This window comes from Ambystoma mexicanum, chromosome 9 (genome assembly GCF_040938575.1).
Source record: "Ambystoma mexicanum isolate Mex_15411 chromosome 9, UKY_AmexF1_1, whole genome shotgun sequence".
In the NCBI taxonomy this organism is placed as follows: domain Eukaryota; kingdom Metazoa; phylum Chordata; class Amphibia; order Caudata; family Ambystomatidae; genus Ambystoma; species Ambystoma mexicanum.
Genome location: NC_090931.1, coordinates 1,499,299,366 through 1,499,371,454, shown reverse-complemented (window position 1 = coordinate 1,499,371,454; position 72,089 = coordinate 1,499,299,366). Strand labels below are relative to the sequence as shown.

The following is a 72,089-nucleotide window of genomic DNA, read 5'->3' as shown; positions in this document are numbered from 1 at the left end:
CTGGTGAGGCAGACCCAGGAGGGGCCTGTGTTGTAGCCCATGAGCTGGCAGGACACTTTGGGAACGGTGAACTGGTGTGGGAGGCCCATCAAGACAGTCCAAGTCTAATGATACCTGGAGAAGGAGGTAGCTGCCCAGCGTCGCAGGACTAGTAGAGATAGGCACTAGGGGCGAGGTGTGGGCGCCCTGGGACGTAACGGGCATGTGCCCAACTCGCCACACCACTGGAACATTTAACACAGTGGCACCTGAGGAACACCAGAGGACTACAGGGGAACCCCTATGGGGGAGGTGAGAAAGTAGGGCAGAGACAAGATGGCAGGCCCTAACTGCGATGTGGAGGGAGACTGTCGAGAGCCCCCAACAGCAGACTGAACGGGAGGTGAACCCCCAGGCCCAGAGTTGTGAGAGGAGGTGTGAGCCCTTGGTTTAGAACTGGAGCGTGGGCCCGCCCTGTTGAACACTACAATAAAATGCACCCCCTTGGTCCAATCTACTAGAAGTATTGGGGGCACCAAAGGAGACCTCTGACCACTGGGGAGAGTTAAGCGACCACTGGGGAGTACTCTCTTGGCCCGAATAGAGGGCCCTAGATCCCCTATGGACTAGAAAGGGAAATTGGGTTTATTTGAATCAGGGGTGGACTGGCCTATAGGGAACTCTGGAGATTTCCCGGTGGGCCTCTGCACCCTGGGCCTCTTTTGTGTGGTATTTCCAAATGTTCTCATAGGAAAAGCATTGGGCTTGCTGAAAATGTGTCATATGGGGCCACTTTGAAAAAGATTTCCAGGGCCTCTTTTAGTCCCCAGTAATTATTTCCAGGGCCTCTTTTAGTTCCCAGTCCACCCCTGATTTGAATACGCACGGGGCTGGGGCTCAGAGAGCACTAATCCAGGGAGAAAAATGCAGGAAGGGGGCGAGGTCCCTGTATCAACAAAAAGGGACATGGCCTCCTTGGTGGAGGAGATCCGAGGAATGAGAGCGGATATCGGATGCAAAGTGGACAAAATCAATGCTCGGATTGACGCAATGGACGAAAGGTTACATTCAATGGAAAATAATCAGCCCTCTCTTGAAACTTTGGAAACTCAGGTAGATGAGGATGGCGGAACTTGAGAGGAGAGAGGGAGAAATCACACTTAAAATGTATGACTTCGAGTATTGAGAAAGAAGGAACAACTTGCAATTCTTTGGGATGCCAGAGAAGGAGGGGGAGATGGAAAGAGATATCTGCAGGATTGTCCATGAAACAGCAAAAGTGCTCATCGGAGATGATACAATTGACTAGCCCAAAATTGACAGGGTACCCAGAGCGGGTGGAGCAGGCAGAGGCCTGAGATCTGTACTTGCTCGGTTTCATAACTATCCAGAGAAGCAGAAGATATTGGAGAAGGCAAGGAGCTAGGCACAGTGACAATGGGCAATGCCAAAGTTGCGATTTTTCAAGACCTGTCTTCACTTACATTGTCAAAGAGATGTCTGTGTGCACCCCTCACTAAATGGCTGAATGAGAAGGGGATATGGTACTGATGGAGCTCTTCGAGGTGGAGGGGTACGACTACAAACTGGTTATGGAGGAGGATATACACAGGGTCACGAGGAAACTGATGGGGGAAGCGGAGTCCGCACCTGAGGGAGGATCAAAGGGCCCAGAGGACAGGAGATGGCGCATACAAGGACCAAAGAGACGAAAGGTGCCAGGCTCGAGGAAATACAGGAAGCTTAACACCCCACCCCCCCAACAGGGGACACTTGACCCGCAGCCTGTGCATCTCACTGTGGGTGGGGAGTGGGGGACCACTGGTCTCTGGGGGACCTTCCCCTATTTTCGCTCTCTCTGGAGGCAGGCAGCAGGGGTCTGGAGGCCTGTTGAGGGGCATGTGATGGTCCCTCAATTGTAGCCTGTTGAGGGGATTGGTTATTGGATTAGATGTTGGAACAAACTGTTTATGCTGGATTGGCCTGATTGGGAGTGTTGGGAGGGGGGGGTGTGATGGGATGTTAGGAGGTTGAAATGATGGAATGTTGACATGTTATGGTACGAAGGGGGGGCTCTCAGTTTTGATGGTGTTAGAATGGTTGGCCTGAGCCTCAGGTCCTATTGGTGGTCCGGAATTCATCCAGTGATGGTAACTGTCGGAAACCGGGTGCTGCAAGGGAGGGGAAAGGGAGAGGAGGGGGCGGAAGGGGTATTGTTCACAGGGTGGGGAGAATTAGAGGGGGTAAGACTATTACGTGCTGTCATGAGCCACACTGAAACTACCTGGGGTTTGAGAAGGTCTGTCAAAAGGGATGTGCTGAACATGGGGGGATGGTGGACATAATCAGTGGGGAGGGGAATGATTGTTTACAGATCTGCACATTGAATATTAAGGGGCTTAACTCACCGACCAAGAGGTCCTTAGTGGCCAGAGAATTTCAGAGATCTGGGATTGATATTCGCTTTCTCCAGGAGACTCGGTTTTCCAAGGGTAAAGAAAGGAGAATTCCCTGTGTTCTTGTGGGACAGGAACACTGAAGTTCTGGGGACTCAAAAAAGAGGGGGGTCGGTATTCTGCTACATAGTGGATTGAAAATGGAGGTGGTAGTGAAAGTGTGGAGGTGCCCAGAGGGAAGGGCGGTTCTACTGTCTGGTCTATTACGGGGGGTAGTTTCACATTTGTGGCACTGTATGCTCCTAATCAGGGTCAGCTACTCTTTCTCGAGCCCATGCTAGCAAGAATTCTGAAAGAGGTGACGGGACACTTAGTATTGGGGGGGTCTCAACATGTGAGAAGATGTGCAGTGGGATAGGAGAACTATGGGAGCAACGGCAAGGGCCGCACATGGGGGTGGGGTGTATTACAGGCTTGGTTTGAATCACATGGCCTATGGGACGCTCTGCAGTTTTCTCCACCCCCAGGAATGGGGAATTATGTTTTACTCCGCGCCCCATGGGACATATACTAGGACAGATTACTTGTGTGTGCCAAGAGAGCTTCTCAGGGTGGCATTGGGTTCTGAGATCCACCCGATTGCATGGTCAGAGCACAACATGGTATCCCTGGATTTGTCCTGGCTTGGGCTGAGCGCCGGGAAATCGATATGGAGGTGCAGCAAGTCCCTATGGAAAGCCACGATCTTTAAGGCGGTGTATGAAGAGGGGATGTGGTGCCAGTGTCACCATTTCCAGCATGTCGGAAAGCACAGCCGACAAACTGTAATCACCCGTTAGTTCCGGCGCTCTGGGGTGCAGGAAACGGTGGCACCGGCATCATGGAAGCACTGTAATTTTAACGACATACTTGGAATGAGGCCCAGTGTCTTAATGATGGTAATGCCGGCTTTACTTAATGCTCTGGTGCCTAAATAGAGATGATGCGTATGTTTTTTCCACATCCAGTATAGATGATTATATGATCGATATAAACTCCACAGACAGAGGAGTATGGCCGAAGGACTTGGTCCATTAGTCTTTGAAATGTGTCTGGTGCCCCAGGAAGGCCAAAGGGCAATACCTTGGACCTCATTACCACTACCGGCGCCCGGCAATAGGGACTTACCATCCTGCTTTCCTTCAGCAGGGGCGCTACAGATGGACCTAGTTGCGTCACTGGTCCGAACTGCAGAGGTCCAGACCATCTGCGACCATTCCGTCTTGGCAGTAATTCTTTTATGAATATGATTGTTGTTCGTATTCTTGTAACGATACTGTCCCAGGGAATATTGTTCGCAACGGTATATTGTTCTCTCTCCCCTGTAGTGATGAAGATGACCCAGGAGCGCGTGATGGAGAAAAGAGCCTGCTCCGGATGTCCCCACCACTGGTAAGTAGGCAGTTGCAGAAACTGCACCCAGTTCGTGAGTAGTGCCGCTTATTAAAGTCTATGTGACCGCTCGCCTTGTGTCTCTTATTCTCTTTGCAGGTGCGGCAGGTCGGCGATGGCCGGAGAGCAGTGTCCGACTCCTACTGGCTGCCGGAGATGAAGATCTGCATGGAGGCTGCATCTGATGAAGGCCCCGTGTTGGTGGAATTCGGAACAGGTAAGGATGCTGGGCGGTACCTGCAGAGGATTCCAGAAGACAGGTAAGATGAAGGCAACTGTGGCGGAGTCTGGAGCAGATGACAGCGCTTCCAGCGATGTTGTGACCTTGGGTAAGGCGTGCCTAGCGACTGCAGAGTGGAAGCTGATGGTGGTGCTTCCGACGATGGTGCAGCTTCAGGTAAGGCATGCGCAGCAACTGCGGAGTGTGGAGCAGATGGCGTGTTTCCTACGATGGTGTGGCTAACTCCAGGTAAGATGGTCAAGGTATCCGGAGACTGGAGATGCACGTGTTGAGCCAGGTAGGTGCTGGAGGTTCCAGAGACTGAAGGCGCACGTGCTGATCAGGTAAGAGTCTTCTGAACGGCGGTAAGCGTTACGGTGCACTCAGCAGACTAACGCGAAGCACCAGAATGTGGGTGGGGCCGGCTTATATAGCCTGGCCCCAGCCACTCCCCTTAGGCCCTGCCCTGTGGCCCCACCTTGCTCCTCCTTCGGTCTTCTGCTCGTGCCTTCCTTGTGATAATAGGGCCCGCCCGGCCTTGCTGCACGTGCCTTTGGTGTTCTGTGTGCCATGCACACTTTAAAATGAGCTTGGTGCCATAGGCGCCAAGACTGGGTCCATTGGGACCCTGCATGATGTGAAGCACTGGGCTCCTGCCCAGTGGTCATGACAGCACTTGCCCTCAAGGCCCCTCTCACGGTGGGTCTTCCCTCTGGTCCTGGTTTGGTGGAGTTGTTCCGGTGGAATTGTCTGATGAGTCGTGGGGCATGGACAAATTCAGCGGGTTCCAATGTACGATCCTGGGGGCCATAGCGCTCCCAATCGATGAGATAGTAGAGTTTTGAATGTATTTTCCTAGAGTCCAGGATGTTCTTTACTTCATATTCAAGTTCACCGGCAATGATTTCTGGCTCCGGTGGTGTTGGAATTTGAGTGTCCTGTTCCACTGGCTTCAGAAGGGAGACGTGAAAAACTGGGTGGATTCGCATGTTGGGTGGTAAATCCAATTTCATGACTGCTGGATTTATGACAGCCTTAATAGAATAGAAAAGTATCGTGGCCGAAAACGGGATGTTTTTGTACGCCAACCATACTTTATCCCCAACATGATATTGTGGAGCTTCCCTCCTGTGTCGGTCTGCAAATTTCTTTTGCTGCTCCTTGGCTCGCCTTAGGTTTTCACTGGCTTTTTTAAGAGATTGAGTAATTCTTTTATGTAATGATGTAACACTCGGCATCTCTAACTCATCCAGGAGGTCAAAGGAAGACGTCCTTGGGTGCCAACCGTTCATTGTGTAAAACGGGGTCTGCCCAGTGCTGATGTGAATTGAGTTGTTATAGGCGAACTCACTTAACCAGAGAATGTTTTTCCAGGAGTCACCTGTTTGTTGTAGGTGTTGGTGGCACCTCCAGAGGTCTCAACAGCCCGGCAGGATTTTGTTTTTGGGATTTATTCTGTGCACAGACACCGCACGTGGTAGTGAACTGAGCGACATCTTTCCTCCAAGAGGGCCACCAATAATTCTTATGGATCTTGGCTCTAGTCTTGGTGATCCCTGGGTGTCCTTCCACCAATGACTCATGGTAATTCGCTATAATCTTAGTGCGTAATTCCTTGTCCTGAACATATAACCTTTCCTGGAAGTACGGCAGGTTATTTCTAATGGAGTATTGTTCATGTTGAATCCGCTCCACGGAGGGGTTGAAGGCGTCCTGATCCTCTCCCATTCTTGATAGAGCGTCAGCCTTTCTGTTGCGTACTCCAGGCCGGTAGGTTATTACAAAATTGTATTCAGCAAAGAATAACGCCACACAGAGTTGGCGTGAGGACTGTGCCTTGGCTGTTTTCAAATATTCAAATATTGTAGATTACGGTGATCTGTAATAACAGTAACCGTGTGTTTAGCTCCCAAAAGGTAATGTCTCCAAGTCTTGAATGCTCCTTTTATTGCCAGGAGCTCCTTGTCCGTTATTGCGTAATTTCGTTCAGGGGCAGAAAACTTGCTATAGGATGAAGCTGCTCCGTTTCAGGGTCCCTTTGTGATAACACTGCCCCCATGGCAATACTGGAGGCGTCAATTTCGACCACATAAGGTAGATCAGGCCGAGGGTGTCGAAGTATAGGTGCTGAGGTGAAAGCTTGTTTTAATTCCTGGAACACATGTGCGGCCTCTGCTGACCAAAGAAATTTCTTGTTCTTTTTTAGAAGAGACGTGATCGGATGGACAATTTCGAGAATTGTGGTATGAATCGTCTCTAAAAATTAGCAAAGCCCAGTACGCTTTGTACCCCTTTGATAGAAGTTGGGGAAGGCCATCAAAGAATAGCTTCAACCGTGCTTGTGTCCATATTAACTCCTCGTGGAGTAAGCAGGAAGCCCTAAAACCCGACCTCTGTGACGTGGAAGGAACATTTTTCTAGTTTAGCAAACAATCGGTGTTGACAGAGCTTTTCCAATACCGCTCTTACATGGCCAACATGTTCTTCCTTGTACTGCGAATAGATTAAGATATTGTCAATGTAAACAAGAACACAGACATCCAGTAGTTCATGGAACACATCGTTCATGAAGAACTGGAATGCCGCTGGTACATTGCATAGCCCAAAGGGCATCACCTGATATTCAAAGAGTCCGTATTTGGTCTGGAATGCTGTTTTCCACTTGTCACCACTTTTAACTCGTACGAGGTGGTAGGTGCCCCGTAGGTCCAATTTTGTGTAGATTTGAGCGCTCTTTACCTGGTCGAGTAGTTCTGGGATGAGTGGCAGAGGGTATCTGTTCTTTACCGTTATTTGGTTCAATGCTCTGTAGTTGATGCACGTTCTAAGGTCACCTTTCTTCTTGGGTACAAAGAAGAGTGCTGAGGAAGCAGGGAACTTAGATGGGCGAATAAACCCGTTGGCTAGGTACTGGTCTAGATAGGTTCGCAAATGTTGATTTTCTTGTTCCGTCGGGGCATATAATTGGCTGCACTGGATTTGAGTTCTGGGTATCAGGTCGATCTGGCAGTCATAGGGCCTATGTGGAGGCAGGGTATTTGCCTGTTCCTTTTGAAATACATCTTCATTGTCCAAATATTCCGGGGGCATGGTACCCACAAGGGCCAGAAGAGGTTTTGCCTTGCCTTCAGATTGTTGCAGATGACAGGTTTTGGCAGACTCTTGCTGAAAGGTCAGCACTCGTGTTTTCCAGTCAATTCTGGGGTTATGGGCCTCTAGCCACAGCATTTCTAAGATCATTTGGAACTGTGGTGCCCCGATAAGATCAAAAGAGATGTCTTCCCGATGGCTGTCCTGACATATCAGCATAACCTTTTCGGTTTGATGCGTTACTGGTCCATATGATAGTTGTGAGCCATCCACTGCAGTTACCAGTTTATGCCGAAGAGGAAGGCCTATTCGTGCGGCTAGAGCCTGATCAATATAGGTACCAACTACACTACTGTCTATGTACCCCTCCAAGGTGTGTAACTTTGATGGTTGCTGGTGATGAACTATGAGTACTGGAATGACTAGATGTGAGGTCTGAACTACTTTTTGGTTTTTGCTCGACAAGGGGATCCCTACCCTTGTCGGGCACTGGAGTTTTCCAGAGCCATATCCTGCTCCTTATCAGTATTTTCCGTCGCACCCACAGTTTTCTTGGGAGGTTTAGTGGGGCAATCTCGAAGAAATTGCCCTGCCTTGCCACAGTATAAGCATAATTCCTCCTGTCTCTGTTTTTCTCTCTCCGCCTTAGATATAGGGGCCCGTTATCCCCCGATTTGCATAGGTTCAGTGGTTTTGTGGGTCTTGCCTGGATTGTCCCTGGATCTCATATAGACTGATCTTCCTTCTGCCCTAGTGCGATCCATCTTTCTGTCTTGTAACCTGTGATTCAGTTGCAACGTTAGGTTGATGTATTCTGCAAAGGCTTCGGGAGGGTTGACCACCTGGGCTAACAGGTCCTTTAGTTCCCCACGTAACCCTCAATAAAATAATGTGGTCCTTTTCTCCTCAGACCAGTTGATTTGTGCAATCAGGCGATTGAAAGTGGCTATATATGTCAGTAAATCCTGATTCCCCTGTCTTAGAGACAACAGTTTGTTATCCAGGGCCTGTCCTTGGGTGTGCCGTGCAAACAGCTTCTCCAATTCCCATTGGAATTCCCCAAAATTATGCAGCACAAGGTCACCCTGGTTGACCAAGGGTTTTGATCAGTCCACTGCACTGCCTCCTAGATACGAAAGTACAAAAGCCACCCTAAAACTGTCATTCGGGAATGCACCTGGGTGGCACAGAAATTGCAGGCGACACTGATTCATAAATATAGAAAATTTGTTGGGGTCACCAGTAAACCGTTCCGGTGGAGCCAGCGGTACAGCCCGTGGGAGTACCACTTGAACTGGTGGTGATGGTGGCACGGGTTGGCGTAATTCCAGGTAACGGTACCTGCCCTAGGTGAGATTGAAGCACCTGTCTTGCCAGGTCGTCGGTTCGTTCTCGAGCAATGATTAAGTCCCTTCTTAAAGAGTTCGTCTCTTGCCTGGAGGCACGCACTTCAGCCCGTAAATCCCCCAGCAATTGGGCCAACTGGTCGGTCTGAGAGGTATTCATAACGCCCAGGCAGAGATTCTGAGAGGCTTTGCGTTCTGTTATGCTCACCTGGTCTCTGCGGAGGCGTTGGGGCATGGTTGGAGCCCTCCCCAGAATTGGCCCCCTCAGGTCGCTTCTCTCCCCCAACTGCTGTCTTTCCTTGGGTCCGGAAGGCTGGCTCTGTTCCTGTGATAAGATGAAAGGCAGTGAGGAAAGCATGGTGGAGTCGTAGGTCCGCTCTGCCCTTTCGTGCCAAAATGTAGTGCATAGAAGTTTACCCATGCAAGCTCACCTGTTTGTATGTAAGGATGATCTCTCCGTCCTGCTTTCCTTCAGCAGGGGCACTACGGATGGACCTAGTTGCGTCACTCGTCCAAATTGTGGAGGTCCAGACCGGCTGCGACCATTCCGTCTTGGCAGTAAGTCTTTTATGAATATGATTGTTGTTCGTATTCTTGTAACAATACTGTCCCAGGGAATATTGTTTATAGCGGTATATTGTTCTCTCTCCCCTGTAGTGATGAAGAGGACCCAGGACCGTGTGATGGAGAAAAGAGCCTGCTCCGGATGTCCCCACCACTGAGAATTAGGCAGTTGCAGAAACTGCACCAAGTTCGTGAGTAGTGACGCTTATTAAAGTCTATGTGACCGCTCACCTTGTGTCTCTTATTCTCTTTGAAGGCGAGGCAGGTCGGCGATGGCCGGAGAGCGGTGTCCGACTCCTACTGGCTGCCAGAGATGAAGATCCGCGTGGAGGCTGCATCCGACGAAGGCCCCGTGTTGGTGGAATTCGGAACAGGTAAGGATGCTGGGCGGTACCTGCAGAGGGTTCCGGAAGACAGGTAAAATTAAGGCAACTGCGGCAGAGTCGGGAGCAGATGACAGCGCTTCCAGCGATGGTGTGACCTCAGGTAAGGGGTGCGCAGTGACTGCAGAGTGAATGCTGATGGCGGGGCATCCGGCGATGGTGTAGCTTCAGGTTAGGCGTGCGCAGCGACTGCAGAGTGTGGAGCAGATGGTGGTGTTTCCTGCGATGGTGTGGCTAATTCCAGGTAAGATGGTCGAGGTAGCTGGAGACTGGAGATGCACGTGTTGAGCCAGGTTGGTGCTGGAGGTTCCGGAGACTGAAGGCGCATGTGCTGATCGTGTAAGAGTCTTCTGAACGGCGGTAAGCGTTAACCTGCACTCAGCAGACTAACGCGAAGCGCCAGTATGCGGGTGGGGCCGGCTTATATATCCTGGCCCCAGCCACTCCCCTTAGGCCCCGCCCTGTGGCCCCACCTTGCTCCTCCTTCGGTCTTCTGCTCGTGCCTTCCTTGTGATAATAGGGTCCTGCCCGGCCTTGCTGCACGTGCCTTCGGTGTTCTGTGTGCCATGCACACTTTGAAATGAGCTTGGTGCCATAGGCACCAAGACTGGGTCCACTGGGACCCTGCATGAAGTGAAGCACTGGGCTCCTGCCCAGTGGCCATGACACATGAATGTGCCGGTGCATCTGTCGAGGTCTGCTCGCGGGCGCCCGTCCGACCGTCAGGCCAGCAGGCTGAAACGCACCTGCGAGCAGAACTCGTAGTTTGCCGGTCTGGTAACAACGGTACCGGCAAGCTTATCGCTACCATTGTTACTGGACTGACAAACTTGTAATGAGGCCCATTGACATTAAATAATTTGCCCATTATCACACACTTTGATTAACTGTTGAAGAAAAAAGAACATTATAAAAGATGAAATTCCTCAATGTTACACCTTTCAGGGAAAGAAGGATGGTACTACATTGACAAAGGCTATCAGAGAAGCCGGGTGAGAACTGCAAGAGCTAATAAGAACTGTTGCAGGAAGACCAACTCAACCAGGAGAAGGAGCCATTATCCTGGTCACTAATATTGTTGCTAAAGAAGCTAAAGCAAAAGGTTACCTTGTCATGCCACGGAGATGAGCCTTACTGATCAAGAAAGGAACACTCTGTGGAGTCTGAAATACTGTTGAGTAAGGATTATGAACTATCCACGTGAAAATGGAATTGTGTGAAACTGGAGAAGGGAGGCATTCTCCTGGTTGCTTTTCCAATAGGAAACTGAACTGTTCTACAGACTCTTTGTGAAAACACCCTCCGGGCTGGCTCTTAGTTGAACCAGCAGAAGGGAGTCATTTTCCTGGTATTTCTTATGTTTATGTTATTTTGCTAGTGGTAGGGCTATGGTAGGAATTTGGACAGAGGATGGACATATTGGTTCATACTTTCATCCTGATGAAGAGCACCCCTTTATTACTTTGTATACGTAAGGAAAACTCCTTAGTGATAGGGAGAGGTAGGCCTTTTCTTTATTGGTTAAATAAAATTACTTTTCTAAAAAGGTGCCTCTGTGTCCGACTTCTCACTGCAGCATGCCACATTACACGCATTAAGGCTTTGACTTTCCGTGCATACAGCAATACTGTTTTGTAAAGAATGCTTGCAGAGTAAACAAATCACATAGTAAAGCAGCCCAAAAATACACAATTCCTCGTAGACCTATTTTAAGCGAAAGGAGAATACATGCTAGCTTAATTCTTCCCAATATTACAAAAGGAGCCAGACTCTGCTGGTGCACATAACATGGGGCTGAAAATGACCCACTACAATGTGAAGAATGCAAAGTCTTGCAAGTGTGAAAAGTCTCCTCTGTTTTACATCACTATAAGGCAGTGGTCTTCAAACTGGGGGGCTGTAAGGATATCCATTGGGGGGCACACTCTTTAAAAAGGGATTAATATGACTGTTTCTAATATAAAATATAAGCAGATTGCTTTTATTAGAAAATATAAACAGTAGAAGTCAATCACCTTAATCCTTATTTAAAGAGCCTCTCCATGGACATCGCTGAGTTGGGGCTTGGTATGAAAAAGTTTGAATACCACTGCTATAAGGTTACATTGTAGTAATTGTCGAGTATAAACATCAAGCTTGCTGTTATGTATCGTGTGAAGAAAATGTGACTATTCGGTGCTCTCAAGTTTCCCTGTGCCCATGAGTTAGAGGCCATCCAGTAATGTTTTGTTGCCCTTTTGTTTCTGGAGCTTTTCTTTTTTCTTTTCCATTTGAAATTGAGGAAAACTACAAGTCCCAGAACTCAAAACAAAAAAAGGATTGGATGGCCTTCTCACGCATGGCCACAGGAAATTTGACATCTATGTATTATGAAACAAAAATGTACTTTTTTGCATGTAAAAATAGCAGGCATCATGCATATACATCGAGTTTAACAAAATACATGTGTCTTTTTTAATCACTTTTTCTTAAAAGAAGGCACATATTTGCCAAGTTACTGGAATTCTCCTGCTGCCTTTCAGATGGCAATGCCACATTACCGTGCCATTGACGTGTTAACTAGATCTTTTCCAGGCCTGTGTTAAGTGTTGCATCAAGGCCGTGGCTAGTGTCTCGGTAGTGGCTAGTGGGCCTGAAAGACATGTACAGTGGCCACAGTGAACACTGTGGCCACTTAGGGGGTCCAAAAGAAACAGCCGAAGGCCATGGCTAATGGCCCATTAAAAGAAAAAATAATGGAACAACAAAACCCTTGAAATCTGCTGAAAAAACATAGTTAACGTGAAGTTAAGATTTAACACAACAAAATCCTTGAAATTCAGCGGATGTGGGAATCCATGACCAGCTTAACTCGACTCATTCACGATGCAAAGCCCATGAGCACATACATGTTATAAGAGCAGGGATTCACAATGACATTATAGAGGACATCAATGGGAGTATGCCGAGTTAAGCTGGTCATGACATCCCACATCCGTTGAATTTCAAGGGTTTTACTAGACCCCTGTATGACAACTTTGACCCCTTTCTCGCATTTCCCAAGGCCTTCTGGTAACGGTAATTTCAACAATAGGGTAGTTGCGCAGCGTTTCCCGAGCAAGCACCCACGTGGTGCGTGGTTCTCCTGCAGCTGGTTTTCCCCTCTCGTATTAACAGTTATTTAGTACTTTCTTCAATTAGCCATTTGCAACTTTTGTTCAACACAGTTCGGCTTCTTATCGGCTCTCCCCTCTACTCACCGGCTTTGATGAACTGCGTGGCTTTGCTTTTCTCTGGAGTCAAGATCGGTATCACGGTGACAAGCGTCTCTCCGCGGCTTGGTTATCAGTGGAGGAGGGCCCTGTGTACCGTTAATATCTGCTGCAACACATGCTGGATTTTGTTTGCGGTCTTATGATTCCTTCTGCAGAGGTTTCACGCGGCCTTGGTCAGAAAGGTCAAGGTCGCTTCTCTTCTTGTCACCCTCTCGATTTGTGCCATCTTTCTCCACCTCTTGAACTGACCTGCTGATTTAGCTCTCTCTTGTGCGGTCTGCCTTGCTCGTATTGTGCTCTCATGTTCCACCTTTTATCCCTGTGGGGAGGGGAAAGGGCGGTCAGGTGTGTGTGATTCTGGTCAATTGCCTGACTTTGCCTGACCCTTGTGGTGGAACATGTCAGGTAACCGGCTTTGGTGTTTGTCCATCGTCTTTCATGGTGTGCAGAAGTGTTTGTGTCGGAAAGGTGGGGGGGCAGTGTTTGAGTATCTTATGGGGTAGGATGGGGAAAAGGTGTTGTACGAAAGGGGATACCGTGTCTCACCCGTTGGTGTCCACTTCCACTCCCCGAGGAGCCCCATCAAGGTGATCCTCCCACACTGGTCCACCCCCAGCAACTGGATCTAATAGCGATGGCCGTGTCCTGGCCACCTGGATGACATATCCCTGGGGACTAGTAAGTGAGACACCTTCAGGTTTCTCAGTCTTCATACGTATTGTTTGTACTAACACAAGTATGTAGTACATCTTGAATTATTAGCTATTTATTCCATGTTTAACATTACTCAAAACTCTGATACGGTACCATTCATTATTTTAGTGTCCAAAATTACCAGATTAGAAATGTTGTTCTTCTATGGTGCATGCTGCAGCCATTGCCTATGTATGTATATCATTAGGTTCCTGTATTAACAACAACACCCCAATATAATGTTTTGTTTAGATGAGTACATTCTTTAATACATTAAGTAGTCCATGATAGGTCTCCCGATCACTCCTGCCATCTTGTTACCAACATTACAAACACAACCCCTTGTAGGGACTTTCTATCAAAATTAATTTTATATATGATGTCATCAGTGATGTCATTAATGATATTTGTGATGTCATCTTTGATGCCCTGCGTTTTAGTCTTAGCAGTGCATGGTGGCGGCGCGAGTTATGGTTGCTTAGCTTACAATAACTGGCACATTTCTGTGGTTTTTCAGTTTTACTTGTAACCATAACGTCCCATTCAACAAAGTTTTTTCATTGAATTTCATAGATTTTATTTAGTGCAACTTAATCGTAAGGTCCCTTTAACAAAGTTTTTCAGTGAATTTCATTGGTTTTTACCAGTGCATGCAAAATTCCTACAACTTACTAATATCCTACTTATCCCAATATAGCAACATTTCTGTCCACTTTACAAAGTTTCACCTTAAAGCTCTGCCATTTCCCAACTTCTAGAATAATTTGTAACACTTCTATACACTTTTTGCAACTTTCCCACTGTTTTTACGTTCGTTGACATCCGTGAACGTCTGACGTCATCGCAGACTTTCCGAACTGTTGGGTGTCCTGACCCACGTTTGGACTATTATGCTGCAACATTTGGTGCTGTGGGCTTAGGAAATCCAAGAGGGCGGAAAAGCCCACATTTGCGCCAGAATCCTAGATAACCGTGCAGTTTTGCGCACAGCAAAGTGGTCCCCTGACCTGCCACCCACCAGTGCAAGCATGATGGGCCAGGGAGGCCATGAGTGAAATGTGTGCCAAAGGAAAAACAGCAGTGCCGGTTGGCTAAAAAAAGCGCTTTAAAATCACCTTTGTTTCCTTGAATGCAAGCTCAAAATGCCTATTTTAAACATCACAAGATATTCAAAAATCTCAATGAACACCAGCAGACATTTGGCAGAATGTATTCTTGTGTGCATACAAAATCTGGAAAGATGAAGAGCCCAAAACAATGTGTATAACAAAACTGGCTGAGCTGTGGATGTCAGCAGTTAAGTTAAATGGACAGAAAGCCACTAAAATCGAAATGTTTAAAATAAATGAGTGACCTACTTTTGAGTGTCACATAGTTTGCAACTGTTAAATGTCATAGTTTTGAACTTAGAATCAGCATTCTAGCTGCATGTGTAAAAATTGTAAGTTTGATTGGAATGTAGAAAACTGGGAACAAACTTGACATTTAGCTGAAGCTCGGCTTAAAGAGATTGAATTCTACCTGACAACTACCCCCGACAGGAGTTGAACTGGCTCAACAACTCTTCCCAGGCCTGGCTGCATTCTGCTGCCCCTGCCAAAAGGAGATGACACCTCTCTGATTGGATTAGGGGAGGGGCACCTGGGGACTACAGGAAACTAAACAAAGCACTGTCCCTGGTTTAGGCAAATGTTATATTGGGGGGTCGTAAAATGGCTTCCTCTTGGGAGAAACTGGGAGGGGCAGTGCCTGTGAGAGCAAGCTGAGCTTGGGGGAAGTGGATAAACCAGAAATTCCACCATGTGCTTTGGAAAACCACACCCCTTTGGGGCCAGAGCATGATTTTAAAAAGATTGATAATTCATAGTGCAGACTTGTAAAAATTATATAAATAACATCATCATTCTTGTGATTTTTCTGTGCACATTTTAAGAGGTGTTAGGACCCTGTGGTATGTTCTTGGGGATAGTAGCGGAAAAAAAGGTTGTTACTCCAAATGTATGCATGTTAAAAATCTGACACTTTATCATCTGAAACTCATATCCCTGGTGCACATTTGTGTAAAATCTGGAAAGGTTTAGAGGTGGTTATCTGGATGAAAAGGGGAGAATTCTGTCATAAGTGGACACAACATCGTACAAAGACAGGGATCGGATGGGGTGGTGCTACAGAAAATATGTTAACTGGACCTATAATATTAGAGAAATGGTACATAGATAAAAATGTATTTGGATCAGAAATAGATTTGTGTGCAATTTGACAAGGGGAGGATCCTCTGACCATAAACCTACCTCATCACTCTGACTCACAACCCATTTCCCCCAATCAAGGAAGAGAGGAGGAACTGGCCAATGATAACTTGAGAGGGTTGGGCATGCAGAATGAGCCGACCCACCCACTTTCTAAACACATAAAAAGAGCCACTGGAAGCCAGACAGGACATTCACTTTCCACTTTCTTGCGGGACGCTTTGCCGGGAGACTCCAGACTTCAAATCCATCAATCTCCAGAGATCAGAGATCCAGAGAGACCAGAGATCCAGAGAGGCCAGAGATCCAGAGAGACCAGAACTGTGCAGTGCTGAGAGCAGAACCAGAGACCAGACCGCTGTGAAGAACCGCTAGCAGAAGTCCAGCCAATCCTGACCCGATCGGTGACGAAGCCGCATTCCTGTCTAAGTTTATAGTGTGAGTACCCAGTCAGGACTGTGAAAAACCCAATCTCTTAGTTTAAAATAATCTAATCCAAACTATTTTAGCCTATTAGAACTGCCTCCTAGAATCGTGTCATTCTGTCATCTTTAAAACTGAAAACTGTCATTGTCATTCTGAGTTTTAAAATTTCAAATCCGAAAAAATACCTTTACTAAATCGGCCGTATCTCCGGAAGCGTTTGTGCTATGAACGAGATTTAACTTTCATCTTAAAGCTAAGATTCTGGGCTTTCCAATTAACCTAGAACCGACTTTCTAATCCTTATAGTGCCTCCGTAATTGCGCTCGACGCACGCGACTAAATTGCCACGATTTGACATTTTGCTTCATTTTAGCCACAGGTAAAAATATTTGTTTTTGCTTCCATCCCTGAAATCTGTTTTCAAACTAATAACCATCCTTGAATCATTGATAGGGCTGGCCTGAACTGATTCAAAGTATCTATCAACTACCCTGAACCCCCTATAGGGAATTGAAAGCCTTTTTAGCATATTTTTCACTTAATTGCAACCACATCAAAGTATATTGCCTGTGTTTAAAACTCCTACCTGTTTTCTTCTAAGCTTGCTAGGGGGGAACTGAATTATATTTGATTGCATTCCTGAGAACTGGGTGCTTTCCTCCCATCTCTTTACGTTGCATAAAGGGGGGGGTGAATTGTCAAAGAAAAGTGATTACATTGTCTTTTGTTGAAGTCACATCAAGTTTATTTTCTGTACTGCATTTTCATTCAACATTGCATTGTCCTTGAAGCCATAAAAGCATTCTCAGTTACTTTATCCTCTCTATATCACTTCTAAGCCATCACAAAGAGTGTACCACTGTAACATTATCCATTGTTGATCACTATCATCTTCACAAGTGTGCTATCAAACATTAATTTATTATAAAAGTGTGATATATATATATATTGTTTAATTTTCAAATAAACCTTTTAATTTGCAAAACAAACCTACTTCTTGGCTCAGTGTGGTCAGGGGGATTCTAAGAGAGGGGTGTTATATAGGGGTAGTCATCCAGAGTAAACGAACTGGACATAAAAATATATCAATAAGGGTTTCCCTCAGCATCCCAGACTAGGCATTGACTTAGCTGTAGTGTTGAATTGAATCTGCTTACAGAACAGCGTCACTCGACCACGTGCAGCATGATGACGTGTTTGGGAACGCGTCCGCCCTTCGCTATTGGGTCCATGCTTCATGGACAGTTCAGAACTGCATTTTCTGGTGATCTAGGAACTTTCACGCTCAAAATGTACCCTTGCACACCTGCTAAACCTATTCTTACTCATTATCCACATACTTGAAAGAATATTAGCAAAACTGCTATCCCTCCTCCCCAAGAGCCACCACCACCACCAGCTGGAGGACCTGCACAACAGAAAAAGCACAGTACCTCCAAAGACAATGACGAGAACCAAGAAGATGAGGTAGAGGAAGTGCCTACCTCTAGCAATCAGAGAGAATCATGGGTGTGGCAGTTCTTTCTCCATTCGACCGCCACACCAAATCCAACAACAGCAATGCTCTCAGAATGGTTATTCCTTTCTTATCTAGTAGGAGGCTGTCTTCCTCCATCTCACCTTCCTCAACCAATACTGTAACGATACAGCCTGCTTCTGTGGTACACAAAATCCCACCAGCTTCCTTGCAAGCGATAAAAGAGGCTGTTGGTCCATAGCTTTCAAAAACAGTACTCTTTATATAATGCAAAACACCACTCTGCAGGGGGTAGCAATTTCAAAGTTCTTTTGAAGCTGTAATCAAGGAACATGAGGAACACTGCCCCTATCATAGAAGTAACACACGTGCAACATCTTCCCCTGTCCACCTGCCCCTCCATATTAGTGCCTATTCCCTCATTTCCATTCCCACCTTACTTTCTGACCACTCCTGCAAAAAGAAAAACAAGAAAAGGTTCCTTTAGGAACCACCTTTCACAGTAAAAATATAGAACTAAAAAATAATCTTATAGTCTCCATCTACTTTACATTTCTCAGTAAAGTACATAGACTCAATAAGATTTTCAAACATTTCCATTAGCATTTTGTGTTATGCTAATGGAATTAATGTGGCATTCATCCCCCGATCCAGGGGCTGGAACAGGGGATAACGGCCCGGCAGCCCATGTTATGCGCCCATGTTATCGGTAGCCCAAGTTATCGGCCTGCCGTAAATTTGGTGAAAATCCATCCAGTGGTTTGAGCTGTGGGCGTGAGCAAATAGGTTTTTCCATTGCGTCTCTGGCAAAAACCACACATTTTGCCCCCGTTAACGAAAACCTCACCAAACTCTGCAGAATCAATCTGATGGGGCCATATACATTTTTTGCAAATTTTGTGATTATTTGTCCAGGGGGGCGTAGTTATAAGCCACCCCAAAAGTGCTCATCCTGTCTCTTTGCCTAACTGCACCACTGGATTCAACTAACCTAGACCTACATCTGTGTTATGACTTCTGTATTCAGCTGTCGTATCATCTGCTACGTTAGTTACTACTTGCATCTGACCAATGTTTACTCTGCCCCTCCAAACTACAGTCACTCTAATCTCTTTATATTTAAATCCGTACTTCGCACCTTCACTTGTCTGTTGTTTTGTACTTTGGCTTGTCTGTTGTTTTCACCTTTTTACACTTGTCCACCTGCAACCCAGTCTTATGTCCCTTGCAATATGCTATGTCTATAATTGAAACAAACTGCTATATGCTCAAGCACCGAAATACCTCAGGGTTAGGTGCGCTCTACAAATAATAAACTAAACTAAACTACTTGGCTGCTACCGCAGGCCAAGTAATAATAGTGGAGCGGTTGCCACACCAAAGTTAAGTTGAGTATCAAGTTCCATGGGAAACCCAGAAATTGAATTGCTAATAACCTTGGCCTTGCACGAAAGATCTGGCTGATATTTTGCAAACAAAGTGTTATTCACAGGCTGTCCCAGACTGGAATGTTTGGGAAAGATCTGTTAAAAAATGAAAAAACTATTAAGAAAGCAAAAAACACTGTTTTTGGCCTGCTCCCATTCATTTACCCATAGAGAAGAAGTCCACATTTCTTTCCCATTTTGTATGTCACTGTGAATACCTTCTCTTACAATATGTATGTTCTCATCGGCTTTGCAACAGGAACGTACAGGGTTAAGATGGTCATGACTTCCCGCATCCGCTGAATTTCAAAGGTTTTGTTGCGTTAAATCTGTACAACTTAACTGCACCTTAACTAAGGTTCTTTTGAGTGAATATATTTATTCTAGGGAAGCAATAGCCGCCCTATATTTGAGGTGAGTCAGACTCCCATAGGATGCCCTCAGAATTCTATCATTAATAACTTTTGATTCGAGTAACGGATTTGACTAGATTTCCAAAAGTGATTAAGGACTCGCACCCTCCCCCCACCCACCAGACTGCAAAGTTTCGTAAAGATTTGTTTCCAAAAGTGCGACCTACTTCCCATTCATTTTCCCATAGACAAACAAGGTCAATTTTTGCAAAAGCACACAGCCCAAACCGCTGGGTGGATTTGGACCAGGTCTGAAACAACTTGGCCAGGAAGCGTTGACTCGCACTCCATGCATGGTTTGGGGTTATTATGTGCCATTGTGTGATTATTTACCCGCCTAACTGTGAATAAAAGGTGATTTACCACCAGTGCCTTAAGTGGCACTACAAAATGAGCCGGGGCTCATCAAGGGTACGTGGCCTAACGGCAGGGGTCACTTGCTGGCCCGTTAGGCCACGCCCCCTCCTGCCAAGCCCCGGCTCTATAGGCTACTGGCACCCCTGCCAGGCAGCCTTTTGTAGAGATCAGCACCCTCTCCCCATGAGGGAGAGGGTGCTGTTCTCTGCATTTATTTTCTATAGGCTTGCCTGGCAGGGGACAGTGCCTCGTCTATTCAGCCTTAATGGTGGCGCTGCCAGCTGGGGAGAGGCAGCGTCACCATTAAGGCTGAAAGGGTGAGGCAACTGGAAGCAGAGACCATTTTCCTAAAGACTGAAACCCCCACTAATGCGCGGGAGCCTCAGGATTTAGAAAACAAGGCCTCCCCTTCCAGCAGCCTCACGTTTCTCCATAATGGTGGCGCCGGCCCACGGGCTTCTCTTGCTTGCTTCACTATGGCTGAAAGTCATTTTTTTCTGAACCCTGAAGCTCTCGCACACGAGCGTGAGCTTCAGGCTTTAGAAAAAAAGTATTTTCGTGTAGTGGCCCGAGTTGCCAGGGGAGATTAGTGGGCCCCGGCAGGGCCCCGCCTCAAAACGAGATTTCAGAGCCTGCCGTGGCCCGACCCCAGCAGGCCCCAGCCCACTTAAAGCGCTGCTTACCACGCCATTCTTAGGTGGCTCTACAAAAGGATGGGGAGCAGGCAGCCATGCTTCACATGGTGAAAAGTTGTACAAAATGTAAACTGATGCATGGAAAGCAGGGGCAGCCAGCAGGCTCACAGCTCATGGCTTTTACTTTGTGTAATTCGGCATGCATTGCAGGGAGGGCGGAGGGGGCGTGGGGTTAATGGCATTTCTGAAACAAACTCGTTTGTCTTTAGGCCCCACACATCACGTTTTAGACCACGCCCATCAAGCGAGCCACGCCCCCACATGCGGGTAGAATGTGTTCCTCAATTGCATGCGTGGTGTGGCCGTCAGCCCACTCATGATGTATTGCACAGTCACCAGTGTGGTGTGGCCGTCTGCCCACTCATGATGTATTGCACAGTCACCAGTGTGGTGTGGCCGTCTGCCCACTCATGATGTATTGCACAGTCACCAGTGTGGTGTGGCCGTCTGCCTACTCATGATGCATTGCACAGTCACCAGTGTGCATACTTGCCAACCCTACTGATTTAGGCAGTAGTCTACTGCTTTTTAAGCAGTCCTTCCACCTACCGATTTGGGTGACAGATCCTACTGCTTTTTATAGGGAAGGTAATTTATGTGACTCTAAGGCAGGCTGCGTGAGACCAGCCCAATACAAAGAATGAAACACATTAGTTAGTCTGTCTGTGTGGCGGGCTGGTAGGTGATTACTTTGAGTGATGGTCTCAGACCAATCCAGTGATCTGACAGCTACATGACTCTGCCCTGCACTCTGGCCGGCCCAGGCCGTAGGTGAACCACCAGTTGAGGCAAGTGTCAAAGTGTAACACCATCACACAGCATCTGCCTATCAGACTGAGTGGGGTATCAGTCTCCATGTTGTTCAGTGTTCAACCTGCACTGCAGAAATAAATATGTACTGCCTGGGCTGCTGCTACAGAGCAGTGGCAACCGTTGCCCACCAGCTCTGTGTGATTACCTTCTGTGAAGTTAGGTAATTGAATCTGGTGTTAACTCACCATTCACAAATATGCATTTGAAACATTTGAGCATCTTTCCATGTTGTGCTGTTTGATGGTTTGTGTGTTTTAGAATGCTCCAGTGGTGCCAACAATGTATGTTTTGTATTTTCCTGTGATGTCATTGTTACGCAAAGTATTATTTTTGAAACTTGAAAAATCCTACATCTTTTTGGTCACAGAATGTTGGCAAGTATGAGTGTGGTGTGGCCATCTGCCCACTCCTGATGTATTGCCCAGCACCAGTGTGGTGTGGACATCTGCCCACTCATGATGTATTGCACAATCACCAGTGTAGTGTGGCCGTCTGCCCACTCATGATGTAATGCACAATCACCAGTGTGGTGTGGCCGTCTGCCCACTCCTGATGTATTGCACAGTCACCAGTGTGGTGTGGCTGTCTGCCCACTCCTGATGTATTGCACAGTCACCAGTGTGGTGTGGCCGTCTGCCCACTCATGATGTATTGCACAATCACCAGTGTAGTGTAGCCATCTGCCCACTCATGATGTAATGCACAATCACCAGTGTGGTGTGGCCGTCTGCCCACTCCTGATGTATTGCACAGTCACCAGTGTGGTGTGGCCATCTGCCCATTCATGATGCATTGCAGTCACCAGTGTGGTGTGGCCATCTGCCCACTCATGATGTAATGCACAATCACCAGTGTGGTGTGGCCGTCTGCCCACTCATGATGTATTGCACAGTCACCAGTGTGGTGTGGCGTCTGCCCACTCATGATGCATTGAACAGTCACCAGTGTGGTGTGGCCGTCTGCCCACTCATGATGTATTGCACAATCACCAGTGTGGTGTGGCCGTCTGCCCACTCCTGATGTATTGCACAGTCACCAGTGTGGTGTGGCTGTCTGCCCACTCAGGATGTATTGCACAATCACCAGTGTGGCGTGGCCGTCTGCCCACCCATGATGTATTGCAGTCACCAGTGTGGTGTGGCCATCTGTCCACTCATGATGCATTGCACAGTCACCAGTGTGGCGTGGCCGTCTGCCTACTCATGATGTATTGCACAGTGTGGTGTGGCCGTCTGCCCACTCCTGATGTATTGCACAGTCACCAGTGTGGTGTGGCCATCTGCCCATTCATGATGCATTGCAGTCACCAGTGTGGTGTGGCCATCTGCCCACTCATGATGTAATGCACAATCACCAGTGTGGTGTGGCCGTCTGCCCACTCATGATGTATTGCACAGTCACCAGTGTGGTGTGGCGTCTGCCCACTCATGATGCATTGCACAGTCACCAGTGTGGTGTGGCCGTCTGCCCACTCATGATGTATTGCACAATCACCAGTGTGGTGTGGCCGTCTGCCCACTCCTGATGTATTGCACAGTCACCAGTGTGGTGTGGCGTCTGCCCACTCATGATGCATTGCACAGTCACCAGTGTGGTGTGGCGTCTGCCCACCTATGATGTATTGCACAATCACCAGTGTGGTGTGGCCATCTGCCCATTCATGATGCATTGCACAGTCACCAGTGTGGCGTGGCCGTCTGCCTACTCATGATGTATTGCACAGTGTGGTGTGGCCATCTGCCCACTCATGATGTATTGCACAATCACCAGTGTGGTGTGGCCGTCTGCCCACCCATGATGTATTGCACAATCACCAGTGTGGTGTAGCCATCTGCCCACTCATGATGCATTGCAGTCATGGATGTGGTGTGGCCGTCTGCCCACTCATGATGTATTGCACGGTCATGAGTGTAGTGTGGCCGTCTGCCCACCCATGATGTTTTGCACAGTCACCAGTGTGGTGTGGCGTCTGCCCACTCATGATGTATTGCACAGTCACCAGTGTGGTGTAGCCATCTGCCCACTCATGATGCATTGCACAGTCATGGGTGTGGTGTGGCGTCTGCCCACTCATGATGCATTGCACAGTCACCAGTGTGGTGTGGCGTCTGCCCACTGATGTATTGCACGGTCATGAGTGTGGTGTGGCCGTCTGCCCACCCATGATGTATTGCACAATCACCAGTGTGGTGTGGCCATCTGCCCACTCATGATGCATTGCACAGTCATGGGTGTAGTGTGGCCGTCTGCCCACTCATGATGTATTGCACGGTCATGAGTGTGGTGTGGCCGTCTGCCCACCCATGATGTTTTGCACAGTCACCAGTGTGGTGTGGCGTCTGCCCACTCATGATGTATTGCACAGTCTCGCGTGTGGTATGGCGTCTGCCCACTGATGTATTGCACAGTCATGGGTGTGGTGTGGCCATGTGCCCACTCGCTCCTCTCCTACACTGGTGGATGCAGTCTTTGTCACAGCGGCGTCTACAGCCTCCTCGCCAGTGCTCTAACCTGCTGGTGGGCAAGCCATCCAGGACGCCCTGGGCGTTGCTAGAAAACGTGTGTCACGTACTCCGCAGTGCCCGATTGCCAGGGAAATGCACGCAAGTGCGCGTGCGCGCCTGGAACCTTCGAGAAGAAACGTGCTGGTGGCACGATCCTGCAGCTCGACCTCTGGAAGTCCGTGCCCGCACCCGAGAGCTGGGCACAGAGCCTGCGGTACCCAGGGAGATCCGGCGTGCCTGGGCCCAGCATGCATGCCCATCGCCAGCTCCTGGTAAGCATGTACCCAGTGCTCTGGGGGTCATTGTGGAGCCCCCCCCCCCAAGGGTCCCTTCCTTCCCCTCCCCTCTTCCAGCTGCTCCTTCTAGATACAACACTGCGGCAAGACCTCTCTCCACATTCCGGGGGTGCTTGGCTTCACCATGCGGGGTGGGGGGGGTGTAAGTGTGTGCGTGTGTATATCAGGCGCCAAGTAACTTCACTAGGGTTGGCGTGTCCTTGCATTAAGGGTGACGTGACCCCCAGCCCGCCCCCTCCCCCATCATCCCCCCTCCCGTAGCCTCCCCATTATTACCTGGAGTTTGAAGCAGTACCTCTGGTTGCCCTCTTATTCTGCCAGTGATAAAGAGAACTCTTTATATATATATATATATATATATATATATATATATATATATATATATATATATATACTATAACTCCCTAAAGCCGGTGTGACTTGTTTTGTTGGGTGACTCCATTGCCTGTTTTCTTCACTCTGTGAATGGAGCACACGTTGAAGGATTATTTTGTGCGCTCAGATGATGTGAATAGGGTTTGTGGAGCATTTTGCACGCTTCTGCTCTGCACACCCTCCCTAAAAGCATAGTTTCCATGATACTTTCCGCTCACTTTTGCGTATCTTCTGTGTGCACTTATACAGTTCTCAGAATTGTGCAAATCTATTCTGTGTGCATTTCGCGCACATCTCGGATTTGCACCTGAGAAACTGGTCCTAAATGTCTTCATGTGTGTTCCCTACACCTTTTCCAAACGCAATTTGCGGTGAATGGTATGTTTGGATGGTGCCGGTGTTGTACGCTATCCTGCATCCCCAGGGTAGCATGTGGGGGGCAGTGTTCGGCAATCTCCGGAGCCACGCCTACTTGGATGCCCCGCCCACCCACATATGGCTACAGCCATACAAACAGCGTAAAAATAAGATATGGAAATACAGCCTGATAGCCCGCCCTCCAACAGCTCTCTTCCTGGGATTGGCCAGTGATGTCCTTGTAGCTCCGCCCCTCAGTTGTGGGGGATGCTGGATGCAGAATAGAATGGAAGGCAGGAGAGCAACGCGGGCTCGGAGCTTCCGTGCACCTGAACTCTTAGCAGTTCAAAGGAACATGCTTCTTGGCGCATTTTATTTCTTCCAGGCAATTCTACTATATCTCGGCTCATCAAGCACTACACGTTTCCCTCCCCGAGTCACAGCCCCCCGTGGGACACACAGGCTGCAATGAACTTGACAACTCCTTTCCTTTGTCATCAGAAACTTAGCCTTTCCAGTCACCCTGCATATATGCAACAGTTAAAGCGAGCAACACAATAAAGCACCCACTGAAAATGTGTTTTGATGTCCTTAGTTGAATGTTCTAAAAAACACACAAAACAACACACTTCCAAACCTAAGGGAGATTTTTACACCTCTTTTATTGTGTGTCTTAAAGCGCTAAAAATAAAGTGGCTACATAGATATTTTGCCTTTTGCATTTTATAGTTTTCCATTCAGGATGTGGAAAATAAAGGTACACTGATATTATTTTGGCCCAACTTGCTGCTGCTATAAGTAGTTACATGTTGTTATGATGCTTTACTGTGCAATTTGTGGATTTAGCAAGTAAACTCTACAGGACAGTATTATTGTAGATCTTGACACCCAAAACATAAATATTTGTTCCAAGTAAAGCGCGGAAGAAGGTGGCCGTGCCCAAATTGGAGAGTGGGTTAAAATCCTTGCTTCGCTGGTTAGCGCAAGTGTGTGATCTCAGGCAAATAATGTAATCTCAGGCTGACTTCAATTGCAAAAATGGGAGTGCTTATAAATGATTACGTTTACACCCTTACAATGGGACAGTTTTTATAAGTTTAGGGCCAAATTAGTGTTCCCTGGTGGTCCTCTGCTAGTGGCTCCAATAATCTCACATAGAATTGCATTATTGCTGAGCTGGCCTTCAGCCAGTCTCTTATAACATGATTTGACAGGGAGACATAGTCTCACCATCCAGTCAGTGCACCAGAGATTCTAGTATAGCGCACCAGCTGGGGTAGAACCAACATTACATTTTCTCCCCTGTTGCTCCCAGCCACTGAAGTTGCTTGGGCCCTCCATAGTACTGCCCCGCACTCTGCTATGTCCTGTTATGCTATGATATTGAATTTTTTATTGCACACCATCAGCCATTTTCACACTTTCTAGGACCTTCAGGATCTGCAAAAAGTGGGTGTTTTCAGACTTAAAGGAGAGAGTTAACTGATTATAACATTTAAGCTGCACTAGAATAGTCTCATTACAATGAGCAATGAATTTAGATGCCCCTACACAAGTATGTTTGTAACTCCTCGACTGTCTCTGAAGTTAGCGCCTCTCCCAACATTTGAAGGGTTAGCCCCAGCCTATATTTTAGCCTAGGTTCACCCCTGGATGTGCGCACTTGCATTTTGTTAGGCAGCGAGGTGAGGGAAGCCTTTCCCGAAACTGGCAGTGTTAAAGCTTTTTACTGTGTTTCTTCAGAAAAATGTACTTGAACAAACGCAGTAAACTTTAAAACTGACACTTTCAAGAAAGGCTTCCATGGCCTCTCTGCATATTGCACTTTAAAATATACTATTTGATAGTTGGTCCCCACACCAGACCATGGGGAATGTGGGGGTAGCACAGTGGGGACGGAGCCTCCAAGTTTGCCACGCCTATTTTCTGAAGTGGCCCCTCCCATCACCACTTAGCCCACCCCGAAATGTAGGTTTCGTTGTGCCCCTGTACAACACCGCTGTTCGAAGGACTCAAATATGGGGACTGCATAGCTTACTTGTGGTCCTCACCCCCACAGGAATCCATTTTCCATCATTTTAAAATGTGGTGAAGCCCGCGCGTGTAAAGGGCGTGCAATTTTGGTTGCTGTTTGGCTTTGCTGTGCTAATAGGGGTTGCAGTACTGTCTATACTGACTCCTCCTTTTCCTGACTTCTATTTTTTCCATCACGAACGGAGTTTGAACTGGTATCCTGCCTGGGTTCTGTACTCTAGACGCTGGAATCAAAGGATCAAGACACTGTTCCTTTAAAGACTCAAAATCTCCATTGTAGCTCCGCCCACAGACACTTGCAGGAAGCAGATATAAACAGGACATTAACGCCCTTGCGGCGTGAAGCTCGCGCGTGTAAAGGGCGTGCAATTTTGGTTGCTGGTTGGCTGTGCTGTGCACGGTGCACAAAGCGACTATCTTTATTCCGGATCTATGAGCTACGGTCCAAATGGAGGCATCCGTGTAACCGCTGAAAGCCCGAGTGACAGAGCTTGAAAGGCACATGAGGAAAAGGTTACATGTATTGCTGGTTCTACGGACGATTGACGGGTAAGATTTTGAAACACCTGAAGGCAATACAAACTGGGAGACTGTCGAGACTAGTTCTCTTTGATCCCACTGATTGTTGCCCTGGTCTGTTTGTCTCCTAGTAGTGTTAGCAGCCGAGACAAAGGAAGAAAAGTGCCTGTGTTATTTACTGCACCTTGTCTGTGCTAGAAGACTTTCCTCGAAGCATTTCCTTAGTCGGAGCAACGATAGCTTAGCAGGCTTAGTGCGAGACTGTCGGAGATAGCTCCTTTGATCTCACTGGTCCTGTATTTCCGTGTGTGATTTTAGGGGCTCTGTCCCTACTGGCTTTTAATTGGGGAGAGCGCACCAAGCAGAGCACCTGTTGAGTGCCTCTTCGCTTGGTGCGTGAGGGCAAGGAGTCGCTTAGCGGGCCTGCTCGGTGCGTGTTCACGTAGAATTCTATTACCCGCCCCACGGAATCCATTTCTCGTCATGCAGCGCAGACCGCAATCCTTGACAACAGGTATGCCTGTGACTGCCCACACTCTATCCCAATCCTTTGAATTCAGGCTCATCAATTACAAGGAGCGCAAAGCGGACTACAATTGTAACGAGTTCCACTCCTCCGAAACTGCTCTCGATGGCCAAAGGAAAAAAAACGATCAAAACCTGAGGTCCATGCGGACATTCGTAAATACTGCAAAGATTTTCATCCAGAGTCGGTTGCACTAGCCGACCAACAGGCTGTAGAGTCGAGTGTCCAATAGTCGTGTTGGCCCCTCCGGTACCTCAAATGAAATAATGTGCGGCCAATTGTTCACTATATGAGCCAACCAAGTCAGTGGTATTTCTATCTCATCTCGCGCCCTCAGACAGTATGTTATTGGACTCCTTAACTAATGTGCCTTCTGTTACAGGTCCGGTATTGGAGGCGCTGCAACAAGAGAGTGAGCAAAATGTAATCAATATTGATGAGCAAACATCAAGGTGTAAAATTTGACGCGACTCATCACACTTTATCAAGGTCACTGGTGTTGTTTTTAGACTCAAGGCATGTTTCCATTAGTTCCATAGCATCCTATACTGCTCCAACACTGCGCAAAGTAGGGGATTTGTCAGATGCCCCCAGAGCGTCGCACCCCGACTCGATTTCAAAAGTGCTTGAAATCACCTTTACCACCATGAATTTAGCCCTCCAATTAATGACTAAACCCTTTGAAACTTTGGAAGGGAAAATGTGTGTACAACACACACAAATAGAACAAATCTTGCAGTGGCAACGAGAAACATCGGTTCTTCTGCATAGGAACCTGATGTCTCACACACCAAATCTAAAAATGTGCCCTGTACTGATGTTGCGATCTTCGCAGACGATCTGTGAACCAACATCCGAAATAGCGACGCAGTCAGCACTTCCTTCATTCCGGGACTCCATATTTGAAGTCAGCTCCAATACAAAATCAATGGAGCTCGCCGCCAATCACCTCTGACTGCTCCCATTGACTCGCAGGCGATTGAATCCCAATTGTTGTCTGGCTCACAGCAGATGCCAGCAAAACCCTTGAAAAACAAAAAAAACTGCCTATACTATCTTTAATAAAGCCAAGGCAACACCTTCAGATTCACCCCTGTGCCTAAAACGTTCAAAAAATCAAAAGAATCAATCTTAAACTAGCGGAGCGAAAACCAAACCATTTTTCAAAGCGCTACCAATGCCAAAAGTAATGAAGAACTCACTTTTGACCTCTAAAGCAATCTCTAAAGAGTATCACAGACTCGATCTAGCCAAAAAGGTGCAGTAAATAAAGAAGTCACACCATATGCCCCCTTAGATAGTCTAGTGAATGCCGTTATAAATCAACAATCTTGTAAGGTGCGGCAAATAAGTTCCCTTTCACAGGTCAGTGACTTGCAGGCGCTGCGGCGTCGAGAGATGCGCAAAGCTGTAGACGCTTAGATGTCTGCACACCTCCCCTCCAATAAAACATCTGGCATCACAACAGACTCAAATGTGAAAGTTTTAAAATCCGTGCTTGGTTGTAATTCAGCTGTTCAAACTAAGAAACATCAGCCTAATTATACCCAAGCCGAAATAAACAGTGAGAACAACATTCTGACTTCATCTGCGATAATAGAAGTGTCTAAATCTAGCAACCAGGATCCCAATGCTAATAATTGTGAAGTCATTCCCTCTATTCCAATGAAACCCCAAATTGGTGAGTCTGTCGCAATGAGCTCGAGCCAAGCCATTCAACTGCTTCAGTCTGTATTGGCAGGGCTATTGAACCCGGTCGAAATAGAAGGGCCTGACAAAAGTAAAGAAAAAAAGGTTTGTGATCCTAAAGAATCTCTCTTTCCTCTAGTAACGAAACGACCAGCGACCTATGTATTGACCCTAACGTGTCGCCCAGCACCATTGCCACAATATGTCTTGAATCGACGTGCGGCTTTAGCAATTTTCTCGGACTTGCCTCAATTGGAAGACATTAGGTCGTCTGACATTGCACGCGTTGAATTCCCTAAAAACAAAGCGATTTTAGCCATACAACTCTGGATGCATTCCAGAGTTGTGCAAAATACTATATGGCTAGCTAAAGAAGCTCTTTACAACTTAGGCTTCGTCATCGCAGTGGTTGATGTTCAAAATCAGCAATTAAACCCAAAACAGAATTCATCTAGTGGAACGTTGTCAAATCTATCTCCAATAGTGGCCCTAATGTTCAAATAAAATCAGCTGAATGCACATGTTAACAAAATCAGATTCCAAAGTAGCCAACACAGTCCGATTCAAGAGATAAATGTGCGCTGGTTAGCTGGAACACCGGAGGCTTCAAGCATCTAGCAGTCAGCTTTAAGGACCTTAGGAATTATGATTTCATAATGCTCCAAGAAACCTGGGTTATGAATCCTCTATTGTTAGATGGGTTTGATGGTTTTCTCAATGCTGCCTCTAAATCATCCAATGGCCTCCTTATGGCCATTAAAATGAATACGGGAACCACTTCAGAACAATGGCCTACTATTAATGGTCTTATACAAATGGTAAAGGTTACAACTACATCGTATGCATATGCATTTATCAACTTGTATTGGAACCCAGCGGGCATCTCAGACGGTTCATTGAAAATCTTTACAAACCAATGCTTATAATTTTGCAAGACAAACCAATCAAACACACCATCATTGCAGGTGATTTAAATGTTAACTGTCTAAGCAAAGCCACATCAAAATCTACTCTGCGACTGAGACTCTCATGATATGGTGATGCTCAATGAATCCTGTTCTTCTGACATGCCCGCCAATCCGACATGACGACGGGGTGATTCTGTTGCTTGGATTGATTATATCTATGTGAGGGCCGCCCTGTTTCCAGCAGTAGATGTGTTTCAGATTGTAAACTCTCATCATAGTGATCATGAATTATTGATGGCTAAATGACTGCCTGGTACAGGGGCTAAGAATGTTGAGAAGGTTACATCACTCTCGAATTTGTCCTCTTAACGCAAGAGGTAACAGACTATGATGCTCAGAGCAACATCTGCAGGATTATAACAAGTTTTGTTACAGCATTTTTCTCCCATAGAACATTATCCTATTTCAGACACTTTATATTACAGGTAGATGCCATTCTTTTTGGCTGGCAAGTCCAAGAACTTCACACACCTGAGACAACCGCTGCATCAATATGATAGTGAGCTAAAAGTGAGGAAATCGAAGTTCAGCGCAGAGAAAAGAACCATCCTCCAACTACCTGTGGGTATAAGAAATCTGGCACTTGCAAAAATCAAGACTAGTTACAAAAACTGTTCAAGAGCGAGACGAGCTTCTCTATATCAAGAAGGCGGTCTAAACATGCTAAATTTGATCCAGGCCAAAAATTCTTCGAGAGCATGGGCCATTATAAATGGTGGTCATACTGGACCGCAAGCATTCATCCAAGCCAATAGCGTAACAGAAAGCAATTGGATTATTCATTTTACTACTCTGCATGCCCCTCCAATAAACAATGCGAGTCTTGATGGCTTTTCTCTTCCTTATGAGTTCCATCTCAAGTTCGATCTTTTGGACATTCAATTATGCATCAAAACAATCAGCTGCTCGAGAGCTTGCGGTCCTGATGGCCTGTCTAATTTCGCATTAAAACAGAATCCAATTCTGTGGGCCCACATCCTTTATAACATCTTTTCATTAGTGAATAAATATCAACCATCCCTCAATGCTGAAGACACACTCGGTAACAGTACCCATATACAATAAAGGAGACCGTGAAGCTCCAAGTAGCTATCGTCCGATAGCTCTTTGGGATGCGCCAGGTAAGATCCTTGTCCACATCCTTCTAAAAGAGCTCAACAGATGGATCTCCAATCCGAACTTACTTGACCCTTTACAAGCGGGATTAGTAACAGGAGTGGGCACCTTCCCAAACATCATGATTCTTAATTTAATGAAAGCAAAATATGTAAATCGTGGCCAAAATCTGTTTCTAGTATTTGTAGACTTTAGAGTTGCCTTTGACTCTATTGATCGTTTATTACTATATCACAAGCTAAGCAACTACAACTGCCCCCTCTCATTACTAGCCTTAATTATGATTTTGCATACCCACACATCCATGCAAGTGAGGTTAACGTTAGATGGGCTACTATCCTCACACATTCAAACTCAAAGAAGGGCTTAAGCAATGGTGCACCTTGGTATCAACTTTATTCAATCTCTTTATATTTATTAAATATAAGATGTGCCTTTCAAATCACCATCTGCGATGCCCCAAAACTAGGTGCACAAACAATTAGCTATCTACTATACGCATACGACTTAATCCTTTTGTCACAAACTCCCAGTGGTCTGCAGAATATGTTGAACAAGTTGGATGTCTACGCTTCCTCAAATAATATGGTCATAAACACCCCGAAAACACAAGTCCTCGTGCAAAACTGTAAAATTAAGTCGACCACCAAATCTTCACACTGGCACTTGGGATTAGATAAACTTGAAAAAGTTTCAATATATAAGTACTTGGGAGTTATGATTACAAACTCGTTGAGAATTGACAATGGTGCAATAGAACTTCAACAAAAGTTGCAATCATTAACCAACCAAGCAAAGTTACTAACGTATAAATTTGCAAAATTCTCATACACCCACATCGTTATTTTTTACAAACAGAAGGTAGTACCCATACTTACGTATGGTAGGGAGACTTCATTACCTCGAACGTGAATTTTGGGATGTCATCGAAGCCAAATTTTTGATTTTTGTTTTGTGTTTACCCAAGTGTATGTCTCGAGCGATGATACGTTTCGAAGTTGGCTTGCCTTCACTATACTCCCAAGTCCAGTGGAAAAGATGTGCACTCCTCAGAAAATGTTTAATCAGTCTTACATCAGCAAATGTAGTATATGTGCTAGCTCGTTATTTAACATCCTCTGAGGACTTGCTCCCCAGTAAATGGCTTCATCATACTCTAAACATCCTTGCTGACGCTAGCATCCCATTGGACACGCTTATATAAAATTCCAATAGAGCCAAAATAAAATTGTTCCAAATGGATTGGATTAATACCATCAATCAATGCTCGCGTGCAAAAGATTTTGACATAATGCTATTTGGACACAAAAAATTGGGAAGCATGGCCAATTATCTTCACAAGTGGCCGTCTCTTCAAATGCGCAGTGAATATCATCTGTGCTTTAGATTTAATCTCTGGCACACACGAGATGTTTTAGCAAAAAGGAAGTTGATTTCACAAAATCAGAATTTCTGTCGATGGTGTAAACTACCAGCTCAGAAAGAAACGTTGCAACACCGTTTAATAGAATGTCCGGAATTAGTAGACTTGAGGAAAAAACGCTTTGCAAAGGTGACTTTTTCATTACTTCCTATGAACCACATGCAAGCGTGGCAATGGTTATTCACTAACACGAAATTGTCTGTTCGAATTGCAATTGTACAATATCTGAATGCACTATTCAAAACTGAAGATAAAGAGATCATGTACTTTTTTTTTTATCTCTTTTCAATCTTTACGCATTGAATTTTATGTAGTTAATATGTTTCATGTATAAATGATGATCCAGCGTGACTTTGCAACAAATTATTAATATGTGTTAATCAAATTGTTGAAAACCAAACATGATTTTGTATTTGTTTTGAAAGGTTTAATATTTTGAACCAACCAAAATAAAAATTAAATAAAAAATGCATTCTACACATGTAAGAGAGCACACACATCCTGTGCTCTTTACTAACCACATGCAGCAAGTTTAAGCACAGTGCAACATATATCATATCATGTCAGTCCCGTGTGCCTTTTTAACAAGATTTCATTTAGAGGCTTCTCGCCTAAGGGTTAAACCTTGCTTTTGGCGAAGTTCTTTCCCAAAAAGTGGTTGGGATCCAAAGAAAACTCCCTTTAATGCGCAGCCCTAGTTGATAGTGTGACGATGAAAGTAGCTTGCAAGCAGCCAGACGGAAAATCACATGGGAAAAAGAAATCCTGCTGTGTGAACAAGTGTGCCTTGCAGCGCATGGCATCCAAAGCCCTGGGCTCGCCTGTTCGACCCCACCCTCCCTCCCAAACTACAGCTGGCCGAAGAGCACATTCCACCATGACTGGAATCCAGCAGTTCTACAATTCACCTTCCGGACAATGTTAAATGGTAAACCACTTTCTGCTGCAGGCAGGGACCAGGCTTGGACTGGCCTATAGGCCAACAGGGTAGCCCCACCCAACCACAGATGTTTAGAGCCATAAATACAGCATGAAAAGGAAAATAGAGCATGGCCACGACGATTTACCCCATATTAAGCGTGTATGGTTGCACTTGTTCAGTTCTAGAGGACAACAACCACAGCAAGCAGATTCTACAGGAGCATGAATCAGCGTTTTGCACCTTTCCACGTGCCACAGACAGGGCCCTGCGTAGCCTTGAAATACCCTCGGAGACTACATGCACCTCATCTCTTCCTGCCCGAGGCCATCAGCACTCTAATGCACAGCATTGTGCTGGGCTGCTTTAGGGCTCTCAGAGCCCACAGCCCACCTCAGAGACAGTACTCCCGTTTTACCATCTTTTGTAGGTCCTTTACAGTCCACCGTAGTATGCCACCGAAGTTCAGATGGTCCTTTACAGTCCACCGTAGTATGCCACCGAAGTTCAGATGTAGAAACGTTCTAAACATTTTTATTGCTGTCGTCACTAGGGAACATCTAGTGCTGATGTTTATTTTAAAATGTTCCTATACTAAAGTCTTAACTACAATCGTCTAATTCGAATGGCTGTTGTGACAACACCCAGAAATGATGGCTGTCCATAGCGTTGCTTGAGACTTTGGTGATTTTTAGGTCTTTACAAACACCCTAAAATGAGAAAATTAGCCCCTTTGCTGACCATTGTATTTGTAAATGTGGGTTTTCCCTCCCCTTATCAACTCCCCATTGTGAGAAGCCAGAAGGTGTCTCACCCACTAGTCCATGGGGATCTGTCATCCAGGTGGCCAGCACACAGATATCACTTTGGGATCCCTTTCCTGAGCGTGGACAAGTGCGGGGGGTCATCTGGCTGAGGTCTCTTCGGAGAGTGTGATTGGGACACCGGATGGTGAGACTCTGTATCCCCTTCTTTATAACACATTTACCCCATCCTATCAAGTAGGATATTTAGGAACTCCAACCACCCACCCCCCTTTACAACACCAGCACTTTCTCACGGACAGCCGGCTATGAGAGAAAACGGACTAACACCTTGTCACACCACGGCCAAGATGGGGCGATATTAAGCCTCTCTACCGGTCCGCTTGACGCTCTAGTCGTCTTGGACCGGCAGGTATATTAGGAGGCCACGCCCCCTGCGACTCGCGTTGCAACTCGCATTCGTCGGTCTTTGGACTTTCGCTTTGCTGCAGTGCCCCACTTACGAGTTTTCCCTAGAATTTCGCCTCATCTAAGCCCTGTTTCTTCCCTGGTCTTCCCCTCTCGTGCAGGTCCCTTTTTCTCCTGTCCAGCCTCTTTTACGGTTTTCTCTTACCTTCGTTCGGCCTCTCCGCGGCTGTTAGTTCCCGACTAAGATACACTTTCGATTGTGCTTTCCGGTTTCTGTTCCTTTAAATTCTACCTCGGGGTCTAGTGGGCTCTATTTTCCATTCGCTGTGTTTCTCAGAGCAGTCACATTCTTTTCTGTGTTTCACCCACTTTCCATTCTCTCTCTCGCTCTCGCTCTCTCTCTCTCTCTCTCTCTCTCTCTCTCTTGCTCTCTTTCTCCCTGGCTTTCTCCGGTACTCTCTCATGCTTATTATCTTCATCTTTTCTATTTTCTCCAGATTTCTCTTTGTGGCTATCCTTACTTTCTTAGCCTCCTGTATTCTTTTCCATTTGCCTCCTGTTTGGAATAGCTCCTTGTTTCTAGTGAGCTGCCGATCCCTATTCTCTCACAGAGCATAGCTTTAAGCGAACCCTTATCCAGAAGGATCAGACCTCAGTTTGACTTGCTGTTTTTTCCTGATACAAGCTACACCAGCCTCTCCAATCTTCACATCGGATCAGCCAATACCTTCGACTAATACACAGGGTTTTTTCTGCCATATTTGGCTTTTTCCCTGTTTGAGGAACGGACTCCCCTGGGTTCACCTGACTGCCAGATCCATAGGCGGGCAAGGTGGCCTCGGGGGGAGACCGTCCCTACCTCTTCGAACGCAAGAAGGGAAGAAGGACTATCAAGTCAAGTGACGAAGGAGAGAAACCCCCGAAGGAAAGAAGGAGACCGAGGACATGAAACCCCACTGAAGACCCAGGTGAGGAGTCTCAGGGGGAAGGAACTTCCGCATACTCTGACACACCTGAGCCGAATACTTGATACTTGATGTGTCCCAATACTATGGTCAGGCAGTTACTGATCATCACACACACATTTGACTTCCATTAAGCTTCCCTACATGAGAGCACGCTCTGAGCGAGGCAAAGCACACAAGGACACAGTATTTTCAAGATGGCAGTTTAACAAGAGGCGAAATACAACGAAACAGAAGGGTATTGCATGGAGGGAAGTTCCCTTGACCTTTGCGACAAGGAGCCGTTGCTTTCATGAGCCCTCAAGATTGGAAAGCATAAAATCAGGATAACAGGCTGAAGAATCCTGCATTGTGTGTCAGAGATACCCGAGACCCTGTGTCAAGAATCAAGGCGGGGAGAATTACCCACCGTGGTACTCTCCTTGGCTCCAAAAACAAAGCAGCGTCAGTGAAGTCAACACATCCGGTGAGTTGGGCAGGCCGCTACAAGACTGGTCTGTGTTGAAGCCAAGGTTGCAAACCGGAACATTGGATGGCGAGCACTAGAACAAACATTGTTTAAATATGTGTAATGAAAGACGCAAGTTAAGTTGAACTGCTGATGAGTGATTGAACTTTGAAACAAAGATAAGATACCTTTTACAGAGTGGTCCGGCACGACATGGGTGCTCAATCGAAGGTCTCTGTAAGCTATCCAGCTGAAAAGTGAAAGAGTTGTAGAGAATCGTGACACAAAGTGGTCAAGCTAAACCCTGCACACAATTGAAAGTCTTCGATGCTGATACAGTAAAGAACATTTGTGGCAAAGTTGATAAAGTTGGTCCGAGCCCGGCAGAGGGAGATCAATTGAAAGCTTTGTGTTGAAGTGGGTCGTAGCCGACTGAGGGGACCCGGGGTGAAGCAAAAATCACCCGAGAAGGTTTTGTGTTGAAGTGGGTCTGCGCCCGGCAGGGGGATCCGGGGTGAATAGAAAATCACCTCAGAATGTGTATGTGTGAAACGCTAAGGAGGAAGGAACTTTGTTGTTTGTTGTATTGCATCAGGCCATCTGGAAAAGAGACTTTAAATGGCAAAGAAACTTTGGCACAGAAGGCCATGATGTTGAAGTTTGAACTGCACCCTCGTGCTAGAGTAGCCAGAGACTGTGCTAAGCTTGAGAGTGTCGCCTTGTCTCATGCTGAAAACATGGGTAAGGGAAGCCAACGGCTTGCGTATCCTGACATATCATTTCTAGAACACTTTTCTTTTGGATAACATTGTTTCCCACACTTTATATTTAGAAGTAAGAATTGGCAATAGGGTTACTAGTATAAGCCCTTTTATATTGACAAGACTCCACTAGGACTGCGTTATTATTATTTGATGGTCGTAGCTTGCTTTTATCTTTAGATTTAGGTTTAGATAGGGATTTTTCAAATCCATTTGAAGTTAAATAAACAACCTTGAACTGTGATCACTTTTGTCTGTCTTACTGTTTGATACCATGCGTTCCTGACACCATACTTTACCATTCCCTTTTCTTTTCCAATGTTAAATCACCCATTTTATTCAAGTTCCCCCTCTTATTGGGCTCCGCAACCGCTGCTGCTAAGTTCCATTGTCCGCAGCAGTGAAGCAAAGAAGCAACAATAAGCCACAGGGAAGTTAACTCATATTTCAATCATGTTCAAATTTAGAACATGATTGAAATAGGAGTTACCTAACTTAGCTGCAGGGGTCGGTGCAATATAATAATAATTTGGTATTTATATAGCTTTACGAACCCTCAGGTATCTGAGCGCTGCGTATTATTACCCACGGTGTGTAGTGCTCATTTAAAGGCTGAGTTTGGCTCTGCTGGGATTCGAACCTGCGTCAGCAGGATCTGCACAGATATCAAAGCGAGCGCTCTCCTCACTGTGCTATTGTGATGCAGTCAATAACTGTCATACTAGGCTCTACAGGCATACAAGTGTACATACAGCATATTATGAAAACAGGACTATTGCATTTGACAATTGTTTTTCTACTGGATATGTATGATTCTGTCTTCTTGTGTGTGCTTTTGTTCATTTGTTGTTATTTTTCCTGTAGTTTTAATTTTCCTTCTTTCTCAGTACATTGATGAGCCAACTCTAGGGTTAACTAGATGATTGAGTCCTTTCGCCAGTACTGCCATAGCACCTGTGACAGGCCAACTCTAGGGTTAACTAGATGATTGAGTCTCTTTTCCAGTACTGTGCATAGCCCCGGTGACGGGCCAACTCTAGGGTTAACTAGATGATTGAGTCCTTTTGCCAGTACTGCCATAGCACCTTGCTAGTTCACTTGGGGAGTACAAGTGGATGCTTTGTAAACATTGTACAAAGCTATCCTCAGTAACCACTTGGGTATTTTATGATTACATCCAAATGTAAGGAGTGATGGACTAGAGGAGCAACTCATTAGGGAGCCATTGACCAGAGGGGCGATGGACCATATGAACCAAGGACCAGAGGAGAGCGATCAACCAGGTTGTTCAAGACCAGAAGGGTGACTGACCAGACGAGAGTGACTCACAAGGGAGTCAAGGACCAGAGGGGCAACAGAAAAAAGGAGCAACTGACAAAGGCATTGCTGCCAAGTGGGGGGGCCATGTCATGTCTGACGCCATGAGACAGTCCTGGATTTTCACTTTGCATGGTGGTGCTTGTAGGCCCATACTTATAATTGAAAGCACAAAAATACCAGTCCTAACATTTAACAGGAAAGGCCTGGGCTGGCTCAGGATCACGAAGTCACTCACACAAGAAAAAAAAATAGACACTAATTGTCAGAAAAGAAAATGCAATTTTAATAAAAGCTTTTTGTTCTAAGATATTATGTTTGTGTTCTCTCTATGTATATTTGCATTATTGTTATTGTTCTTACTTTTGAGACCTATCCACAGTGTTTTAGAGGTGTGTTTTGTTTTTTCAGCTTATTTATTTTGGAGGCAGCTTGTTTTGGGCTTTTTTTGAAGGGGCATTCAGCTTATTTCTTCCTTTTGACCTGCAGCACTGACTCTGGCGTTAACCATGCATGTTTGTATGTGTGAATTGGAGCGAGGGAAATTTATGTTGGGGTGCTACATGTTGGGGTGCTGTTTGGGACATATGGTGACATTTGGGGTTCAATACCACTTTGAAAAACAAAGTGAGGTGTCTTCCTGAAAAAAGGAAGCTGATCGTCATGCAGTGTGCAGTGTTACCACGACAACCTCGGATGAGAGCGGCCCGTCGACCCCTGCATACTGCTCTGCAGGAAAAAAGCCACAGGGCACATGATTATCACATGCATCTCTGGACCTCCCACAATGGGGCTTGTACCAGATCTAGCGTGTTTTTTCTCATATTCCCCACTTTCTAACCCTCAAGGGGTCCATAAGAGTATGGCCCAACGCGTGGGATGCGTGGCGAGCTAGGAACGTCCCTAACAGCACAGCACTCCTGCTCTTATACTTACATTTTCAAAGCTGGATCACGGTCTGACCCAGAGGTTCATAGCTATCTCTGAGGCAGAAAACCCAAGTAGAGGCAAGGGAGGCTGGGGTGTATATCTGAATCAGGGATTAAAGGAAAATAAAAAGTAATTTTGTGGTTATCTGTCTGTGAACACCTTAAATATGTAACCTGATGAGTCAGGGGGATAGGACATAACGATATATGTTTTTCTTTCAAGTGTTTCCTCTTGGGGCTTCTTAGAGGTAAGTAGTGGTCAGTCTCGTTGTTCAGCAGAAAGAAAGGTGATACAGCATTCATCCCTGCAGATGGCAGAGGGACAGTACCAAGTGTTCTCTCACTAGTGCCCCTGGGGGACTTGGCACCCTGGGGGCATATTGCAGCCACATTTTGAAATGTGCCTGCCTCTGCCCATGTCCCCGCAGCTGCCCCATTCCATCTGGCAGCTGCGTGAGGTTGATGCTTTGTGCCCTGTTCCCCGCGCTCTTCTCCAACTGCGGTTTTGCTTAAATTAAGTTAGTGGGCCTCTGTGCCATTGATTGTCCTCCCTCTACCCTGGTTCCTTCCGTGTTGTTCTCCTCTCCCCCTCCCACCTCCTAGCCCGCCCCCATCCCTGATTGGTGGATAGTTCTGTGCATGCCTAGGCCCATGTCCCCGCAGCTGCCCCCATTCCATATGGCTGCTGTGTGAGGTAGGTGCTTTGTGCCCTGTTCCATGCGCTCTACTCCACCTGCGGTTTTGCTTAAATTAAGTTACTGGGCCTCTGTCTCGTTGATTGTGCGCCCTCTCCCCTGGTTCCATCTGTGTTGTTCTCCCCTTCTCGTGCCGGTACCCAGCCCGCCCCCACCCCTGATTGGTGGATATTTTTTGTTCTTAACTGACCTTCCCAGGGCAGCCCTCTACCCCTGCAGCCCCTGTGGCTAAGTGTCTGCAGGTGTCAGCAGGGGAAGCCTGTGGCCAGCCGTCAACCCGCAGCTACTAAGTAAGGTAGGAGTGTGCAGGTTTGACTCCACCCTGAATACCCTGCCACTTAGCAGACTCTCAGACATAGGTGTGTTTTCTCGGGTATTTAACATTCATTGTGGAAGTGAAGCCCAGGCCGTTTTCCCACTGTACAGGATTCTCAAACATAGGTGTGTATTCTCCGGTATTTACAATTCATTGTGATAGTAGTGCCGTTCTGTGGTTAAGCCTTCTCAGCAAAGCATTATCTAGGAACCTTTCTACTATTATCTGAGCGCCTGTCATCGTGTCCAATTGTCTACTATTGTCTTGTCTCTCTCTGTCTCGTCTGCTCGCACCCCTCCTTGTGGTCTTCCCCAGTGCGCTCCCCGCCCCTTCTTCTCTCCTCTCCCTGCCTACTCTACAGTCTAACTGCTTCTCTATTGACTGTCCTGCTCTCCTCACTAAATCTGGTGGGAAGAAGTTTAAAAAGGACATCCTGGTCTCCAACCCAGGCCTCCCTATCGCTGACAGCTATACCAGCGCCTCCTTCAGGCAAACCTTCACTGACCTCCTTTTTGTCATTCCCTCGCCAGACCTATGGACTTCTCATATGGTCTCTGTGCTTTCTGCTTTCTCCTTTTCTCCTATTAACGGTGGCACCCAGTGGGAGGCCCTCCTGGCCCCCTTCCATTCCTCTAAGGTCATCGTTAATGTTTACCTGAATGGCACCGTCTTGGTCCAAGGCCTTCAGGCCAACCTTCTCCTCTTTGATAGATGCCTCCTGCGCGTCATCAATTTCCTTCCTTCTCCTGCTATCCACTCTCTTCCCCCCATGGCTTCCCCCTCTCCCCACTGTCTCTAGTCTTTCAAGGACGGCAACCTTCTCCATATTGCCACCCCCAACTCTCACTCTGCTGTCAAACACTCCCCTGACATCTGCCACCTCCTGGAAGAAATTGACCTTGATGTTCTTGGTTACCGAGACATGGTTCACGGCCAGCTCTGTCACAAGCTTTGACACTCTCTTTCCTGATGGCTACATGATCCTCTCTGTGCCCAGATCCAACTGTTCCAGAGGGGGTAAAGCCTGATATTTCCTGAGTGGATCCCTGCCTCTGTCATTCCTATGTAGGCCTACTCCTCTTTAGAATGCCTCGTCTGCAGGCTCTCTTTCTCTCCTGGGCATTCCCTCACTATGGCTACAATCCATCAGCCACCTGGTCAGATCTCCTCCTTCCTCTCTAAGTGGGCAGACCTCTCCTCCTCCCTCCTGGTCTCCACCACTCAACTGCTCCTTCTTGGAGACTTTACAATCCACCTGGATCCTACTTATCCCTCCTCTGGACTCTTTCGCGACCTCTGTAACTCTCTCTCACTCACTATTCTCCCCTCTGGCCCGACTCACTCTGCAGGGTACACTCTGGATGTTCTGATCTCTTCAGACCTTCCTCTTTCTATCCCTCTCATGAACCCTCTCTCCTGGATTGATCACTTTCTCCTTTCTTCCCAGCTCACCCTCTCTACCCCTCAGGCCAAGCCACCTCCAGCACTGACACTTATCTTCACGGTTATCCGACCCATGAAGCGTGTATCAGTTGAGGCTTGTGCCGCCACTTTCTCACCCCTTCCTCCCCATTTGGCTGACTCACATCTTGACACAGCCCTCTCTATGCTCCACTTTGCTACATCTGATATTCTTGATGTTCTTGTCCCTCTCATGAGGATCCGCTTGAAGCCCAAAGCCAAGTGCAACCTCTGGTACGTCTCTGACCTCGTCACCCTCAAACCCATGTGCAGGGTGGCTGAGAGGAAATGGCGTGCTTCCTCTGACAAACTGGCCTGCCGCCTGCTCCAAAGGCAATACCAGCTCCCTGTTCGCTCTAAGAAGAGAGCTCACATCTAAGCCCGCGTCTCTGCGGCATCTAATAACTCAGCTGAACTCTTTAAAATCTGCAAGGAACTGGCCAATCCTGCTGCAGTCTCTACCTCTCCTGTCCCCTCCCAGGCCCTCTGCACAGCTCTGGCTTCTCATTTCATCTCTAAAACTCAGGACATCCTGTCCTCTCTCTCTTCCTCTCCCACTCCTCCCTCTACTCCTTGCACTTCGTCTGCCCCTTCTTCAACCACTTCTCCTCCCTCCTTCTCTGCCTTTCCCGTGGTCTCCCAAGATGAGGTTTCTAGACAAGTCTGATCTATGAAAGTCTCATCAAAACAGGTTCACGCCTGTTCCTCCAAAACCATCAAAGACCACATTGACACCCTGGTACCCTACGCTGGCTGTCTTCTGCAACCACTCCTTTGCCACTGATGTCTTGCCTTCTCCCCGAAACACACCTTTGTGCATCCTCTTCTTAAGAAACCCTCTGCCGACCCGTCCTGCCCGGCTAACTATCGCACAATCTCCATCACTCCTTTCCTGGGAAAATTCCTGGAAAAGCTGGCCATCTCCTAGCTTAATCTAAACACTGAATCTTTTGGTTGTCTCCATGACCTTCCGTCTGGCTTCAGGGCCGCCAGAAGCATGGAAAATGCTCTCCTCAACATCTGTGAAGACCTGCTCTCTAATCTTGACTCCAACACCCCCTGTGTGCTCATCTTACTTTATCTCTCTTCTGCCTTTGACACGGTTAACCATGCCATCCTGCTCAACCATCTCTGTGATAACCTGGGTATCACCGACCAGGCCCTGGCATGGCTGACTTCTTTCCCCTTCCGATCGAACACCCAAGTCCAACTTGGGTCCTTCCTCTCCTCTATCTCTATCTCTACCTGCAGTGTTCCCACCCACCCCCAGTTGTCTAGCCTCTCTCCCTGGCTGTTCAACCAATACCTGGCACTTCTTGCCTACTGCATTGCCGCTCTCTGCCTTAACTGTCAGTGCTATGCGGGTGACACTCAGCTCATTTTCAGGTTTCCTTCAGCCACCTCTTCTCCTTCTCTCATTTCTGACTGTCTGCTATCCAGGGGTCGTGTGCCACCAATGATCTCTGCCTTATGCCAGTAAAACTGAGCTTCTACTCATCGGCGCACCCGATCCCTCCTTACCTGTCACTCTCTGGCCGGCCTCTCTTGGCCCTCTTCTGCTCCCACTGTTGCAGCTAAAATCCTCGGGGTCATCTTCGACTCCTCACTCTCCTTCTCTCCTCACATCTCTGATGTCTCTAAGGAGTCACACTACCAGCTGCACCTCCTCAGAGGTATTCTTCCTTTGCTCTCCTTCCCCCAGACGCTCACTGTCTCCAGAGCTCTGGTTCTTTCTAGGCTGGACTACTGCAATAGCCTCTGTCTAAATCTGCCTGCTTCTACTCTCTGCCCTCTGCAACGCATCCAAAACAGGACTGCAAGACTTGTCCTTGGCCTCAAGCCCAGGGATCGTATCTCTACAGGACTGAAATCTCTACACTGGCTCCCAGTGGCTGCGAGGATTAAGTTCAAGACCCTTTGCATAGTCCACAATGCCTTCTGGGGCCTAGGGCCTCAATACCTTCAACTCTCTCTTCTCGAGCGCTTTGCTCATCCGCCCCCAACTCGCTCAGGGTCAGTTGCTTCTCCAAGCAACGAGTTGGTGGTAGATCTCTTTCTTCTGCTGGGGCCTCCCTTTGGAACAGCCTCCCTGCCTTTATGAAAATTGAGGAGAACCATCTCCGGTTCTTGAAGAACCTCAAGACTTTCCTCTTTGCTTCTGTTTTCTCTCCTCCTCTCCCCTGCTGAATTCCTGGCTGAAACTGCACTGGTCACCTGGCTACCCTCTGTTTGCGGGCCCAGGATTAGTGGAGTCAGGTAGATATTGAAGAGCAGTGGGGATAGGGATGATCCTTGTGGTACTGCACGGTTGGTGTCTCTTGGAGTGGATTTGAAAGGCTTAATCTAGATGGTTTCCTTTCTGTCATTTAGGAATGATTTAATCCAGAGTATGGCCAGGTCTGTGATTCCTATTTCTTCTAGTCTCTTGATGAGGATGTCATGGCTGACTGTGTCGAACGCTGCAGAGAGGTCAGAAGGGTCTGAGATGAACTTGTGTTGGAGTCTGCATTTGCCTTTAGATCCTCCCAGATTGAGAGGAGTGCCATTTCAGTTCCTCTCTTCGGTCTAAACGCAACTTGTGCCTGGTCCAGCAGTTATTGTTTTTCGAGATGTTCCTGTGTTAGTCCATAGAGGTAGGTTTCAAGTAGTTTTGCAGGGTACGGGATGTTTGAGATAAGTCTGTAGTTGGAGAGGTCTTCCACGTTGCCTGCCATGTTCTTGAGCAGTGGTTTGATGTACACCGATTTGAAAGATCACAGCACTTTTTCTGGTGCGAGTGATTGGTTGAAGAGGTTTCTGTAAAATTCCAAGGGTGTTCCCTGTGTGAGGATTGATATGTCTGTAGTGCAGGAGTACACGGGGGAGCCTGCTTTTTTCTATTTCTTACCAGTTTGAAAGTCTCTACTGATATTTGGAGGAAGCTTTGGAGTTTGTTCTGGGGATCCTAGGTTGGGGGGTGGTTTGTGTATTTTGGTTGCCTGGGCTGCTTTGTATGATTTGGTGGATGACACTGATTTTGTTTTTGAAGTGGTCTGCATGGTCATTGCATAGTTTCACTGAGAGCACTGTGGTGTTGTTGCATCCAATTGGAGTTCATCATTTTGTTTATGATGTTGAACAGTTCTTTTTGAGTGTTTGTGGCTTTGGTGATTCAGTTGTCGTAGTATTTCTTTTTTGCCTTTTGGATTTCCTTTTTATATGAGCAGATTTGTCGTTGAAATTGTGATTTTTCCCTCCATTCTAGTTCCAGCTTTTTATTTTTCCTTTTCATGCCAACAAGGAGGGGAGTCAACCATTTTGCCATTGTTCTCCTGTGTGATGGGGTGAAGAGTTTTTCCTTGGAGACATTGGTGATTTTTTCGGTAATCCATTTATGACGTTTTTCTGTCTGTCTATCGAGGTCGATTTAGTCCTGGTTCGTGGTTTTATGAGTTTGAGTTGTTCTACTGAGTTATTATCTTTTCATGAAAGTCGGACGTTTATTGGGTTGTTTGATTGCTTGGTCAGGTAGCCTGATCATAAATAGAACGATGAGGTGGTCGCTCCAGAGTATCTGTATTGGCAGTGCCGTGGTGATAAGGTTTCTGTTAGAGAAGATTATGTCAAGTGTGCGTCCTGCTGCATGTGTTGCTCCTTTAACCAGCTGATGTAATCTCATTGTCTTGAGTTGCATGACTAGCAAATTTTGCGAGTTTGCATTTTCTTCTTAAAACCGGATGTTAATCCCTGTGGATTATCAGGTGTTCGGGTGATGGCTTTTGTGAAGCTGCCCACAAACATTGCGTCGTATGTTGGTGGTCTTTAAACCAGAACTAACTTGAGATTTGTTTTGAGGTCCATTGTTAGGTGAAAGATTAGGTATTCAGTTTATGATGTTTAGTGGTTCATCTGTTTTTATTTTCAGATGCTCTTTGTATGCTATTGCAAGTCCTCCACCTCTTTTGTCTTTCCTGTTTATCTGTGAGCACTTGCAGTTGTCAGGGAGGCAGCTGTGTAGTGTGATTTTGTTGTTGTCGTCTAGCAATGTTTCTGTAATGAATAGGATGTTGATACCTCAGTCGCACAGTAGGTCGTACATCTGTGTCATGTTTGGACATTGATTTTGCGTCGATAAGTTTGCAGCGGATCATGTCGATGCAGTTTATTTTAGTTTTTAATATTGGCTTTGAGTCGCGGTTGTTATGTCGGTATGCTTCCATGTTGCTCTCCGGATGTGGTGGGTGTTCAGTGTGAACTGTTTCTTCATTGAATTGGTCTGTTAGATTAATTATTGGGTTGCTGATTTCTTCCGCTTCCACTTCTATATTTTGTTGTAGTTGGTGGAGGTGTCCATTTTTTTTTGTTGTAATATGTAGAGTGAGGGCGTTGGTTTCATTCATTATTCTTCTTGGTGTGTCTCTTCTTTTTGTGTGTGGCTCCCGTGTATTTGCTGGGGTGTGTTCTGCGTTCATGGCAGTACTGGAAGATGGTGTGATCCCATTTGGTTTGTTCCTTGTTCCATTTTTCTTTGGCATCATCCTGTTCTGTGGTGTGGCATGTTGTGGTCCTAAGTGATAGGTTGGTTTGACAGTTTGAGGGTTCCCTGGGTTGGACCAGTGCGGGAGGATCACCTGGGTGAGGAAGTCTTCGGGGAGTGGGACACTGGATGGTGAAACATGGTATCTCCTTCCCTGTAACACCTTTACTCCATCTTACCAGATACAATATTTAGGAACTCTACTCCCACCCTTTTACAACACAAACACTTTCTCAAGGACAGGCCGCTATGAGAGAAAGCAGACTTACACCCGAGCAGTGTACCTGACGTGTCCCAATACAATGGTCAGGCAAGATCAGGCAATTGCTGACCATCACACACACCTGACTTCCATTAATCTTCCCCACACAGACAAAAGGCAGAGCACGAGAGCGCACTCAAAGTGAAGCAAAGCACACAAGGAAACAGCAGTTTCGAGACGGCAGCTGAACGAGAGAGAAAAGATGGAAAAACAGAAGGGGATCTCAAGGAGGGAAGTTCCCCTTAAGCTTTTCGACAAGGAACCATTACTTACTAGGAACCTCAAGAATAGAAAGCGTAAGACCAGGAAACCAGGCTGAAGAATCCTGCACTATGTGTTGGAGATACCTGGGGCCCTCCTGCATCAATAACCAAGGCAGGGAGAACGACCAGCCGCTGTGGTACTGTCTTTGGCTCCAAGAACAAAGCAGTGTCAGTGAGATCACCACAGCCGGTGAGTTGGGGAGACTGATATAAGACCGGTCTGTGTGGAAGCCAAGGTTGCAGGTAGCAACATTGTATGGTGAGCACTGGAGCGAACATTGTTAGAACATGTGTGACATGTGTGATAAGAAGAGTAAAGTTGAATTGCTGATGAGTGACTGAACTTTAAAAACAAGATACAATACCTTTGACAGAGTGGTCCGGTGCCACGTGGCTGCTCAATCGAAGGTCTCTGTAAGGTATCCAGCTGAGGAGTGACAAAAGTGAAATTGAGAAAAATGTTTTATCAAAAAGAGAACAAGTAATTGTGAATCGAAGTGGTCCTGCGACGGGTCAAGCAAAATCCTGTGCACAGTCGAAACTCTTCGATTCTAAAGAAATGGAGAAGTTGTATATGTAAAATATTTGGTCAAAACCCTGCGGAGGGAGACCAGTTAAAGATTTTGTGTCAAAGTGGGTCTGAGCGCGGCAGAGGAAGACCCGGGGTGAAAGTAAATCGCCTGAGAAGTTGTATACGTGAAATCCTAAGAAGTAAGGAACTTTAATATTTGTTGTGTTGCATCAGGCCTTCTGAAATAAGAGACTTTGAATGGCAAAGAGACTTTGGCACAGAAGGCCTGGATGTTGAAGGTTTGAACTGCATCCTCATGCTAGAGAAGCCAGAGAGTGTGGTAAACTCAAGTGTGACGCCTTGAAAACGTGGGGAATGGAAGCTAACAGCTTGAATATCCTGACATATAATTTCCTGAACACTTCTCGTTTGCATAACATTGTCTCCCACACTATTTGTATTTAGAGGTAAGGATTGGCAAAAGGTTTATTAGTATAGGCCCTTTTATTTTGACAGACTTGACTATGACTGCGTTATTATTATTTGATGGTCGTAGCTTGCTCCAATGTTTAGATTTCGGCTAAGACAGGTGTTTTTTCAAACCCAATTAAAATGTAATAAACACTCTTGAACTGTGATCACTTGTGTCCGTTTTACTGTTTGATACCATGCCTTCCTTACACAGCCCCACAGGCATATTTATAAACCTTGGTTTATACCATGTTCTGATCAGATTGACTCCAAGGCGCCCAAGGAGGACGCCATTGGATGGTATGGGGTATGGTATTGGCCTCTCTGCACACAGTAGATCTATCACATCCCATGTGATAGATCTGTGCATAACATGCAAGGAGCACAGCAGACAGACTCGATCATGGCTCTGTGTGTGATAAGTACATCACAGATTCACTGACATGGCTCTGTGTGTGACAAATACACGGCAGATTCACTAATGTAATGGCTCTGTGCATCATCCACTATAGGCACAGACTCACAGACCTGACAGCTCTGCATTTCACATGTGAAAGGGGCACAGCAGACGGACTCACTGAGATAAACCTGAAGCAGGCAAGACCTGCGGTGTAGTAGAGGGGCCTGGTATGGTGAGAAAAAAAAACTCATGGCGAGCATGACGGAATAGAGGAGGCAGTGGGGCACAGAACAAAAGGACAGAACACACTGAGACAAAAGGAAAATACTGTTCTCCCGCCTCACATACCAAGAGGAATGTTACTCAAACCCACATGCCCACTGCCTGCAGAATCTTGCCTTTCACTGCAAATAAGAGACAAAGAGAGGAAGACTAACCTAGACTGCAGAAGCCACATGAGCACACCCCCTGACACAGGAAGACACAGGCAAAAACCACACAGGAGATTGAGAATCTGCAGGCAAATATAGCACAGTACCTTCAGCAGAGATCCGGAATGTAATAGCCCACAGACCGATTGCAATGGACGGAGCACTACCCGTTAAGACACTGAAAGGAAGGGAGGTACTGAGACTGGGAGGGACAAACTGAAGTATCATCAGGAAAGTCCTCAGCTTCCATTTAGAAGAAATCAACTGGTGGTGCTACTAAGAGGGGCCTACTGATGCCAGGAGCTAGAGGGAAGGCCGCCTCAGTCAATGGTAAAGGGTCAGTGGATCCACAGGGAGGACATTTGGTGAAGTGCTGGCGACAGCGAACTGACACCACCTCAACAGTGCGACCAAACACCCCACCACAGAACGAACTAGGAGAATCCGAACCAACAATGATGGCACTAAATAAAGAAGACCTGAAGGAATGCCTCAAGGGAATGGAGGACAGAATGGTAACCTCCTTCCAAACGCTATTTGCCAAAATGAAAGAGGACCTACAGATCACCCTACAAGAAGCAAGAAAAGAAATCCATGACCTGGGCTCGAGAGTGGATACTACAGAAAGAGGCCTCTCGGACATGGCGGAAGGAGTGAGGCAGAATAGTGAACTCCTTGAACAGGTTGCGAGAGCCACACATAACCTTGAACTCCAGGCAGAAGATTTTGAAAATCACTTGTGCAACCTGAAGGACATGCAGACCTGAAGGACACAATGCAGCAGTGCTTTGGGAGTCTCCTTATGGGGATGTCGCCTGGAGAAGTGGGACTAGAACGCATATATAAAGTAGGACCCAAAAGACAAGACCCTGGAGCAAGGCCGAGAGACGCCCTAGTCGCCTTGATGTCGTATACTATGAAGGAAACAATACTCTGTGCAGCCACAACTCACCCAGGAGTGACCCTCAACAGGCTCCAAATCCAGCTGTATCGGTACCTAGCACTCACCACTCTTCAGAAGCGAAGGGCAATGAAACCAGTAACTAGAGTGCTAGCAGATAAGAACATTCCCTACAAATGGACATTCCCATTTGGCCTCCTCTTCACCTGGGAAGGGAGACAGCACAGGGGGACGACAGCTGAAGAGGGACTGTCAGTAATGAACCTGGGGTGTGATGAAGGAAACCAAATGCAGACAAACAACCCCCAGAGATAGATCACTGTGGGAATGGTCCGGAACTAGACAAAGTAGCGGCAGTAGAGACACCAAACTATGGGGGCACCCAAGCTAAGCGGGCGGTGCACGGCCCAAAAAATGTTACAATAACACATTGTTTCAGATTTCATTCTCACTTTATTGGCTTTCATTTGCAGCCTTCATTTCCACTTGTTCAGCTTACTTTTGCTCGTTCAGCATTTGGCTCACACTTCACTGGCTCCCCTGAGCTGTTCGTTCATAGATTTCATTCTCGTTTTCATAGCATTAACAGTTCATATTACTTTCTTAGTATCCTTGATTGATCCGATGTGACTGTTTACTAGCCTGGTCTCCCTTTTCTCCCCCTTCTGTCGAACTCTGCAGACGCCGTCGAAGTAGGTAATCCTTCTCCTTTTTCCGATGAGCTTGCTTGTCACGGAGGGAGGCCACCGTGACCGCTGGAGAGAACAGCTGTCCGAGGACCTCCCTTCCGGAACCAAGCCGAAAAATAGGGGAAAAAACCCTTGGTCTCCTCTGGTGTGTAGTACGGAAGGTGTAGTTCCAGCGGAAAGTAGACTTTAGATGGTCGATGGAAATCGCATCCGCTAGTGTGACTGAGGACAACACAGCAGTGGAACAGGGGTGTCCTGTCGTGGGAGCGGAACACCCACCAGCCAAGGCCACAGCGGGGAGAGGACCAGAGGAGAGGAAGCAAAGGAGAAAAAACGCCAGGGAGGTAGCGGAGAGAGAAAAAGAAAGCGCAGGGAAAAAAGGGGTGGCGCCTATCCGCGGGGACGGGGCCGCAAGAGAAGAGAAACAGAGACCGCTGGAGCGCAGCGGCAGCAGAGAAAACTGGAGAGGAGAGAAAGCAAGAAGGACGCTCGCAGGAGGGCGCGAGTGAATCGAGCCTGAACAGAGCGAGGCCGGAGCGAAGGAACCCGGAAGAGCGAGAGCTTCCAAAGGATAGTTGCAACGCAGGGACCGCTGGGCCGGAAGAGAAGATATACTCCCAGTGGCCCCGCGCTGCCAGGAGAAACCAGTAAGGGACACAAAGGAGGGACTAGTACCTCCCGTACCTGCGTCCCAAAATCCAGCGCTGAAGAAACCGCCAATCGGAACGCCTGCGGGTGACATCCGAGACTTTTGAACACATATAATTCCTTCAGACGTGATTGCTCTGATATATTGTTTCTACAAAATCCACTTCTAATATTGCATTCATTTTGTTTGGTTCTTCTGCTTTGATTAGAGGCTTTTCGAGAATGTGCCGATTGCATGCGACCACTCGAAACAATGTGACCGGTCGCGGCGCTCTTTTCTTTAGGTTCCTCGTTGAGATGATTTCTTGTGTTTGATGTCAGGGTCTCACTGCCTGCCCCTCAGGCACATCATTCATGGGAACGAGCAGTGTTTGGCCACAGTGAAGGGACCGACTCCCCACGGTTCCCTTCCCCTGCCTTCACCGGCTCCTGGGAGACACGGCTCCCTCGCCACACATTTCCACTCTGTTTCACCATGCAGTCCTTCAGTGTCTCAGCATTCCGTTCTCCTTTGGCGTCTTGCGGGGTGGACTGACCTTCCTGCTGCTTTTCTAAGTTCTCTGGTGCTCCACCTTTTATACACCTGACCCCTACTAAAGGGTTTCAGGTTTGATTCACTTGCCTGGTTTGCATGATTCCAACTAGGCCAATTACTGGGACATGTCTGACCTTCAGCCATGTAGTCATCAGGATCCCTCTTCTTAGCCCCAATACTATAGTGGTATTTCCTACTTGTAGTACTTTGTATTACTCTCTGAGGCATCCTCTTCTTCACAGTACTTTGTGTCATTTCAGGGAACAACTTGAATATGGACAGCAAGATCCTACAAAAGCTGAGGAAGGTAGGGTAAGCCAATGCCAGGAAATGAGGGAGACCGTGTCTCGGCCCTCTGGCACCCTCTCCCCAATCCCCAAGGATCCTCTGCTCAGGTGATCCTCCCTCGCTAGTCCATCCCCAGGGTCACAATCTAAAAGCGATGGCCCTTCCCTGGCCACCTGAACAGAAGAACCCTAGGGAGTAATTGTAGGAGTCCTTTCACGGTTCTCACAGCGCACAGCTCCCTGCTTGGCCCCATTAGTGCATGGCCACGGTATTGTGCGTTATGATGAGGACGTGCTTCCCTTTGAGAGAAGGTGCAAAAGCTTTCAGGGCTAATCTGATTGCTTGCACCTCCAGCCTGTTGATGTGGCAGTGGGCTTCCATTGCGGACCAAAGGCCACTCACCTGCAAATCCTCGCAGTGAGCTCCCCAACCATTCAGAAATGCATCCGTGACCACCCCGTGCTGAGGTCATTGAGGCCAGAAGGGTTCCCCTACTAATATGTTCTCGCTGCTGGACCACCAAGAGAGATTGTTGGCCACCGACCTGGACATCTTTAGAATGTCCTTTAAGGTGCTGAAGTACTGGGACCATTGTTCCTGTAAAAGCCACTACAGAGACTGCATACACAGTCTGGCCTCTGGGACTAGACAAATGCAGGAGGCCATTAGCTCTGGAATGGGTCCATGGATCTATGAGATACTATCATGCTTTATAAATTGCACCCTGGTGGATTTATGGTCCTGAGAAAATTGTTTAGGTCTTGTTAAAAAAAGTCAATATTGTTGAATCACTTTATTCATATGCCTTTTTGCTTATTCCCTTCGTAATCTGTCTCAGACAATATCTATTGCTGCATTATCTTTCTGCTCCTTTGGGTTGTTTGAAAAATAAATGTTTGGGTTGGTTTGAATGAAGTATGTGGTATGTATGGAATGGGCCATTTGTTTGTGTGAGTTTGGACAGCTTTTTAAATGTTTTAGAGGCTTCCGGCTTCTGGCTTAAAGATTAGCTTGTTGATATGATGATATTTAATTTTGTTTTCTTTTTTATATGTGCAAATAAATGTTGTACCTCAAATAAACCCCTGGTTAGTCCTTTACTTCTGTTCACCTCTGGAGCAGTCAAACCATCCGTCTGACACTGGTGACCCTCTCCTCTGGGTAGTAGCCCTTCCCACCCCAGTGCCCCAGACTGCTCTGATGAACTGGAGTTTTTGTATTGGTGTTGTGTGGGACGTCTGTAAGTTCAGGGAGAAACCCAGCCTGTGGAATAGTGAGCAAGTGTCCTCGAGATTGGACAAAATCTGCTCTGCCGACCTTCCTCGGATCAACCAATCGTCCAGGTATGGGAACACATGAACGCCGGATCAACCCAAAGGTGAGCACCTTGAACATGTAGTGCTTGTCCCCTATGAGGAATCGCAGGAATGTCCTGTGCTTTTGGTGGATGGGCACGTGGGAATATGCATCCTGGCGATCTAACAACAGCAGCCAATCCAAAAGTCTGAGAGCGTGGAGAATTTCTCTCATCGACACCATCTTGTCCTTCCGCTGGAACGTTTTCGAAGCCCTGAGGTCCAAGATGGGATGAAGTCCTCCACCTTTCTTGGTTACCAGCAAATATACGGAATATCAGCCCAATCCTCTCTGCTCGGGAGGTACCTCTTCCAAGGCATCTTTTAAAAGCACTGACTGTGTTTCTGTTCCTTTTTTTTCTTTCTTTTCTTTCCCTTGTACTGTGATGTTTAATGTTGGAAGAAATGTGATAAAAAGTTTGTAAAAACGAAATATTACAATAAAAACATTTTTTTTTTAAAAAAAAGCAGGGCTTGCAGTTCTTCCTGGAGCACCTGTTTGGTTGTTGAGGAGGTGGAGGTGGTCTGTCCGGAGGGCTCTTTAGAAAAGGCAGTCAGTACCCCCATTGGACGAGCTGAAGGATCCAGGCATCAGAGGTAATTTTCCACCATTGAAGCCAATGTTTGCCTATCTGTCCCTCAACCGGAGAAGCATGGGGAGAGAACTCAAATCAACGTCCAGGCCCGTTGTCAAGGACTGCCGGGCAAGCTCTTTACCATTGTTCACCATCTTCAAAAAGCCTTCCTGTATCTCCCCTTTGAGAATGTACTGGGAATCTTCCCTGATGGTTTGCCAAAGACCACAGCTGTATTTCGCAATACTGCCCGACGAAAATACTTTTTTGCCAGGGTATCTATTTTCTAAACTTCCCTGTCCGTAGGGAGAATGAAGTTGATGTGGATGGTCTAGTATTAATGGTGGCTGCTTGTACGACCAGCCCCTTGGGCTTAGGATGAGAGGGGAGGTATATTGTGTCCCCTCTTGCCAGCTTATACTTCTTCATGAAGAAATAATTCACAGGTGCAGTGGTACAAGACTCCTGCCACAAGGTGGTGGTGGGGTCAGGAAAGGCCATATTGAAAGGCATGTAGGGGCTCCCTCATCCAAAATGTCAATCAGATCATATCCTGACAGAGGTCTGACTGGGGCACTGCAACCTAGTGCATCCACTCCCGTGTCCACTGTGGAACGATACTTTGCACTTGCACAACCATAAGGGTGGGCTTGCTGAGTACCCATCAGAGGATGTGTCCAAGCCACTTGCATCTCAAAGCCCCTCTGCCACGGCCATCAAATCAGCCACATCTGAGAAAAGATCTGTGCCTCCATTGCCCAAATATGTGAGATCAACGTCAAATTGCTCGTGGACATCATTGTCACCCAAAATTGACACCATAGTGCTGAAGAAATCAGATCGGCACTGAGGCTTGTACGATCAGTCGGACGTTGACGCTGACGGATCCCCACCAGATGTCACCGATAGCTGCGCCAGCAGTTGGCGCCAAGCCCAAGGGATCAGGTGCCGACACGGTTTCCTTGGGCCTGGGCACCTCTGGAGCCGATGAAGCGTACTGCTTTAAGGAGTCGGCCGTACCTGCAGATGCTTTCTGAAACATGTCGAGCATTTGCTCTTTAAAAACCTCCCACTTGGTCCTGGATGTAGGCCCTGAAGCCGACTTAATGCGTACGTCAGACGAACCACAATCGTACATTCGTTGATGACACCATTTCTTTTTATGGGAAGAGGAGAATGAGGAATGACTGCACTAATGTGATCACCTTTTGGTCTCTTTATGGTGCCCACCATCCTTTGCTGGAGTGGCCCCCTGCGTCTTGAGCTCTGACGACCAGCCGGGCAAGCAGGCCAGAGATTTTGATGGGGGTCAACCTAACGTGAGTTTCACAGCCCTCTTCCTTAGTGATTTCGGGTTCATCTTAATGCAAGAACCACAGTCGTCCTTCACGTGACCGATGTGGAGGCACCAAACGCAGACACTATGTCAGTCGGTAATGGACATCTTGGAATGACAGTCCTTGCACCGCTTGATGCCTGACAGCTTGGGAGCGACATAATGTTGAAACCGCGTTGAATAAGATGAAAATTCGTAGGTTGAAAAGAGAAAGTGAGTTGTACCAATGAGCAGCGTGCTGAGCATGTGGAAAAAAGAAACGGAGGAACTGAGGGACAGGGGCATAGTGATGCAGTATATGTAGGGCGACCAATGTCACATCTGGAGTTGACGACTTCCGCATCGAGTCAAGAGGGATCGACGGCCAAGTCGAAGTGCTCTAGCGCCCCATGTTGAAAGGCTTGCAAGCAGCTGACACTGTAATGGATATCTATCTGATAAGGAATATGCGGGAGAAAAGCAATCCATTGAAATGTATTTTGCATAAAAATAGAACGGGGTATCCGTACTCTCTCGCTCTCACTCTTTCACTCTGCTCCATGATCTTATGCTTCCTTACTCTTCTACCTTTCTCAAGTCCTACCCCCCTACTCTCCCACCTTCTCTTACTATCCAAACTTTCCATTCTTTCCTCCTCCTCTCTCCCTTTCCTCTATCTCCTTCCACCTCTTTCCTCCTCTGTCCATTCCATTTTCTCACACTCCTCGCTCTTTTATCTCTCACACTCCCTTCACCTATGACAGTCTCCACCCCTTTATATGCCCCTCTACAACTCCTGCCTATGCTTTGCCCTCTCTACCATTCACTACTCCCTCTCTCTACCACTCACCTCTCATTTCCACTTTAACCCTCTCTACTCCTTTGACATATACACTCTTCAACTACCCCTCTTCTACCTCCTGCACACCACACTACACTCCATCTCATATACACACAATCACAGCTCCCTCTGGAGTCACTGGTTACCACTCCCACACAGAGTGCACGCAAGTCATTAACAGTTTATTCAGCACTTGGGTCCACCTTCTGTGCACATCACTGATCAAAAGGTTTTGGGGCATCTAGGAAGGGGCTAGAGGATGCATATGCATTGCTTAAGGGGAACCAGAGTAAATCTAAAACAGGATGGCCATGTGTGTTAGTATGAATTACCCTGAGAGAAACAGGATGCAAATTACTATAGGTGCCATGATATCTTGCACCCCCGCCCCACAATCAAAAGGTATGGAGGTATCCAGGGTGTGGCTAGATGGTCCCTCTACATTGGTTGGGACCAGATTAATCATAAAACAGAATGACCATTTGTGATACTGTGAATTAACCCCAATGGAGGCAGGGGATGCAAATTACCATAGGTGCAATCAGGCCATGATATCTTGCACCCCCTACAATCAAAAGGTATGGGGGTGTCCCAGGAGGGGCTAGATGGAGCCTCGGCATTGGTTGGGACCAGATTAACCATAAAACAGGATGACCACTTGCGCTAGTGTGAGTTAACCCCAGGGAGGCTGGGGATGTGAATTACCATAGGTGTGTTCAGACCATATCTTGCACCTCACACAATAAAAAGGTATGGGGGTGTCCAGGGAGGGACTAGATGGTGCCTCTACATTGGTTAGGTCCAGAGTAAACATAAAACAGGATGACCAGTTGTGTTAGTGTGAGGTACGTTCAGCCGTGATATATTGCATCCCCCGCAATCAAAAGGTATGTGGCGTCCAGGCAAGGGTTAGATGGTGCTGATACATTGGTAGTAGGGACCTGAGTAAATATATGACAGGAAGACCACTTGAGTTAGTGTGAATGACCTCAAGAGAAATAGGGGATGCAAATTAATATAGGTGTGTTCAGACCATGATATCTTGCACCCCCCCCCCACATAATCAAAAGGTATGGAGGTGTCCAGGGAGGGGTTAGATGGTGCATCTACATTGTTTGGGACCAGATTAAACAAAACAGGATGACCACTTGCGCTAGTGTGAGTTAACCACACGGAGGCAGGGGATGCGAATTACCATAGGTGCGTTCAGACCATGATATTTTGCACCCCACAATAAAAAGGTATGGGGGTGTCCCGGGAGGGACTAGGTGGCGCCTCTACATTGGTTGGGACCAGATTAAACATAAAACAGGACGACCAGTTGTGTAAGTGTGAGCTAACCCCAGGGATGCAGGGGATGCGAATTACCATAGGTCCGTTCAGGCCATGATATCTTGCACCCCCCCACAATCAAAAAGTATGGGGGTGTCCAGGGAGGGATTAGATGGTGCATCTACATTGGTAGGGCCCAGAGTAAATATAAGACAGGAAGACCACTTGTTTTAGTGTGATTTCCCCAAGAGAAATAGGGGATGAGAATTACCATAGGTTGCTTACAGGCCATGATATATTGCATCCCCCACAATCAAAAGGTATGGGGGTGTCCAGGTAGGGGTTAGATGGTGCATCTACATTGGTTGGGACCAGAGTAAACACAAATTAACCACAGGAAGGCAGGGGAAGCGAATTACCATAGGTGCAATCAGGCCATGATATCTTGCACCCCACACAATCAAAAGGTATCGGGGTGTCCTGGGAGGGACTAGATGGTGCCTCTACATTGGGTAGGTCCAGATTCAACATAAAACAGGATGACCAGTTGTGTTAGTGTGTGCTAACCCCAGGAAGGCAGGGGATGCAAATTACCAGAGGTGCGTTCAGGCCATGATATCTTGCACCCCCCCACAATCAAAAGGTATGGGGGTGTTCTGGGAGGGGCTAGATAGTGTCCCTACATTGGTTAGGACCAGAGTCAAGACAAAACAGAATGACCAGTTGTGTCAGTGTAAATTAACCACAGGAAGGCAGAGGATGTGAATTACCATAATACATGTAGGGGGACTGCTGGTGTCTCTCCCCGCATATATATGGGGTTGAAATAAACATTTAAGGGGTCACAGTAATTGGGGCCCAGTAATCACATAGATCCGTCTTGGAAGCGGACACAGAATTGATAGTTGTAGCTGTAAGGGGAAGGGGGGATTTCAGTTGGAAAGGCCTCTTTGTAGTGCATATTGGCTGAATGCTTGCCGAAGAACAGCACTGCTGAGGACAGAAGGAAAGTAATTACGCAGACTCTCACTAGTCTGCATTTCATCCCCATACGAACAGCCCAAAATTACAGGGAGGGGGCTGGAGCCTCATTAACCCAATGGTGTTGTATCCATGACATAGGGCAGCCCATACCCGTCACTTGCAGCAGTGTGTGATTGTGTGCACAGTTTACCAAGCCTGGGGTGACCAGGGAGTTTAACAAAAACTTTGTAAAACACTGTTGACTGCCCTTCCCAATGGCACATGCTGAATGGAGATCCTACCGTGCACCCCCTGCATTATGACAGAGTTGTGTGAGTAACTGAGCCCCGTGACATACAACTATGCTACAGCCCACCTCCCCCTTTATCCTTAAGAGAGGCTCCTGAAGTGCTTGCTCGTGTTTTGATGTTGGAATCAGATATAGAAAGGTTAATTATGCCATAAAAAATGTTTAAGCGCCCCATCTGCTGTCACAGTACAACTTTCCTTATTTTGACTGTAGTCTTTATACCGTTTAAAATAATAACATGCTGACGAGTCTATATGCAAATGTGCAACTGAGCGAATGCTAGGTAGTTCCCAGATCCTGCTGTGGGGAAAGCTGTGTTAGTGCACACCCTATATCACTCTCTCACTGTAGTGTGCAATATGTAACTTTGCACAGTATTCAAATTGGGGGTATACCGGGAGCTTCACATAACTTGCGCCGCATACTGTTGCGTGCCCTTCTCAACGGCACACGGTGGGAACCCCCCAACATGGGAAGCCGTACATTAAACCATACAGTATGATATTCGGCTTCCCATGACAGAGAGAAGGCCCTGAAACAACGCCCACCTGGTAGCGCACGCTCACCTGGTAGCTCTGAGGGCAGGGTACTGGGTGAGCGTGGCTCCGAAGATTGCTGAACACTGCCTCCCACAAGCTGCATCATATCATAACAACATGTAACTACTTATAGCAGCAGCATGTTGGCCCAAAATAATATCAGTGTACCTTTATTTTCCACATTCGAATGGAAAAATATAAGATGCAAAAGGCAAAATATCAAAGTACCAACTATTTTCAGCACTTTAAGACACACAATAAAAGAGGTGTAAAAAACTCCCTTAGGTTTGGAGGTGTGTTGTTATGTGTGTTTTTTAGAACATTCAACTAAGGGCATCAAAACACATTTTCAATGGGTGCTTTATTGTGTTGTTCGCTTTAACTGTTGCATATTTGCAGGGTGACTGGAAAGGCTACGTTGCTGACCACAAAGGAAACGAGATGTCAAGTTCATTGCAGCCTGTGTGTCTGTAGAAATCAGGACAGTAGGCGAAGTGGAGTTTTGTAGACCTTTATTACACTATGTCTTAACCAACGTAGTTGGACTCCAGGTTGACCCCACAGTTACTTCACTGTGAGTAAAAGGCACCAGGAGTTCCTCTTCTCTTTGAGTGTCTCCTACTCTCACGGACCCGGATAGGCCCACCAGTTGCTCTCACTCTCCTCTCCTTCTCCCTGCAAAAAGCAACCAAAACACCATTAGGCCAGTCCCTTTTATACCTGGGGTTTGGAGGGAAAAAGGGCCAATCGGGGACAACTTTCCTCCCCCCCTGTCTGATTGGTGGGGACCCTAGGCACCCACCCTCTATGAATAGTGCTGCCTCCTCCCCACCTCCTCCTTTATTCTGGCTGCCTGGCTCTAGCTTCCCCTCCCTGCTGTCAGCCACACCCTCTCCATTGGCCCCGCCCCCCAACATTGTGTCTCCCTCGAGGCATGTCTCCCGGGGGCCCGTCCTGCTTGAGGCCCCATGCTACCATTCTGGGTCTGCCCTGCATGAGGTAAGGAGGGGGTTCTGGTTGGCTGCCCCCGATGGGTCCTTGCCCAGCTGTCTGGCGCACCTCCGACGCCGAGCGGTCGGCACGAGTCGGGCTCTCTCGTTCCCGAGCCGCAGCGCCAGTGAACCCGGTCCTCGTGGGCACACGCGGCGCTGCGGCTGTGAGCAGCCGCGGCTGCAACGTCGGCACCATCGCGGGACGCCGACAAGGCTCTCCCTTTAACAGGGACGCCTTCCTGGTGCCCGTGTTCGGCGCCGCACACGCCCGCGGCACAGCAGGCTCCTCTGGCCGTGCGTCCCGCTCTCCCTCTCCGTCCACCCTCACATCCCCACATACCCCCACCACAGATCCAGGCCGGTCGGGCCGGATCGAACTCCTGGACAAGTAATCCGCCACCAGCTGAAAGCTGGCAGGTCTATGCAAGGTAACGAAGTCGAAGGGCTGGAGGGACAGGAACCACCGTAGAACACTTTGGCTGTCTCGCCAACCACTGCAGGGGTGCATGGTCGGTATATAACGTAAACTTCCTCCCCAGTAGGTAGTATCGCAATGAATCCACCGCCCGTTTAATGGCGAGACATTCCTTTTCGATAGTGGAATACGCTAACTCATGTGGAAGGAGCTTCCGACTGACAAAACAGATCGGTCGCAGGAACCTGTCTACCTCTTGCTTCAGGACTGCCCCCAACCCCATGCCAGAGGCATCCGTCTGCAGAAAAAAATGCTTCCGGAAGTCCGGGCATACCAACACCGGGTGGGATGATATACTGTGCTTCAGTCCCTCAAGGGCCAGTATGGCGGCGTGATTGGTTGACAGGTCTTGGGAACCCCCGATTTTCAATGCCTCGGTCAGTGGCGCAGCCAGGGAAGAAAAACAGGGAATAAAGCGCCTATAGTACCCTATAAACCCCAAGAAGGCCCTAATTTGTTTTCTGTTAGTTGGTACTGGGATCCCCTGAATAGCCTCGATTTTGGACACATGTGGCCGAATCATGCCGCCACCGACTATATGTCCGAGGTACTTGGTTTCCTGGGTCCCTAGTACTGATTTCACTGGGTTGATGTGGAGTCCGGCCTGGGTCAGGGTGCCGACCACCTTGCGTAGATGGGTAAGATGGTCATTCCATGATGCGCTGTATATCACGATGTCGTCCAGGTAGGCTGCAGCGTATTGGTCGTGGGGCTGTAGGAGGACGTCCATCAGCCTCTGAAAGGTGGCCGGAGCCCCATGCAACCCGAATGGTAGCACTTTATATTGAAAGAGCCCCTGTGGTGTAGCAAATGCGGTTTTTTCTTTGTCAGATTCCCGTAGTGGGATCTGCCAGTATCCCTTAGTGAGGTCCAGGGTACTGAGGTAACGGGCAGCACCCAACCTTTCCAGCAGTTCATCCATCCTGGCCATGGGATAGGCTTCGTATTGGGATATCAGGTTGAGTTGCCTAAAGTCCATACAAAATCGTACAGCCCCGTCTGGCTTGGGTACGAGCACGATTGGAGAACACCATGCACTGGTTGAGGGTTCAATGATATCCAACCTAATCATTTCTTCGATCTCTTTCTTAATGATCAACCTTCGGGCCTCTGGGATCCTGTAGGGTCTCAGCCGGACTATCTGTCCGTTTAGGGTTTCGATACGATGCTCCATTAGGTCGGTCCTTCCAGGTAAATGGGAGAAGGTGTTGCGGTGTGGTTTGAGCGTCTCCAGGATCTCGTTCTTCATGTGTTCAGTGAGTGTTTCACCCCACTGCACCGCATCCAATTGGCCGGTTGCGTGTAACAACCCTGTATCCTGGGTGGTCAGAATATCGACCGGTGCAGGCTCGTTCCATTTCTTTAGTAGGTTTATATGGTAAACCTTATATGATGGGCTTCGGTCAGGTTGGTATATCCGGTAATTCACTGGTCCCACCACGTCCTTCACTACATGGACCTCTCCACCGAGCCAACATTTTGTTCATACTGGTGGGTAGTAACACCAGTACCTTATCCCCTGGTTCTAGCTTTCTTAGGCGACAGCCCTTGTTGTATGTCTTCTCCTGTCGGTCTTGGGCTATACTTAGATGGGATTCCGCTAGTCCCCTTAAAGTAGATAGATGGTTCTTAAGGTCCTCAGCGTACTCGGTGAGGGATGTTTCCTTAATGTTTTCCCAATCCTCTTTAACCAGGTCTAGGATTGTTCTGGGCTGTCTTCCAAACAGTAGCTCGAATGGGGAGAATCCTGTCGAGGACTGGGGGGTGTCCCTTAATACCATAAGGATCAGGGGTATGACTCTATCCCAGTCCTTCCCCTCTGGGCCTGTTACCCTCTTCATCATTTTCTTTATTGTTTGGTTGTACCTTTCCACCAACCCATCCGTTTGGGGGTGGTAGACTGAGGTACGTAGATGTCTGATCTGTAGTCTTTCACAGACTTGTCGCATGACAGCTGACATGAAGTTGGTACCCTGATCGGTGAGGATTTCGGTGGGTAGGCCTACCCGTGCGAAGTAGGGGATGAGCTGGTCACATATTTGGTTAGCCGACATCCCCTTTAGGGGGAAGGCCTCGGGGTACCGGGTGGCATAATCCACAACGACCAACAGGTATCGATATCCAAGACTGACTGGCTCGAGCGGGCCTACCAGATCTATACCTATCCTTTGAAAGGGTATGGTGATCAATGGCATCCGCTGCAGAGGCGCTTTGGCTGGCTTTTCCCCACTCGTCAACTGGCAGACTTTGCATTCCTTACAGAATTTCGCCACCTCCCCATTGACCCCCGGCCAATAGAAGCGTTTTAGAATGTTTTGCTGTGTCTTTAGGGAGGCCATGTGGCCGCCACAAGGGTGATTATGTGCCAACTGGAGGACAATGCCCCTGTGTGTTTTGGGTAGGAGTAGTTGTTCCCTCCGTGTACCTCTCTCTTCTTGGTAAACCCGATAGAGTAGGCCCTGTCTAGATATAAAACCGGCTCCCTTGGTCAGGTCTGGGTCCCCATTAGTGATGGCCCTTTCGCGGGCCAATGTTAAGGTAGGGTCCGTCAGGGTTTCTCCCCGGATGGAATCCTCATGGTCCTCCGGGTTCCAGGCTATCCGTTGGGTGGCATACATGGATGCGCACTGAGCAAGGCGAGCTTCCCTTCTTTTCCTGGTGGGTCTCTCTCGTCCCTGGGTGTTCGGGGGGATGGGCTCCCTGGCAAAGGGTGCTTCTTCCCACCATCCCTGGTCTAGGGCCTTGATAGTCTGGTGGAAGTGGGGTAGATCGGTCCCAATCACCACTGGGGCTCTCATCTCTGCAATGTTAGGGCCCACCTCTACTGTTATGGATTTCATGGGGTAGGTCCTTACATCCCCATGTATACACCGAATCGGGATACTAACATTGGCGAGGTAAGGAGAATCACGTACGGTTGGTAGTACCGCCGTCTGTCGACTTCCACTGTCGAGTAGGGCCCTGGCTTGGTTCCCGTCTACCCGGACGTCCATCTCGTAGAGACCTTGGCATCTTGGTCCTTGCTCGGTCCTCATGAATCCGATCTCCATCGGCTCGGTGCCTCTCTTCCGGGGACAAAACCGGGCGATATTCGCCATAGTCATAACATTGCGGTTGTAGGTATCCCGTGGACAACTGGGTGGATCGCGGGTCGGGACCGCTCCTCTTCTCCTCGGATCCAGAAGGGCGTCCTTCCGTTGCTCTCCATTTGGGAAGCCCTCCTCGCAGGCTCTTGGTTGGGAGGGGTTCCAATGGTGGCATTGGATTGCGAATGAGAGATCCGACTCCGAAGGGTTTACCTGCTCCCCCTGCCTTTTGGTAGGCCGACGCTATGTCCACCGCCTCAGATAAAGTGGTCCTGTGATGTTGTCGGACCCATCTTTCAATCGGAGGGGGTAGGGCCTCAATGAACTGCTCGAGGGTGACTTTATCTAAGACATCTTGGAGACCTGTTCCCGGTACTTGTAACCATTTCTCGGTGAGGTCCTTAACTCGGTAGAAGAGTTGTCGGGGGTTCTCACCCGGTTTGAGTTTAGTGTCGCGCAGCCTCATTCTGTAGGCCTCTTCATCAAGTCCCAACCGGTCCAATACTGCTTTTTTGATTTCAGCGTAAGGCGTGGTTCCGTTTGGGTTAACGGCCTGGTAGGCACCTTGCATGATGCCAGACAAAAGGGGAGCAACATACTGGCCCCAGCGGTCCACCGGCCACTGAGCGTTTCGGGCGATTCTCTCGAATGTGGTGAAAAAGAAAGCCAGGTCTTCACCTTCCTTGAATTTTTGCAACAGTGCGGAAGGGACCATGGGCTGGTTTCGGGTGCCGGTGACAGCATCCGTCAGGTGTTTTATCGTCTCTTGGTGTTTGTCTTGAGAAGTGGACTGCAGGGTACCTTGCAATTGTATGGCCTGCTGAAAGGCTTGGCGATCAGCGGCCGCCTGCTGGGCCTGAAGTTGGAAGAGCTGTTGTAACTGTTGTTTCCCTTCTGACAGTGTCTGTATTATTTTCTCCATCGCGTTCTCCTTAATCCTGCCGACTACGCCACTTGTAGAAATCAGGACAGTAGGCGAAGTGGAGTTTTGTAGACCTTTATTACACTATGTCTTAACCAAGGTAGTTGGACTCCAGGTTGACCCCACAGTTACTTCACTGTGAGTAAAAGGCACCGGGAGTTCCTCTTCTCTTTGAGTGTCTCCTACTCTTACGGACCCGGATAGGCCCACCAGTTGCTCTCACTCTCCTCTCCTTCTCCCTGCAAAAAGCAACCAAAACACCATTAGGCCAGTCCCTTTTATACCTGGGGTTTGGAGGGAAAAAGGGCCAATCAGGGACAACTTCCCTCCCCCCCTGTCTGATTGGTGGGGACCCTAGGCACCCACCCTCTATGAATAGTGCTGCCTCCTCCCCACCTCCTCCTTTATTCTGGCTGCCTGGCTCTAGCTTCCCCTCCCTGCTGTCAGCCACACCCTCTCCATTGGCCCCGCCCCCCCAACATTGTGTCTCCCTCGAGGCATGTCTCCCGGAGGCCCGTCCTGCTTGAGGCCCCATACTACCGTTCTGGGTCTGCCCTGCATGAGGTAAGGAGGGGGTTCTGGTTGGCTGCCCCCGATGGGTCCTTGCCCAGCTGTCTGGCGCACCTCCGACGCCGAGCGGTCGGCACGAGTCGGGCTCTCTCGTTCCCGAGCCTCGCCGCCGGAGGCCGCCGAGGTACGTTGTGCTCGCGGGTCTCCCAGCCGCAGCGCCAGTGAACCCGGTCCTCTTCGGCACACGCGGCGCTGCGACTGTGGGCGCCGCGGCTGCAACGTCGCCACCGTCGCGGGACGCCGACAAGGCTCTCCCTTTAACAGGGACGCCTTCCCGGCGCCCGCGTTCGGCACCGCACACGCCCGCGGCACAGCGGGCTCCTCTGGCCGTGCGTCCCGCTCTCCCTCTCCGTCCACCCTCACATCCCCACAGTGTCCCACGGGGTCTGTGACTCGGGGAGGGAAACGTGTAGTGCTTGATGAGCCGAGATATAGTAGAATTGCCTGGAAGAAATAAAATGCGCCAAGAAGCATGTTCCTTTGAACTGCTAAGAGTTCAGGTGCACGGAAGCTCCGAGCCCGCGTTGCTCTCCTGCCTTCCATGATATTCTGCATCCCCCACAAATGAGGGGCGGAGCTACAAGGACATCACTGGCCAATCCCAGGAAGAGAGCTGTTGGAGGGCGGACTATCAGGCTTTATTTCCATATCTTATTTTTACGCTGTTTGTATGGCTGTAGCCATCTGTGGGTGGGCGGGGCATCCAAGTAGGCGTGGCTCCGGAGATTGCCGAACACTGCCTCCCACAAGCTACCATGGGGATGCAGGATAGCATACAACACCGGTTGGGCGGGAGTACCAAACGTCGCTTCTGGCATCAAGATGTCCAGGCTGGAACAGTCTGCTACCAGGTGCTGAATAGCTCCATGCAAATTCAATCCGCCCATGCAGTTTACACTCGAGGTGAAGAGCACTGCTGCCCTGGTGGGGAAGGTGTGTTCTAAATGTTAATGCAGGATTTTGCTGTCTTTACAGTTTTATTCGCAAGATCTTGCAAACAGGTTTTTGGCATGGACGTCCCTTAAACATTTTAATACTGATATTTTTAGGGGCTTAATTGTACTTCCCACATATGTTATGTGTTTAAATTAAAAATAATTTTTCTATAGTGTGGGTGCTAAAATGAGTCTGTTTGAAGGAGTTGTGGTTCTTATTTGGATTAATTTGGTATTCTTCACTTGCAGCAATGCCATCATACACAGAAACTCGTCAGGAAATGGTAGATTTACTATCGAAGAAGACTTATGATCCAGGAGCATCAGTCACCACCCGGCAAGAAGCATTAAGAAGCACATTATTGAGACTGAAACGCCTGATGAAAAAGACAATCTCAACATGGTGGGAGTTTACAACACTTAAAAAATACATAGAAATGCAACGCATCCCACAAGGGTTAAGGATCTGTACTTTTCCATTTTTTGACAATGATCAGCTAGAAGCACGAAAAGAATGGTAGGACTTTGTTAGATATCAGCTGGACTTTCCTGCAGGGTGAGGTTGCTCTTGTGCGCCATGCGTGGCCCTTAGGGTCATGGCACGGGTAAATAAAACACGTCCACACAGTCTGAGGGTTAGCAGGAAACTGCCTGTGCCTTCCGGCGCTTTGACTGTGCGTCAGGTCCCGGGTGCGCGGTGACTTGATGCGTGCACAACAGACATTTGAAACACTGCATCTTCAAATATGATTGAGCTATTAATCGGACATGCCACCAAAGTCCATATTAAATGTGAAAAAGAAATTGCAGCACTGAAACAAGAAATTGAATGTATGCATCAGCGGGAAACCGCTAACTATAAAAAGCTGGATGATGTGTTGGCCATATTTGAGAAAAAAATAAAACTAAAACTGAAGATTTTTCAAAGAGATGAACGGGACTACCAGCCAGGTAGTCACTATGCATTCCCAAGGAAATCTGGAAGAGAATGGAAGACCTCGAGTGCGCGTTTGCCTGCTACAACATCTGGATCAGAAGTATCCGGCAGTGGAGGAGAAACCCTGGATGAGGAAGATATGCAGCGTACTACTAAGACATACCCTTTTCTGGAAGAAATAAAGAGGCAATGGCAAAGCGTGAACAAGAAAAGGTGTGTTATTTTTCAAGATCCACCAAAACATGTCGTACCAACAAATGGAAGGAAGACAGAAAAGGAGTATCGCCACCAGTCCCTGCGCGGCTACGGGTTTGCAACGGAGGCAGAAACAGAGCAATCAAACCCCACAATAACATCATAAATATGGAACTTATTATGGCGACCTGATTTCTAAGCTTTGCCACAGCCCATTAGTACAATTCGAATTCATAGCTGCCTTCCACACACAGAAAACATCCTTGCTGTACAGATAGTAAAAGTTATAATAGAAAGTGGCAAGGAGAAATGATCATTCCAACAAAACGGTGAGTGATCAAGAGGATGTTTAATCAATGAATTCCATTGATAAAGGGAAATATCTATAGATGACCTTATAAGACATCCTGGCCCGTGCACGCCAGGAAAGTGCTCTGAATACTCCTGGATTAAGGAAAGATAAAGTAAAACCCTTTTTTACCTAAATTATGACATGATACAGCCTAAGATAATCTCTGAGAAATGTAAAGAGACGCACACATAGGCCAATTCCCAGTTACAAGGAATGATCTGAAGACTCTAAGGAACAAAAATCCCCACAAGAGACACTCTGATTCAAGACACAGAAACATTTAAAATATTAAGGCAGCCCTGACCGCTAATGAGACTGCAGATGGATGTGGAGCTGTATATCGAACGGATGCCTTAAAAAATGTATTAAATAGTTTCATAGATAAAAAAAACAGACTTACTTTTGTCAACGCTCAGCTGCCTGCACCTGGAACATGAGATGAAAGGACCACTTTTTACAACTTAATGTATCACTAATTACATTTCACGAAAACTCTGTCCTGAGGATGCTTTGTCCATCCGAACCTTCTCATCCAATGCTTTCTTTAAAATGCCCCTTAGGAAGGTTTACTTCATGGTGGGTGTCTTTGGATTGTCTGCTTGGGTACCATCTCTTCCCTGCACTTGTATGTGTCATATATATATAGGTAAAGATGCCATCTGGCTTAGATCCTTTTGTTCTCTTTGTTGTAGGTGCAGGTGTGTTGTTACAGTCTAACCACTTGTAAGTAAGCAGTGAGCTATACTTTGGTTTTTCATGTGAGTGCCAGCAATTCAGTACTCCTTTTTGTTTGGCGTGTTGAGAGTAGATTATATTTTAGAGGGCTGCAACGTTTTGTAAGTAGATTCGGGAACATTTGGTGTAATTGTGTGGTCTTGGTCTAGTTCATTGAAAACCATTCCCACACTAGTGCCCTCACTTTGAAGAGCAAAGTCACTTGGTCTCTCAGTCTTTACCTGTTCTTTGGACAGTAAACCTTTAGATCAGCACATTCGTCATGGCTTCACATCAGATGTCTGGCGAGGAGGCTCTCAACTTACTGATGCAGTCGGACTTGGAGCAAGGTGCACAATCTGAAACAGAATGCGGGTGGGCGTGAAGTAGATTCGGGAAGTGAGTTTTCTGTTGAGGCAAGTTCAACCTCCTCATCAGATGAGGAAGGGAACGAATGGGGTAAATGCACCTTGTGTGGCACTTCCCGTGCATAGTTGAGGGGACATGCAGGGCGTGCGAGGACTGTGCCAGTTCATCACATGGCTGATGAGTCTGACTGGGTGCCTCCAGCAATGGTTCAGCCTGTTGTGCCACCTTTCCCTGAAGTATCAGGGTGCACAGAGAATACATATGTATGCTGAACTGTTCTTGAGGGCACGGGGTGCCAGTCTGAAACCCCATTCCAGGGCACACCTTAGGGTTCCAGCTACGGGTGTTGAGGTGAGAAACTGTTGGTGTCTGACTCTGCTCATGGGAATAGTGCAGAGGTCGTCTATCTTACTATACTGGCCTAGTGAAGCTTCATTGGCAAGCCCTTTTTTCCAGCAGCAATGAGTAGAGATTGTTTCCTAGCACTGAATCGTATGCTGAATCACAACTCTGGAGCATTGCCAAGAACTGATCCAAATTGCTATTCAAAATGAGCCATTACTAAAGCACTTTGCACAGCGAGTTTCTGAGGTATATGTTCCTAGCCATAACCTATCCCCTGATGAATCTTTGGTATTGTTCAAAAGCCGGCTACTGTTCAAGCAGTATATTCCAAGCAAGAGAGCACGCTATGGAATCAAGGTTTACATGTTGTGCGAAAGTACCACTGGGTATGGCTACAGCATGAGAGTCTACACTGGAAAAGACTCTAGCGTAAACCCTGTGGGCTGCCCAGCCCATTTACGAATAAGTGAGAAATTGTGTGGGGTCTTGCCACATCATTGTTCCACAAGGGTCACCATGTTTATGTGGACAATTTCTACGCAGGAGTACCACTGTTCAAGAAATTGTACAATGTGGGCACACTGGCCTGCAGTACAATCCGCAATAACCACAAAGGCTTTCCCAGTCAACTTGTTTGAAAGAAGCTGCACAGGAGAGCATGTATGGCTTTGCGGTGTGATGAACTGTTGGCAGTAAAATTCTGTGACAGAAGGGATGTGCACATGCTGAGTGCTGTTTGTGATGAAAGTCCTTCCCTTGTCAGTGTGCAGGCTCAGCAAGTGCTGAACTACAAGCGTATTCTGGACTACAACAGGTACATGTGGGGATGGGGCATAGACAAAATAGACTAATTAATTGAGCCATGTCATGAAGCACGTAAGTCTTGCATGTGTGCAAGAAGTTGGCAGTTCAACTTATGCATGTAGCTATACACAATGCATATGCTGTATATCGTGCAGCTGTTTTAGAAAACAAACCAACATTTTGAAAGTTTGAAAATGCAGTAAATTCCCTGACCGTCGTGCATGTACCAACTCCCACCTTTGCAGGAGTCGAGGATGTAGCCAGATTGCAAAAGTTCCACTTTGCTGATTATGTTGCTGCCACAGACCTGATCCTTCCACTCTCCATTGGGGTGCAGATGGGTGTCAAAATCAGGTGAGAAACATTGCAATGTATTTCTAATTGGGTGAGGTGAAAAGGGAGAGAGGCACCAGAGGCAGAAAGTGAAGATGATGAAAGTACATGGCACGCCCCTTCAAGAAAATTGCTGGCACCCTTTCCACAAAACCCTCCTCTCATCCACAGAGGGTAGGGTCCATGGGGGAAGGTCACGGGCACCGAACGGCTACAAGGAAATTAGCTACATGTGGTGACGCTATTCAAACCTTAAGATAAAATGTTTATTGCCTATAGAAATTTTAAAAAGCCGCTGTATGCCATATTTCACTCTTCATTTTGTGAGACGTATTTATTCAGACAAGAACTCAGAGATGTTGGAGCGTGGCACAATTACTTACATGCAATATAATTTCTAAAGCGGTGTGGTGTTACATGCACGCATGCAGACACCCATAATGTCTCCTTTTCCAGAAAGTGAAGACCTTTGTTGCTAACTCCAAGCAATCCCAGACACACACTAGCCCCAATGTTATAATAAGCATTTTATGCGAGGGAACACTGTGTACATCACTTCAAGGTTATTATGTAATGAACGCCTACTTTTCAGGCTAAGAGCTGGAGGACATATAATGTCAGGTTGCGCACATGTCACAGTTGTGCTGGGATAATTGTAATCTGTGATGCTTTCTGTTTATGCGACACACTGTGTGTACTTCAAGGTGGTAAGGAGAGTTGCATGTATAACACATTTAAAAATTAAAAAAAATGTAATGTTTATTCTGTGTTTATTTATTGCTACCTTAATTGTATTGCGAATTAATGAGCTGATGAATTTGTGTAAAGTTTTATTGGATTCTAAAGCTGAAAGCACAATAAAAGCATAAGCATATTACACAGTATACACAGTGATAGAGAGGAATCGGGGAAGGTAAATGGGAGCGAGATACTGCCAGAAAGGAGGACTAAGCCTCAGTGAAGTCTCCATGGCTGGCCCTTCCTAGGGCACTGTACACTATGCATAATCCTCCCACAAGCCACCTCTTTGCCTTTCTACACCTTACACTACACAACACTCCTTACCACTTACAATTGACGCAGTGCTCCAGGAGCTTCTACTGCCTCCAATAGCGTAAGAGAGGAGTCTGCGGGGTGGAGTTATGACAATGGCAAGGCATCACAAGTAAACTACTGTTGACACCTCAATCAGTTTCTCTCCATTTTTACTTCACCTACAGCTGAGTGATGGTTAACTGTCCATCTCCCTAAAAGCTGGAGGTGGCGGCACTCTACCTTGATGCTTATGGTTCCATTACAGGGAGACGCTGATGCTTCCATAGTGGAACTCTGTGCACCTGGCAATTTTCCAAGCAAGCACTGGTATGCCACACTTGCCCTTCTAATGTTTGTCGATTTGCTTGGCAGCCACCACCGGGGCTCTGTGAATTTGCCACTAAACCCCTGTTCGAGCTAGTCCCTCGGGTGTAATGTTGAGCATTATGTCGGTTCTCAGCTTGATTCTCATTGCATTCTCAAACTTGACAGATATTGGAAAACAGGAAGATTTGTAAATTGCACAGGATCAAAAGAGAGCCCGGGATTAGAACCTGTATCCTCTTGTTACAAACACATCAGCTTTCCTGCTCAGCTTCATGCATCCCCTTTCGTCACCTCTATAGCCCAGAGTTTGTGTAGCACTTTATACTGATCTTCCATATATTTCTATGCATTCATACATCTGGTAGATAATGACATTGGAAAGTGATGTGTCCAAGATCACACTGTTAGTCGGGTATTGAAGCCTGGATTAGAATTCAAGTAAGCCATGTTTGTTTGAAAAGCTGCTGTTTACTCACAAGCCATCATCTCCTCTGCCCTCAGAAGTATTTCTAGTTTAATGAAGTTATTTATATTAGAGTTCATTGTATTTCTTTGCCACCCACATTTGGCAAAGATCATATGATTTGCCCACGATCATTCAGTTCAGATC

General features: G+C 47.3%; 1 long non-coding RNA gene across 1 annotated transcript; it reads left to right on the top strand.

The window, feature by feature from the left end:
• Positions 1-23,620: 23,620 nt before the first annotated feature.
• On the top strand, positions 23,621-70,877 carry LOC138489315 (uncharacterized). The gene is made up of 2 exons (XR_011274778.1): positions 23,621-23,989; positions 66,318-70,877. It is a non-coding gene; the product is annotated as an uncharacterized lncRNA (long non-coding RNA).
• Positions 70,878-72,089: the final 1,212 nt, after the last annotated feature.